The 72,089-nt window shown below is 35.0% G+C and overlaps 3 protein-coding genes, 2 long non-coding RNA genes and 1 pseudogene across 8 annotated transcripts; 5 read left to right on the forward strand and 1 right to left on the reverse strand.

Annotated features, from left to right (window-relative positions):
- The first annotated feature begins 1,104 nt into the window (after positions 1 to 1,104).
- Positions 1,105 to 1,614, forward strand: LOC145050019 (secreted RxLR effector protein 161 pseudogene; annotated as a pseudogene).
- A 3,400-nt stretch (positions 1,615 to 5,014) lies between these two features.
- Positions 5,015 to 5,401, reverse strand: LOC145050020 (uncharacterized). Its single transcript, XM_078998337.1, has one exon. The coding sequence runs from the start codon at positions 5,399 to 5,401 to the stop codon at positions 5,015 to 5,017; it is 387 nt and encodes a 128-aa protein (XP_078854463.1).
- Positions 5,402 to 27,521: 22,120 nt separating this feature from the next.
- On the forward strand, positions 27,522 to 30,177 carry LOC145053374 (uncharacterized). Of its 4 annotated transcripts, none has more exons than XR_013684450.1 (6): positions 27,522 to 28,033; positions 28,417 to 28,488; positions 28,608 to 28,688; positions 29,102 to 29,170; positions 29,246 to 29,597; positions 29,868 to 30,177. It is a non-coding gene; the product is annotated as an uncharacterized LOC145053374 (long non-coding RNA). The 4 variants fall into 4 exon arrangements; XR_013684448.1 differs by having other exon boundaries at positions 29,281 to 29,597; XR_013684449.1 differs by having other exon boundaries at positions 29,281 to 29,509.
- An 8,365-nt stretch (positions 30,178 to 38,542) lies between these two features.
- LOC145050021 (S-protein homolog 5-like) lies at positions 38,543 to 38,962 on the forward strand. The gene has a single exon (XM_078998339.1). It carries the CDS (start codon positions 38,543 to 38,545, stop codon positions 38,960 to 38,962), a length of 420 nt encoding a protein of 139 aa, XP_078854465.1.
- Positions 38,963 to 40,909: 1,947 nt separating this feature from the next.
- LOC145051376 (uncharacterized) lies at positions 40,910 to 42,633 on the forward strand. The gene is made up of 3 exons (XR_013683577.1): positions 40,910 to 41,084; positions 41,664 to 41,891; positions 42,343 to 42,633. It is a non-coding gene; the product is annotated as an uncharacterized LOC145051376 (long non-coding RNA).
- A 9,782-nt stretch (positions 42,634 to 52,415) lies between these two features.
- On the forward strand, positions 52,416 to 52,835 carry LOC145050022 (S-protein homolog 5-like). Its single transcript, XM_078998340.1, has one exon. It carries the CDS (start codon positions 52,416 to 52,418, stop codon positions 52,833 to 52,835), a length of 420 nt encoding a protein of 139 aa, XP_078854466.1.
- The last annotated feature ends 19,254 nt before the right edge of the window (positions 52,836 to 72,089 follow it).

The following is a 72,089-nucleotide window of genomic DNA, read 5'->3' on the forward strand; positions in this document are numbered from 1 at the left end:
TAGAACCTAATGATTCAGTTTCAATTAAAACTGTTATCGAATCGCGGGACGCAATTTTTGATGAGATGAGGTTTTCATCAATTCAAAGGCCTAAGGATATGACTTTTGATGCTAATAAAGAGCAAAATTCAGAAATTCAAGATGGTGGTATCGTGCAAGAACCACAAGATATTCATAGAAGCAAAAGAGGTCAAGTTGCGAAAAATTTCGGACCCGACTTCCAACTGTACTTTGTGGAAGGTTCAAGGGTTGAAATTAATCTTGAATACTCTTATTGCTATAGTATTGAAGATGATCCTAAGAATTATCAAGAGGCCATGGAGTCATGTGATAGTGCCTTTTTTAAGGAAGAAATTGATGATGAAATGTCATCAATTGTTGAGAACAATACATGGGTGTTGTCTGATTTGCCTCCGGGCTCTAAACCTCTTGGTTGCAAATGGATTTTCAAAAAGAAAATGAATGTTAATCGGACTATTGACAAATTCAAAACCCGGTTAGTCATTCAAGGTTTTAGACAAAAAGCCGGTATTGACTATTTTGATACGTATGCTCCAGTTGCATGTATTTCTACTATTAGATTGTTGGTTGCCTTGGCAAGTATCCACAATCTGGTTATTCACCAAATGGATGTGAAAACAACCTTTTTAAATGGTGATCTTGATGAGGAAGTTTACATGAAACAACTAGAAGGTTTCATTATGCCCGGTAAAGAGCATATGGTTTGTAAACTTGTCAAATCTTTGTATGGGCTGAAACAAGCGCCTAAACAATGGCATCAAAAATTTAATGAGGTGATTTTGTCTTTTGGTTTTAAAACAAACCAATGTGAAAAATGTGTTTATAGTAGATTTGATGATGCTACTAGAGCTGGAGTGATCATTTGCTTATATGTAGATGACATGTTAATTTTTGGTACCAACCAAAATCAAGTGGATGAAACAAAGAAATTGTTGTCATCCAAGTTTCCCATGATTTAGGAGAGGCTGATGTAATTTGGATGAAACAAAGAAATTGTTGTCATCCAATTTTTCCAAGAAAGATTTAGGAGAGGCTGATGTAATTCTTGGAATAAGAATTAAGAGGATGAACAAAGGATTGGTAATGACTCAAAGTCATTATATTGAGAAAATTCTCAAGCGGTTTAATTTTACCAAGTGTTCTTCTGTGAGTACTCCTATGGACCCAAGTGTGAAATTAATGCCAAATAATGGTATTCCCATTTCACAATTGGAATACTCTAAGGCTATTGGTAGCTTGATGTATGCCATGACAAGTACCAAACCTGATATTGCGTTTGCTGTGGGTAAGTTCAGCAGGTACACTAGCAATCCTAGTGCTCAACATTGTCAAGCAGTGAATACAGTGTTTAAGTATCTCAAGGGAACCATGAATTATGGTTTGTGTTACTTGGGGAGTCCTTCGGTTTTAGAAGGTAATTCAGATGCAAGTTGGATTACCAACATGGAGGACCATTCCTCAACTTCTGGTTGGGTATTCTTGCTTGGGGGAGGTGCCATTTCTTGGGCTTCCAAGAAGCAATCTTGCATTACAAACTCGACAATGGAATCTGAGTTTGTTGCATTAGCAGCTGTTGGTAAAGAAGCAGAGTAGCTAAGGAATTTGGTCTATGAGATTCCTTTGTGGTCTAAACCGATGGCACCTATTTCTATCCTTTGTGATAGCGTTGCCGCTTTGGCTAAAGCATATAGTCAGGTTTATAATGGAAAGTCTAGACACCTAGGTGTTAGACATATTATGATTAGAGAACTAATCATGAATGGTGTGATTTCGGTTGAGTTTGTGAAATCGCAACAAAATTTGGCAGATCACTTGACTAAAGGTCTGACAAGAGACTTAGTGCACAAGTCTGTAATCGGGATGGGATTAAAGTCCATTTAATTCTATAATGATGAGACACCCAATTCCCTCCTAATATAATGTTAGGAGTTGAATTCAATGTGGAAAGCTCATACTTATAGATTGGAACACATGAAGTATTCATCCCAGGTATGTGTTCGGTTCTGTAAGTTAGCCAGGTTGAAGTTTAACTTCTTAATAATTCCTTTGATAAATGTATGTGCAGATACATGGAAAGGAGTTACCTACGTGATTGTGAAGTGTAGCCGCATTTCAAGAGGTTGTGGACTTGACCTTGATACGATCATGAGAGGATTGGGACACACGACTTTATAATAGTGTCAAGTTGTATTATGCTAGAATTTCAATAAACTAGTATGTATTTTACTTTCTAGTATTCAAATGGGTTGATGGGTTCAATTCTTAGAACACCCTAATTCTCAAGTATTTGAAAGTGTATGATACTAAGTGGAAATTCAATCGTTTCGATATTTTCATTATGTACTAGTTTGGTTTGTTGTTGATAAGGTTATGTTGGTTCAAGGGTTACACTAAAATGGGGGAGGATTGTTGGTGATTTTAGTGTCACCATGTCATTTTAAGTAACTGGAACTAACATGTGAGCTAAGGGGTTTCATGACTTGTACTCTAATACATGTACGGGGTTGTGCGGAGTGCACTCATGTATAAGATCGAGTCAGAAGCCGGTTCGACGACTAGTCGAGTGTCCGGGGGCAGCGCCCCCAGGTACAGGATTTCCAAAGGGGTAGCGCCCCTATGGCGGGGTCTAGGGGCAGCACCCCTAGCGGAGTCCAAGGGGCAGAGCCCGTGGCTGGGGTCTTGCTGAGGGTGATTATGGTAAAACTAACGAAACTCGTTAGTTTTTGGTAACCCTAATCTGGATTAATATTACTTGCTTCCAAAGCAACTAATGACGGCTCAACCCTAATGAAATCCTAATCGTGTTTAGTATATAAACAACTCTTCCTTTCCAGAAGGGGGACTTTTCTTTAGGTCTCGTTTTGCATCACACATTCACAAAACCCTTTAGCATATTAGCTTACATTTTCTATGCCTAGAAACGTAAGTGTCCACTTGGATTATCCTAGGCTGAATTTCTTGTAACCAATGCATAGGGTAGAAATATCAGTTCAGAAAGTGATATCACGATCCAAGCTGGTATCCAGATCTCCACCGCAAACCCTAATATTCCCAACAAGAAGGTGAGCAATGAAATGGAGGGTGAAAGGTCAAGCTATGCATGTGCATGAAATGAGTATATAGGTAGTATATTTGAAAATTTTGTGGCTACTTGCCTAGGAATGTTTTTAAAATGAATTGATAGCTTATCTTTTATTTGATATGTGACCTTATATTCCTGTAATCTTTCATCTTTGTTAGACCCTTCGTGCTTATCATTTCTCATTTTATATTTAGATATTTTATAGATAAGATAATTGTTATAAAATGGCAACATAGATTATAAATATAGAATGCATGTATTTGTCTTTTCAATGTTTATACCTGTATGTATAATCCATAAATGCTAGAGTATTTTTAATTACTTTTTATATAAATTTCATTTTATATTTTTACAAAATGCATAAAAATTTGATTGTCCATGGTGTAGTTTGACATATTTATCATTTGATAAAAATATTACTTCTTTTCCATTGTCTTTGTTCATAAATGACTAAGTTTGATTTCTTACAAATGGGTATGAAATTTCATTGATGGTATCAAGCATAACCATTCTAAAATTTTTCCGTTACACGAAGCCGTGTAAATATAATATTTTTGAACACATGAGTTTTCATTCAATCATTTTCACAAAATCGATTCCAGATAGGATTATAAAATAAAATCGTTATTAGACAAAGTATTAGATCATGAAATTTCCTCAAATAATTATCTAAATTGTAACAAATTCTGTCAAAATTTTTAGATAATATGATATTCGTTATCTATTATTTATATAGATTATCGTACAAAAGTCTATATTTTCGCCAATTGTTACATTCTCCCTCCGTTAAATGAATGTCGTCCCGAAATTCAACTTGTAGACGGGATATCACAAAAAAATTGGGGGTATTTCTTTTTCATCTGATCCTCATGTTCCCAGGTGAATTTTAGCCCCCACTAAGAGTTGCATTGAACTTTCACAATTGGGATACGACTTTGTTTTAAACGTTTTACTTCTCAATCCATAATTTTCATATGTTCTTCGATGAAGTGAAGTTTCGTCTATAGTTGAATCTCATCGAGTGGTATTACGTTGGTATCATCTAAAAAACACTTTTTGAAGTTTGACACATGGAATACATCATGCACTTTACTCAGTTGTTGAGGTAGTTTTAGTTGATAAGCCACATGACCAATTCCGTCAAGGATTTCAAAAGGTCCAATGTATCTTGGGTTAAGCTTGCCTCTTTTGCCAAAACGAATCATACCTTTCCAGGGTGAGACTTTTAACATCACACGGTCTCCAACCTGGAATTCTAGAAGCTTACTCCGTACATCAGCATAACTTTTCTGACAGTCACGGACTGCCTTAAGTCAATCTTTGATCTGGATGATCTTCTAGGTTGTTTAGTGGATTATCTCTAGCCTGGTATGCAGTGTGTCATTTGTCTGTTCACGAGCTAATTGAGTATCTCTGACCTCTGCCCAGTTTATAGGTGATCGATACTTTTGTCCGTACAAAGCTTCATAGCAATTCTTTAAGGCTAGTTTCATAACTATTATTATAGGAAAACTCAATCAATGACAGATGAGTATCCCAAGAATTTCCAAAGTCGATCACACAAGACCGAAGCATATCTTCCAGTATCTGAATGGTTCGATCACTTTTATCATCAATATGGGGGTGGCAAGCCGTGCTCATATCTAAGTGAGTTCCAATAGATTTTTGAAGTGATTTCCAGAATCTAGAGGTGAACCTACTATCTCTATCAGAGATAATAAAAATTGGCACCCCGTAAAGCTTGAAAATTTCCCTAAGATACGTTCACATAATCTTTTCCATCTTGTCAGTTTCCTTGATTGGTAGGAAATGGGCAGACTTAGTTAGTCAGGCCACTACCTATATAGTTTCGTAACCATTAGGGGTCATAGGAAGCTTTGTGATAAATTCCATTGCAATCTGTTCCCATTTCTACTCGGGAATGTCAGATTGTTGTAGTAATCCCGAGGGCTTTTCATGCGCTACGTATATTTTAGAACAGGTCAGACATTTGCCCATATATGTGGCACTACCAGCTTTCATGTTAGGCCACCAATATAATTTCTCCATAACCAGATAAATCTTATCGTATCCAGGATGTACTGAATACCTTGATCTATGAGCTTCATTCAAGACTAAGCTTCTAATGTCACCAAACCTTGGTGTCCATATTTTGTTCATGAAATAACGGGTTCCATCATCTTTAAGCTCGAAATGCTTATCCATTCCCCGTAAAGCTTCCCGCACAACATTTTCTTCTTTCAGTGCATCCAATTGAGCTTCACGAATCTGTGTGTTAAGGTTGGAATGGATGGTCATAGTTATTGCTTTTACTCGTTGGGATTTCACATGTTCCTTAGGACTAAAGCGACAACTACAACATTTTCCTTTCCAGGTTGATACCAGATCTCACACTCGTAATTGTTCAGCAACTCGATCCATCTTCTTTGCCTCATATTTAGTTTTTTTGATCAAATATGTGTTTGAGGCTCTTATGGTTAGTGAAAATTATACTCTTGGTTCCATATAAGTAGTATCTCCATATCTTCAACGCAAAGACTGCTGCTACCAATTCAAGGTCGTGGGTCATGTAGTTATTTTCATGGTTTTTGAGTTGTCGAGAGGCATATGCAATGACTTTCTCCCTCTGCATTAATACACACCCCAATCCCTGGATTGACGCATCAAAGTATACGACAAAGTCTTTGGCTCCTTTAGGTAAGGATATAATTGATGCAATACACAACATCTGTTTCAACTTTTGGAATTAATTTTCCTGCTTGTCCCCCCAGTCGAACTTTGATTTTTTTTTGAGTTAATGTAGTGAAAGGCTTGGCTATCTTGGAAAAATTCTCTATGAATCTCCTATAGTAGCCGGCAGGGAATAAGAATTGTCGCACTTCGGTTGGTGTCCTAGGTGCATCCCAATTCTTAGCCTCTTCGATCTTCCTGTGTCCACATATATCCCTTTGTTACTTATCACATGCCCTAGGAAGTGTACTTCTCTAATCTAAAATTCTCATTTGGAGAATTTTGTGTACAAATTTTCCTTTCTTAGTAGTTCCAAGATCAATTTCAAATTTTGACCGTGTTCCTCTTTGGTTCATGAATAGATTAATATGTCGTCAATGAACACAATTACGAATTATCCAAGTATGGTTTGCATACATGGTTCATGAGGTCCATGAATACCGCTAGAGCATTGGTCAATCCAAGGGACATAACTAGAAATTTGTATTGGCCATATCGAGTTCTAAATGTTGTTTTTGGAACATCCTCTTCTGTTACTTTTAGCTGATGATACCCAAATCTTAGATCCATCTTTTAATGGTAACTAAATCTCTGAATTTGGTAAAATTGGTCGTCTATTCTAGGGAGTGGATAATTATTCTTGATTGTTAGTTTCTTCAACTCCTAATAATTGATACACATCCTGAATGACCCATCTTTCTTCTTAACAATTAAGACTGGCGCTCCCCAAGGTGAGAAACTTGGTCTAATAAAACCCTTGTCAAGAAGTTCTTCTAATTGACTTGAAATCTCATGCATTTATGAGGGGGCCAATCTATAGGGAGATCTCGCTACTAGAGCTGCTCTTAGAATTAAGTCAATTCAGAGCTTGATGCTATGACTTGTCATCAATCCAGATAAATCTTTGGGAAATACATCAGGATAGTCACATACATAGGGTATGTCCTTGATTTCTTTTTCCTTGCACTTCTTATCTATTACATGTGCCAAAAGGCATAACACCTCTTGTGTAGATATTTTTGTGCCTTAGTTTAAGAGATAAGATTTAAGTTTTGACCCGATTTGTCACCGTAGATAACCATGGTCTCTCCGTTAGGTAGAGTTCGTCGCACAGCTTTTTCAAAACACAGAATTTCAGCACGGTGAAGAGACAGCCAATCCATATCGATGATAAGATTGAAGCTTCCGATTGGCATAGGCATCAGATTGACCGGGAATGCATGACCATTCAGGGTAAAAACAGAGTTACGTAAGATTTCAGTGGTTCTCTATCTGACCATTTGCTATTTCTACTTCATATGATACATCTAACTTACTAGACCCGTGATCTAATAGTCGTTTAAATGATGGACTTATGAAACTTCTATTAGCAACAGAGTCAAAGAGAATCGTAGCATATAAATTATTGATGAGGAACGTACCGGTAACCACCGAGGGATCTTGTATAGCATCTTTTTTTCCAATCACAAAAGCCTGATCACGAGCAATTCCAACACCTTTCCTTAACTTAGGAAAATTTCACTTGTAGTTCCCTTTCTCTCAGCATTCATAACAAGTTCCTCCTCCACCAGACTCCGATCTGGTACCATTGTCCTAAATTCTTGCAGCAAGTGTTGTGGTTCGACAAAAGTTTACAATATGACCTTTCCTGTTGTATGTGGCACAATGTAAACATTCCCCAACGTGGTGTCAGTTTCATTTCATGCATAATGCTTTACTTCAAATGTAACTCTGTTGTGGAGTTTGAGTCGGGGCTGGTGTTCCAACATACACCTTTTTAACCTGATGCTTTTTCTATTGACCTTGGTATTCTCTATTTAACTTTAGCTTGTGGTGATTGTTGTTGACTTTTGGAATCTCAACTCTTGCTACCATTGATCCTTTCTCGATTTCATTTTTCGTCAATTGTAGATCTAGGCGCTTAGCATTTAGGTATGTGGTAGGTTTTGACGAAAGTACCATCTCTTTTATCTTTGGTGCTAGCCCCCACACATAGCACTCCACTTTCTTGCTTTCTAGGTTCACCATGCTAGGGCATAGAAGAGCCAGATCATTAAACCTTGTGGTGTAGCCTTTGGGATTAGACCCTTTCATTTTCAGGTTCCATAGTTCATGTCCCAATGCTTGTACTTCATCTCATTGGCAATAATCCTCTATTAAGAGTGCTTTCAAGTTTTTCTAGGACATTGAGTTAGAAACTGAGACAAACAAATTCTTCACATGATCAGTCCACCATGTCAAGGATCCCTCCATAAATGTGCATGCGGAAAAACGTACCTTGATGTTGTTAGGGCAGTAGCAAATATCGAAAATAGCTTCAACTTTCTCAATCCATTGAGTTAATCCCACAACACCTTCATTCCCATAGAAGTTTATTGGCTTACAATTCGTGAAATCCTTATAGTACCAATTTCTTATAGGCTCCTATGGATGTGAGTGAAGTGTGCTTCCCAGTCTATTTCCCAGTCCATTTACCTCCACGAATGGCCTTCTATTGTCTAAACTTCTTGCACTTTCCATTGCGATTGTAATACGTTTCGATACTAGTTGTTCTAGTTCTGACGTGGTTTGATGAAATCTTGACTCAGGGGGTGGTGGCATTGGAGTGCTAGAAGTTGGGGTTTCGGTTGTCTGAGTCGATACAACCCTTGTTGCTGGTCGGCCTCTTCAGGTTCGTCCAGTAGTTCATGCTACTTCTGGGTGTAACGTTGTGTTTCTTTTCGAAGGTATTTTTGATTTGCTATTTAGTAATAGAGGTTATGTTTTCAATGTTTGGTAATCATTCGTAATTTTAGCATTTAAACAAATTATTTGTTCAATAGTTTAGAAAAGTTTTAAACATATAAACATATTAAGCATCAATATGTTAAACAATATTTTTCCAATTACAGTTCATCCTTATGGTGTACCAAAACGTAAAGACCTATTGTTAGTGGTATAAATTTTTATTTTTGTTACACCCCATAACAACAAAGTTAACATATGCTTACATAACATAACATATATGAAATTACCCTCCACTAACCAAATGGAACAAAGATCATCCAAAAACACAAGTAATCGGAGAAGCCTCCTTAGGAGTTCTTACGAGAGCACAACAAAAGGCGAATCGGACTGCATTATTCTCCAAAATGGAATTTTTCATGTTCAATTCGTTTATCTCCAACATTAAGCCCAAAATGTTAAGATTGCTCTTGATCATTCTGATTGGGTGCAAGCAATGCAAGAAGAGCTCAATGAGTTTGAACGTAACACGGTTTGGAGGCTAATTCCAACTCCGAAGGATGCTTCTGTCGTTGGTCTCAAATGGGTGTTTTGTAATAAGTTTGACAAAGAAGTTAATGTGATACAAAACAAGGCTCGGTTAGTCGTTAAAGTGTATTTCCAAGACGAAGGCATAGATTACGAGGAAAATTTTGCACCAGTTACGAGACTGGAGTCTGTTCGCATTTTCCTGGCCTATGCAGCTCACAAGAACATTGAAGTATATCAAATGGATGTCAAAAGTGCCTTTTCTAAATGGCGAACTAGAAGAGACAGTGTATGTGGAGCAACCACCAGGATTCGTAAATGAAAAGCATCCTAACCAATGTAACATTCTGGGTAAAGCAGTTTATGGTCAGAAGCAAGCTCCACGAGCATGGTATGAAACTCTTACTATATTCTTAAAACAATCTAAATTTAAAAAAAGCTCGGTCGACCCAATCTTCTTTCGTAAGAAAGATGGTGACCATTTGATGATCATCCAAATCTATGTTGATGATATCATTTCCGGGTCTACTAATCCTAGATTAACTGTTGAGTTCCTAAAGTTGATGGAAACTAAGTTTGAGATGAGCTCAATGGGTCCAATTAACTTTTTCCTTGGTTTGAGTATAAGATAGAGTCATGAGGGAATCTTTATCAATTAGGAGGCTTATATGAAGACTTGTGAAGTTTGGAATTGTGGGAGATTCGAAGGTGAAGGTTCCAATGGCACTTGGAACGAAACTAACACCATCATTAGACAAACCAGGTGCTGATATATCACTCTATCATCAAATGATAGGTTCATTGATGTATCTAACTGTTAGTCATCCAGAGATTATGTTTTCTATTTGCTATTGTGCCAGTTTTCATGCAAATCCTCGCGAACCCCGCATGATCCCTGTGAAGAACATCTTCAGATATCTTAAACGAACAACCTCGCTTGGAATTTGGTATCCTTCAAGCTCAGGATTTTTTGTGCAAGCGTTCTCTGACGCTGATCTCGGAGGTTGCGGTCTAGATCGAAAAAGTACAATGGGAGGATATCAATTTGTTGATGAACTCGTAGTTGGCAATCGCAAAAGCAAACTTGCGTCTCCTTCTCTACTGCTGAAGTTGAGTTCATTGCAGTAGCCTCGTGTACCTCGTAAGTAATCTAGATACAAAGTCAGCTTTGCGAGTATGGTATTAATATGAAGATAATACCCTTATACTACGATTCTGAAAGCGTCATTTGCATCTGTTACAAATCGGTACTGCACTCCAACACCAAACACATCGCATTGAGGTATCACTTCATAAAAGATCACGTGGAAGATGGAAATGTCGAAATCCACTTTGTTAGATCGGCTTATCGGATGGTCAACATCTTTACAAAAGCATTACCTGAAAAAACTTTTAATTGCATTCTTCAAGGCTTAGGAATGATCGAAGTTGGATCAGTTCCGAAACCACCTTTGCACTCAGAAACTATGGGTTGAACTGCAAATTGGTGCGAACGCTCGTAATGATTCGTAGTCTACTGTTCACACTGTGAATTAGTACGAATGCTCGTTGCGACTCGCGGTACACTTTTCATTCGGAGGTTCAGAACTTTCTGTATGCTTTTGTATATTTCATTTGTTACTACTTATTTAATTTTTCTGTTTTCATTTCTTTTTTAGAAAAATCAAAAATCCAAAAATATTTTCTTAATTTCTGTTTTATTTCGATTTCAGAAAAACTCCAAAATAGAAAAGTATTTTCTTGATCTTTTAATTTTTATTTCTTTTCATGATAACATTAAAACACCAAAAAAATTAGATAATGGAGCAGGACTGAAGGAACACTCTCAATTCTAAATAATGGGACATGTATATATTCCGAAACTTTGCACTAGTTAATTGTCCCTAGAAGCATGCTACTGCATGTTGTCTGAAGCCTCTGAGACTTTATGTTCGAAGCCTTAATGAATCGATAATACCAATCTTTTCTTCCTAATCAGGCTAATATTCACGTAATTCGTTGAGTTACCTTACTCTTCTCATATTGAGTTAAAAGTTGAGTGCTTAGTCACTTTCATATAACATACATACATTTCTCTTCAAAACCACCTCCAACTACTTCTCCATAATTTTCGTTTCCATTAATGTAATCCTTGAGACTCTCAAATATTACCACTGAGGTTTACGGTTACACAACTTCTGGGTTTATGATTTGAATTTCGTTATTACCACGAATTATGTGAAACCTAAAATCCAACATAAATTTCAGAATTTACGGTGAACAATTAATATGTTCTAGCTTGTCACCATGGAAATAACAAATATCCACCTTCATGGTTAGTACCTTTAAATCTCTTTTTATTTTTGTGAGATCTTAATGAAATTTTCTATACCTAAGAGGTTTTTTCGCATTAGATCTAGTATTTTCTTCTCTTGATATTTCTATATTATTTAGCCACTCAAAAATTTCCAAAGCATACTTGTTCTTTTGACTAGACTGGTTAGAAAAGTACTTCATATGAACGTCCGGACTTATATTAAATTTCAGAGTTTGGTTGAAGATTAAGCCACCATTTCGCCTTATTAAAAAGAAGCCTTTCACTGTTTCTTAACAAACAAATGATCATAATTCAACGGGACACCACACAGGCACTTCAGAGTCTTTCTTGACTTTGAAGGAAGAGATCATTTCTCGGGATCCATCAGCTTTATGTCAATTGAGACATCACTAGAATCCTATATATATATATATATATATATATATATATATATATATAGATTTATTTCTTTATCATTGGCACACTCTTACATGAAGATCTTTGTGATTTTCAAAAAGTCTGGTTCATAATCCTAATGGTTACTTTCAGATTCGGAGTATAGGTTATGGTGAACAATTGCGCAAGTGGACAACTGAAATGATGGTATTTAATGAATAAGATTGCCATTTTGGTGCATGAAGATTTCAAACTGACACTGACATCACACCGCCTGACATAACGTTGACACATGCCAACCTGTCATGCCTTTTTAGGTGCTTTTTTAGAGATTATGGAGCACCAAACACTGGTTTTCTCTCACCTATCATACCGTATATAAGGAAATTTGACGATTCACTTTTATGCACTGTTTTCAAAGAAATTCTCCTTCCAGCGCAAGAAAAGCCCTTCTCTCTCTCAAGGACTGTTCATCATCATCTTCAACAAAATTTGTGGCTGCGTCTTCTTGAGTTAATGAAAAAATGGCTCAATCAACATTACTGGGCATTAAGGATAACCAGAATCTCATCTTGGACCTTGATCCATCCAAGTATGATGCTTTTCTCCAACCGTTGATCACTCTCCTCTTCCTACTACTCTATCAAAGACAAAGAACGTACCTTTGGTTCTTCTCTCCAAAGCTTTCTCTACTGCCTATTTTGAAGAGAGTACTACAACTATCACTTTCGAGCTGGGTAAGCAACATTCCTACATGACAAAGTCCAGTTTTAGTCGCTTAATGGGGTTTCCTTCTGATAAGGATTTGATTGATCCCGAAACCATATCTAATTTTGCTATTCTGGAGAGGTTCTAACAGATGGGTTACATGGAGTATCTTGTTGTCGTCTCCAAGTTCAAGAACCCTAACCTTCCACCTATGTGGAATGGGTTGTTTATCCTAATATTCAAGAGTTTTTCGGAAAGGGTGACCGACTCAAACAGCGCAAGTACGTTTTTTCTCACAATCATCTATGGTGTTTACTCAGGAGTCAATCTCGATTATGGTTCAGTGCTTTGGGCTCAACTTTTCTAGAGTACACTTTCTGTTACAAGGCACAATGAGATATCCTATGCATGATTTTAATTGGTATATTATTGTTCAGAGGGCTATCAATCGCCTCAACATTCCGGTAACTGACTGTTCAATAATAGCTGCCATTCTCATTTTCCACACTTCAAACATTATTCTGTCAGATAGTTCGCGGTTTACCTTCATCGGATCTATTCCAGAAGTGATGCTTCGAAACATTTCAGTTGATAGTGAAGTTATCAACGTATATCACCGACAACTGGCTTCAGGTGCTCGCCCTTTAAAAGCTGCGATGCGATAGGTTTTAGAAGAGGCTGGCAAGCCTAAGATAGAAGGTAAGCAAAAAACGAAGGTTGGACCCTCTGAGCCTGCTTCAACTCCAAAGAAGAAAGTCAAGCGAATCGCTTACAAGCCTAGGACACCTATACCAAGTGTTGAGGTGGATTTGGAGTCCAACACCATCTCCGACATTCGCACACAAGAGCAAGTCCAGCACGTAAACGTTGACACTGTTGTGACTTCGCGACCGATGGTATGACCCATTCACTACCAATCCTATGGTAACATTTTCAGTGCCCACTTATGTTCCCATTACAAACGATTTTTTCGAGTATTCTACTCCACCTTATCCTACTACAATTACAACTCCTATCATAATCACTCCATCTCCACCTGTATTTGTTGGAGTTTTGCAACCATAGATCTCTGCTGCTCATACTACTCCATTGTTCACAGACTCAACTGCAACAACAACAACAACCACTAGTACACCATCGGTCACTGTCAACGTATTTGATACGGGGGAAAGGACTTCTGGTTTCTCTTATGGTGTTGATACTACTCCCAGATCACCTTTACACCAAGATGATCCAGATACAATATTCGGTGATGATCGAGATGTTTTTGAAGACTTTTCCTACGTCCTTTTCCATGTTCAACCAGAAAGTGTTGAAGATGATGCTCCAATTATAATAGGGCAGTTCAAATCCCTAAATACCAAGTTGGATTCTTTACTTGAGTCCACCAAAGCCTCTTCCAACAGTGAATAATCCCTGGCCACTATTAAAGCCTTCCTTGAAACACTTACTAAGGAGCATGCTGCCAATCTCACTCTCACAAACAAAGCAATTGTTGATTCTGAAAAGACTTGCAAGGAAACGACTAAAAAAGTCGATAAACTATTTTCAAATATTAAAAACTTTATGTAGGACTTTCGTACTTCATCTTAACACAACACAACCTCTGTGAGCATAACCATAAACAACCTTGTTTCTACTTTCCAATCTAAAAAGGCGGCTCTTACGAAGGTTCGCTCTGAGATTAAAATTGAAAATTCTGATTTCCAAGCATCCATCTCCTCCTAAATTGAAAAACATCAGGTTGATCTATCTTATGAGAACAAGATAATGGATGAGCTTGCTATTAAAACTGAGAGGGTGAAGGTTCTCTCAGTAAAGTTAATGCATGCGAATTCCCAGATTGTTGAACTAAAATCAGAGAGAGATGTTATCCATAGTTGTGTTGCTGATGTGAATGTCGATTTGCACAGTCTGATCATGACTCGTAATTCTCTCCTCACCGTCTCTGTTCGTCAGTATCTGGCTGAAAATTGAAGCCTGTCTTCTCCATGTTAGACCGAATTCAAGGTGTTTTGGAATCTTCTATTCCAAAACTATGGGGACAACCGGCGAGAACATCTGGCGTTATAATAGAAACTGGTGGGGAAAATGATCAAGAACAAAAGCCAAATTCATACAAACCGAAGGTTAATGTAGCTTTGGGTTCGAGAGGAAAATAAAAATTGATTTATGACAATGATGAGGAAGAAGAAGATGAAAATGAGAAATTAAGAAGGAAGGCTCGTCGTACAGAAATTGACGAAAATCATCGCATTCTCAGGGAAGCTGAAGAAAAAGAAAGAAATGCCCGTGAAGCCAAAATCACTTTCAAAACTCAAAAACTTATTTTCCCACTCTGGTCAATGGAATGTATATTGAATGAAGCAATTGATAATCTGATCGTGTATTGGTTAGCGCCCGTTGTGTCTTTACAATTGGAGAACAGACCGGACTCGTAGCTTGATCTACTGATTACTTCAAAGACATTTCAGTTTCAGTATTTTGAAAATGCTTCCAATGTTCCTCTTTCTGACAATAATTGTGATTAGATGCTCTTTTTATTTTATCTAAAGTACATGAATCCTCAATACGAAACCTGGAGCTCAAATAAAATCTTTGTTGTGAAGGTTTCTGGCCCTATTGAAACTGAAAGCTTCCTAAATGCCCGTTTCAAAGTTACAAGAGGAGCTACGAGTTTAGTGTTTGAGTTTACTCTTGCTGATTTGCCATGCCTAAACCCCTATAATTGGATTTCTCCAGTCCATCTCCTGCTAAAGGATGAATAGAAATTTGAACTGATCGTGGCACATCTCAAAAGGATGTTGATCTCGTACATCCAGGAAGTGGGTAAGATGGATGTGGCTATTGCATCAGTCCTCCGAAAGAATCTAATAGTGTTGCCCAAGGAAGCTCCAAAAGATTTCAAAAATATGAAGTTGGGGAGAATACGAATAGATGGCTGGTGTTTGGCTTTCCAAATAAAAGAAAGGGCTGATGCAGATTTTCACAAAGTTTGCTTCTACCTATCCGACAAGCATCTATACTCCACCTCTTGCCTACAATACATTTTGGAGTTCATGGATCAATGCAAAGTGAATAGTGTAGGGGAAAAGAAATGTTTCGCGGATATGATTAACTGGTACATCCAGGTTCGCAAGACCTTGTTGGGCATAATGTCGAAACTATTTACATTTCAGAAGCGCCAACAACAATGAAGATCTACCTTCCTTGTTAACACAAAAGGGGAGATTGTTGGGTTATTTAGTGTTGTGTCAATATTGTATTGTAACGTTTATAGTCCATCTTTGTAACGGGCTGGGCCTGTCCACCCGATTTTTAATGTGCTAGGGTTAGACTATTTATAGTGCATGCATGCATCGTGATTAATATCGATTGTACTTACCCTAAACTGCCTTTACAGTAGAAGTTCTTTATCGAGCTCTTCTAAAGCAGTGGTTGTTAATCATTTAGCACATTTTCGATCATTGTGTTCTTGGTTTTGATTCATATACCTGCTTAGATTCTATTGATCTACTATTTATTATTCTAACAGTTTGTCACAAAAGATTTCAAGTTTCTCAAAAAAACTTGCCCCGACACTTTAATAAAAGTTCATAAATTTAGCCAGTGTATTGGACATATCCTCATACTTTTCTTGCATGACTGTGTGTTTCTCTACTAGTGCTTCGTAAGTTTCTTCTAATGTTGCATACCTCTCTTATACTCAGTTTATATTGAAAGGGCGATTAGATTTTGAGTCTCCGTACTAGTCATTCTCGAATTTCTATTCATCTAGTTACTATGGTGGTAGATCATACTTTGATGGAGATTTTCTTATGAGATCTCATATTGATCTATTTGCTTTCCCATCCGTGCCATTTGTCTCTTCATTTGCATTGTGTGTCCTTGCATTGTGCTCGATTCGTCGCCGACGTGCCATACTTGTCCCTGCAAGCAAGTGTTCTGCTCAAAGAGGGAAGAAAGATCATCAATGTCCATAGACGGTGGGGGTGCAGTTCCTGATGTTTGTCCCTGTGCAGCTCCTGATGCTTGTCCCTCCTCAAATGTTCCCACAGCCTGCCATTCAGTTGTAACACCGCGAATTTCAAAATAATTTTTCGCATAAAATAAAAACATTTTCATTTAATTTTCATAAAAACATCAATGTTTTAAGACTCCAATCCATATCATACAAAACCCTAAGATCACATATCATAAAAACCCCATGCGTGTGTACAGATCAGGCCGGCGTCTTCCCACGGTCATCACTAGTACCTGAAACAAACAACACTAACACTGTAAGCACAAAGGTTAGTGAGTTCCCCAAAATACCACACATAACACATATTAGCCACTCGAGGCTATAACTCTGTGGGTCCGTAGACCCTACTCTGTGAACCCACTGGTTCTAACTCTGGGAACCTTCCGGTTCCAACTCTACAAACATGCACAACATAAATCACATAGAAGTAATGTAGTACAACACATAACATACATATAGCATACAATTACTCTGTCACATAACTCTGATTACCTACTCAAGGTAAAGTATAGTGAGAAGACTCACCTCGCGTATCTCGATAACTCGCAAATCCCGGAAATCACTTGCGCTCGATCCTCCGAGCTATAATCCTCCTATAACACAATATACCTCTAATTAACACTTTCTCAACTAAGGTTGACTACCCCCATCAAGTCAACACTGGTCAACTCTGGTCAACGGTCAATGGTCAACTTTGACCGGACTCGGCGAGTGCACTAGAGCGACTCGGTGAGTCTATACGTGTTCACTGACTCCCTAGGATCCTCTTTTGACACGTCGAGTACTCCCCTGACTCGACGAGTTCCACCTGGCATGAATCACGGGGCCACCACGACTCAACTCGCTGAGTCTCAAGAACAACTCGGCGAGTTCCAGCTCGACTCAGTCCACCTGTCTCCCTCTCTAACTCTCCCTGACTCACTGAGTCAACCCTTAACTCGGCAAGACCACTCGCTGAGTGCTTAAGGACAATCTTCATGCTACTCGCCGAGTCTGTTCTTCGGACTCGGCGAGTCCATGCCATGCATCAACTTAATCTCGCTTCTGAGGTCAGATCCGCTCCAACAACTCATAGATCTGTCCCTCCCAAGCACATTCATCACGTAAAGTCACAATCTTGGCTACCATGCAACGCCTACAAGGCTTCTTTTGAAGAAATGACCTCTAAAATGGTAATCTAAGTCTCCAACTCAAAAGGAAAGGCATAAAGCATGGCATTTGGGACTCTCTGGACCTACTAGGGTCCAGATCTAGGTACCATTTCCCCATGGGACCTCTCACACTCCAAATATAAGGCAAACAAGGCATGAAGAAACCCTAGATCTGGCCATATCAACAAAAACACGAGAATAAGCTCAAAATATTACCTCAAATAGCTTCCTCTGCTGAAATGGGAGTAGATCCAAGCTCCCCGACTCTCCTAGCTTGGCCTTCCTCTTCCTTTCTTGCAAATACACACAAAAATGGTGAATAATGGCCCCTTATCACACTCACAAGGACTTTCAGCTGCTCTGGTGCTCACAAGGTCGAAGGTAGCCGCAATGGAGGGGTTTAAGGTCCTTTAAATAGGGCTCAAGGCCGGGAAATTAGGGTTTCATTAAACAGCGCGGACTCGCCGAGTCCAGGCGCGAACCCGCGTCCAAATCCATGATCATACTCGGCGAGTCTAGGCTCCAACTCGCCGAGTCTCCTCACAAATTATCAAAAATAAACAAATAAATAATACCTGGGAATCCGAGCTGTTACATCAGTTTTCCATTGGTTCCCTTGGTTGATTTCCCAGGAAGGTTGGTCTATCATCTTTTGATGTGAGAGGACCACTTTTTATACTTCATGGAAACAGGTTTCCAATTTGGGAATGAAATTCTAGCAGTTTTTCTCGAGCGGCGAAACGAAAATCCAAGGAAAGTGCGGTTAGGAGTAGGTAGGGGTGAGGCGGATGATTCTGAGTTAGTTATCATTATCGCTTCATTTTCATCATCTTCATCCATATCTTCTTCAGGATCTTCCTCAGGTTCCTCCTATATTTCTTCTTTTGGATCCTGTTCCGACTCGATCTCATCGTATTGCATTGGTGCAAGATCAGTTGGGTGAATGGGTTGGTACCCTGCATGATATTCTGGAAAGTAAGGATCTCCAGGCAACACTGGGTAAATAGGTTCGACTGCGAGCGGCTGAATCATCATCCGTTGTTCATCCATCTAAACAACAAATATTAATATTACAGTTTTAAATATATCGACTTTATCTCATATCTATATAAGCATTATATTTTATTAATCATTCGTGTCTATTGACAAGTTTTTGTTTCCTTAAAAACTCCAAGTTTTTAGTTTATCAATTATTTCACTTAGGTTGGTTAATGCCCAAGGCCCGATCATAATAAAACTTAGGTGTCCAAGCTAGGTCTAGTTGTGATAAAGCATATGTATTATGAAACCTATTCGGTTAATTGACATAAATTCTTGTGTTTTAAGTTTTTATATAATTTGTTAAACACATAGATGAGTTTTTATGGAATTTTAACGTCAATAATAAATACTAATTTATGTCTCATAAAATTCTTTTTTTAAGTTTTTGTAGGATACCAGTACATCTATGCCTACTTGAGTAAGCCCTAGACTATATTTGTATTTTTAGAAAAATACTTAGTTATGTATAGTCGTTATTTATGATACCAATCTATCATACTCGGACAGACAACATAAACCTCGGGGTTGTGACAATTACAATTGGAACCATAGTCAACCACATATATTAAACGTTTAACTTACATAAATTAATATATTACAGACGTTTTAATTTAGAAATGAAATTACATCATCGTAATTTAAACACACAACATTAATAATGAAGTATGTTAAGTTTATTGCAAAAGAAAGGAAATATAATCTCCTTGGAACCAATGTCCTACCTCCGACTTCTTAGTTACCTGAGAATACACATTTTTAAAATACGTCAACAAAAATTGTTGGTGAGTTCCATAGGTTTTGACTCTGTGAGTTTTATAAAAAGAAATTGTTATTAAACGTGGAATATTTAAACGAAATAATTTGTGTATAAATTTAATCAACAATATTATTGATGTGCTTTTTGTGAGATCTAATATTTGAAATCCAATACAAGTATTCATATTAATATACTTCAAATGAATAAGTAAAATTAACATATTTTGTGAAGTCAAATATTAAGTGTCTACTTTATATAAATAAAAACTAGCAATCTGTTTAACGATTTTCAAATGTGTTAGGGTGCAAAGTTATGCTTGGATCTATTTTGTTTCAACCCTATTGATTGATCTAATTATTTTTGTTTAGATCAAAATTCCAAAAATCAAAACAAATTTATCAAATTCGAAATTCAGTGTTCATCATTTCTTTTATTTTGAAATTCATTGTTCATTGTTTAATCCAAGCCTATTCCTAACAAATATTTGATCTAATACTGTTCATTCAAAGTCAATTGTTGAATTCGTCACTATTCATTAATCCGAATCTCGAGCCCATATTCAAACAATATTTGTTAAGCCCAAATCATTAGTTATACTATTCAAAATAGTATCAACGAGATGCACTAAAGTCAAATTCTGACTTGTTGAGCTATCAAACAAGTTTGTTGTTGTTCATTCACTTCCTAGTATCAAAGATTGAAGATCGATTTGTAGACTGGTCGTACTAGGTGTCAATTGAAAACGAACGTGTTTGTTTGGTTACTGAGAATCGAATGGGTTTGTGCTTACTTGATTTTAATCGAAAGAGTTTTGGATTTGAAATCAAAATTCAATTATTTGGAAGTCCAATTCGAATAGACTGAGGTTAACGTTTTGGAGTCAAGAATTGCTAATTGATTTAGATGTCGATGATTGAAAAACCGATTTTGAAGGGTTGGTTTGAATTCTATTTTGAGTTGACTTTTTTCAAGTCAAACTTAATCTGATTGATCTTGGTGTTGAGAACGAAGGTTGATTTGCTTGAAGTCAAAACAAAAAGTTTTGGAGTCAAAATTGTTTGCTTGGGTTATTTGGTATCGAAATCAGGTTCCGTATGTGGTGATTAGGGCATCTCCAACCCACCCCCAAACTTCATTTTTCCCCCATTCTTCTCCAACCCTACCCCATTTTACCTCCATTTTTGGAGATATGAATAGTATTCCCCCATATATAGGGGAATACTATTCATATCTCCAAAAATGGAGCTGAAGTTTGGTTGTCAATTTTAGTCTCTTTCATTTTTATTTTATACAATTTTAGTTTATTTTATCTACTAATAATAATTTAAATACAATATTTAATATTTATAATATAATGTTATATACTAATTTATATTAATTAATCATAAATATAGAGTTTAATTAGTAGAGGGGTGTATTTGACAATATATATAAGTTATAAAAATGGAATATTCCAAAAATATACTCTCTTGGGTAAAAAATGGGGTAGAAAATGGAGTAGGGTTGGAGATGAAACACTGCTTACTCCATTTTTTATTCCATTTATGGGGAAAAAAAATAGAGATGGGTTGGAGATGTCTTAGGTTGATTTTCGATTTGGATGTCGAACACTTTTGTTGAGTTTGATATGTGAACAAGTCATTTTGATGTTAGAGGTCACGATTCAATTTCGTTTTGAGTTGGAATTAGATGTCGAATGATTCTGGAAGGTTTGGTAAATTGATTTTCGGTTCGCACATATTGATTTCAAAAGATTTGTTGAAATTGATATCTTGGGTTGATGTGCGAAGGGTCCCTGTATTGTCGATGACTTCGATTGTTGATAACGAAACGTTTCGAGAAATTCAATTGGGAAGCAGGTGATTCGTCATTGCAAAGTTCTACTGGGAAGAGCTCAATGGCAGAAAACGAAGGGTATTTGCATTGGGTTGATGAACAAAAAGCGAATGGCTATTGATTTTGGGAAGAACTATGATAACGAATGGTATCATAATCGAGTACTGGAGGTCGACAATTGAAGGATGAGTGACTGCAAAAATGAAATGGGTTTGTTGTGTGATTCGACGGATCAAATATTTGATGTTGATTTTGGAAGTTAATGTTACGAAGTCTGATATGTCGATGGTTGATTGACGAAGATTTGATATTGGCAATATCAATTGTTGATCTTGAGTCGAGTGTTGTTGATTTTGGAATGAACAATGAAGTAATGGTCAAGGTTAATTCGCTAACTCAGATTGTTGATTTGGGTTGTTAATGATATCAAACACTTTGGTTTGGAATGAAACTCAAAAAGCGAAGGATTGTTGGTCGATGTGCGAAATCTGATATAACTGTTTTGGCATGTTGGTGTGTTGGAGTCGACATCAAGTAGCGAAGCTGAATGATTTAGCAGACATTTAATGGTTCGCATGCCTTCGACTTTGAATGATTAAGAAGACGCTTCGTTGATGAATTCTTGCACCTAAAAACGAAGCCTGTTGGTTTTGTAACCTGCTTAACGAATCGGAGAAGATAACCAAAATTTTTGAATTGGGTCCCTGAAGTTTTGAAGAAATGAAAATGTGGTCCAGTTTAGATATGGTGACAAAAGTTGTGAAGAATGGCAGAATTTCTCTTTTAGCCCCTTCCGTTTCGAAAAATTGGTAGAAAACAACCAACTTCAAAAATGGGCTAACAAAGCTCAGAAATTGAAAATTTTACATTTTAGGCTCCTGCAGTTTGTGCGAATTTACACTTTCTACCCAGTTTCGCAATTAGGGGAATGTTTCGCATCTTAAGTTGTTTTTGGCGTAACGGGTCCCTGCAGAATTCAAAAAGTGACGCTTTTTACCAAGATTTTGGAAGATCTTGCAACTCTCACCCAAAGGTCGAAAATTTTCACAAACTAGAAATTTTTTCGAGGCTTTTTCGTGATTGTTTTTTCCATGCAAGATTTTCAAGGTTTCATTTATGGCACACATCAAGGGAGAGTAGTATAAGGTTTCATTTTTGGCACACATTCTTGGTAGGAACAAACGTGGTGTGGAGTTTCCCAGAAGAAACAAGCTCACGAATAAAATGATAATCCAGTTCTATGTGCTTAGCACGTTTGTGAGACACCAGATTTTATGTGAGAAATAATGCACTTTTGTTGTCACACAAGAGTGTAGGATGATCCGAAGGTAGAGCATGTAACTCTCTTAATAAGTGAGTGATCCAAATTAACTCCGCAACGGTGTTGGACATGGCTCGATACTCAGATTCACAACTAGACCGAGAGACAGTAGGTTGTTTCTTTGCACTCCACGAGACAATATTGCCGCCAAGAAAAATAGAGTAGCCACAAGTAGAACGACGCGTCTCGAGACACCGAGCCTAATCCGCATCAGAATAACCAAGAAGGAATGTGGTGGGATGATGCGAAAAAGTGAGACCAAAGGACAAAGTTCCCTTAACGTAGCGGAGAATACGCTTAACACTTTGAATGTGACAACGTGTAGGAGCCTGTAGAAATTGACTAACTTGGTGACCGCATAAGAAATATCAGGATGAGTGATAGTCAAGTATTATAGGGCACCCACAAGTGATCGATAGTGGGTTGGATCATCAAATAGCTCACCACTGGTGACAAAAGCGGCATTGGAAGCAAGCGGCGTGGTAGCTGGTTTGGCATCAAAGAGGTTTGCTCGTTAGAGAATGTCATGAGCATATTTGGATTGGCTGAGAAACAAGCCATTGTCAGTATATATGACTTCAAGTCCAAGGAATAAATTAAGGCGCCCTAGATCCTTGATGGCAAACTCAGCATGTAACTTGGTGACAAAAGACTTGAGGACCGTATCGTTATTTCCGGTCAAAATTAAATCATCTACGTAGAAAAGTAAGTACAAAATGCACGAACCCCGTTTGAACACAAACAATGAAGTATCTGCCTTATTACACACAAACCCGGTGGTGACAAGAAAGGTGCTAAGCCGAAGGAACCAAGCCTGCGGAGCCTGTTTAAGACCGTATAGAGCTTTGTTGAGACGACACACATGATGAGGAAAAGTAGCATCCTGAATCCAGGAGGTTGTTCCATGTACACAAGCTCAGATAACTCACCATTAAGGAAAGCATTGTTGACATCAAGCTGGTGAAGTTTCCAGTTGTTAAGAACAGCAAATGATAGAACAATACGCACAGTTGAGGCCTTAACCACCGGACTGAATGTTTGAGAATAATCAAGCCCTGGAATTTGACTGAAACCCTGAGCAACGAGACGAGCCTAGTGTCCTTCAATCGAACCATCAACATTATATTTGGTCCTGAACAACCAGCGACAACCCACTATGTTATGATGTTCGGGACGAGGGACCAATGTCCATGTATTATTCCGGTGGAGCACCTCTATTTCCTGATGCATGGCAGTCACCCAGTGGGGGTGTTTGGCAGCGGACTTGAACCCCTTTGGATCGGTGGAAGCAAACAACGCTAAATAAAGGTCATGTGCAGATGTGTAAGCCATATCGACCCGATGTTTTGGTTTAAAAATGCCAGCCTTGGCTCTAGTGATCATTGGGTGTCCAACAGTCGAAGCTGGAGCTACAACAACAGGTGAAGTGGGGGCTGCAACAACAAGCGAGGTCGACGCGGAGGGAGAAGTTGACGTTCAAGGTGGGACCGGTGCTGAAGTAGCAACAGGTGAAACCAGTTCTAAAGACAGAGTAGGCTGGAGTTGGTCCGGAGTTAGTGGAGACATCGAATCAGTTGAGGAATCCGAACTGACTACCGAAGGTTCAAAGGGTGAGCACGATGTGTCATCACAAAGACCACAAGCACGCAATGGTGAAGAACATGCCGGAACAAACGAAATAGTTGGAGTAACCGGAGAGCATGAGGGATCATGCAAAAAAGATGTCAAAGTTAACATTTTTGCTAGAGTTCCAGACGTAGTATCAGAAAACGGGAAGCACTGCTCATCAAACTTGGCATGTCGGGTAATATAAATGTGGGACGACACCGCATCAAGACATTGATAACCTTTATAACGCAAGCAGTAACCCAGAAAAATGCATGGAAGGCTTCGCAAAGATAGTTTATGATCCGCATAGTCACGTAAGTAAGGGAAAACACGACATCCAAAAGGGCTAAAGTGGTCATAAGTTAGCGCCCGATGAAAAACCACCTCGAACGGAGATTTATTATCCAACACTAAGTAGGTAGATGATTCATTATATAAATCGCAGTACTAAATGCATGAACCCAATATGATGGAGGACGTGAGTATTGAATAACATTGCAAGCCCTGTTTCAACAATATGCTAGTGTTTGCATTCGACACGAGCATTTTGTTGAGGAGTATATGGACAGGAAACTCGGTGAAATGTTCCATGATTTTCAAGTAGTGTGCGAGCGCGGTGATTTAAGAATTCAGTGCCGCCATCTGTTTGAAAAACCTTGACTTTGTGCGAGAATTGGGTTTGAACAAACTTGAGAAATATATCCAAGATTACATAGAAACCAGATTTGGTTTGAAGAGGGTAAAACCACGTGAATCGGGAATGATCATCAACAAAAGCAACATAATATCGGTAAGCATCACTAGAACATTCGGGAGATGGTCCCCACAAATCACAATGCACCAAGTCCAACACATTTAATGATCGTTTTTCAATAATAACAAAAGGTAAGCGGTGGGCTTTAGCCAATTGACAAGGAGAGCACACAACTGGTTTGGTAAAATAGAGGTAACACAACTGGTTTTGGTAAAATAGAGGTAACCGATAAGCGACCCTGTTTATTTAATAGTAAAATGGTGTCAAATGACACATGTCCTAATCAAGAGTGCCATAATTCGAAAGATGCTTTCAACTTCGACTTGGTGGATTCAAAAAGAGCCTGAGGACTAGTAGAGAGAACATACAAGCCATGATCACACCAACCTTGTGCGAGAACTTGACGTGTTGTCCAATCCTGAATGTAGAAATATGGTTGAGAAAACAAAACATCCAAATTATTATCAGCGATTAATTTGGGAACAGATAAAATATTTTTAGTAATCTTGGGGATAACCAAGACATCCCGAAGGCGGATAGTATTATTAAAGGAGGAGTGCCCAATATGTGATATGGGAAGAACCTGACCATTCCCAAAGGTAACTTGATTGGGCCCGAATATGGTGCGACATGTGTCACGGATGTGGATGAAGATGTCATATGATCGGTCGCAGCGGAGTCAACATACCAATCTAATCCAGCAGAAGAAACATGACATTAGGCATGAAACGCTTTGGCAAGTTGATCATCAGAGGTGGTAGGATGGGTAGCATATGCAGCATGTCGAGGACATACATTGGCATAATGGCCATTCATGCGACACAATTGATAGTGAGGAGAACGACGACCGCGTCCCCGACCGCCTGAGAGGACCGACCCCCACGACCCCTTGTAGCAGAATTTCCACGAGATTCGGCAGTGACCGCAACGTTTGGAGCGGCAGACCCATGAAGGGATTTGAGAAACAACTAGTGCCCTTCAGCCTGTGCAAGGAGATCACGAAAAAGAAGGGGGGTGCTAGAAGCTCGAGTAGCTGTTGAAAAAGACTCAAACGAACTGCCAAGACCACACAAGAACCAATGAATCTTGTCAGATTCCTCTACGGGATGACCAATCGCCGATAATTGATAACATATTGTCTTGAACTTACGGCCATACTCAGTAATAGTAGATGCTTCTTTAGAAAATTGGCGAAGCTGATCACGGAGGTTTTGAATATGTTCCACAGAGGAGTTGCTGAAGGCAGACTCAAGGGCTACCCAAATTTGCTGAGCGGTATCAAGACCAACAATTTCAGAGAAAGCCTCCTTGGTAAGAGACGCATGAAGAATGATAACAGCGCACAGATCAGCAGCAAGCCAGGCCGCAAACGTCGGGTTTGGCGAGGTCTTATTGTCAACAAGAACTTCTGTGGGCGGGGCAACAGAGGTGCCATCAACATGACCCAACAGATTCTGATGGGTGAGAATAGGAGTCAATTGGCTCTTCCATAACAGGTAGTTTGAAGGAGAGAGGCGAATGGTGATTAGATGCATAAGGGTGTTCATGGGAAGGAAGGTTTCTGTGGAAGAAGAAGAGGAAGACGACACCATTGTTTAAGGAAGATGAATGAAAGAAAAAAAACGTGTGAAAGGGGAAGAAGAAAGGGTAGGATCTTAGACGGCTAATACCACGAGAGTGAAACTTTCCATGCCAGCAAAGGGCAGGAGATCTGAACTTTACATACAAATAAAGAATTACAAGAACACCCCTTAGACAATAGACAAAATACAGGAATGGAAACCATCACAATAAATAAAAATAAATGGTGAGGCTCATGAGTGACTGATAACTTCACTAAGTTGAAGTTCTTAGTGTGATGAATGAGAAACATCCACAAAAATCCCAAGTTTTAGTTACGGTTCTACAATTGTTATTGTTGGGAAACTTGTTTAGAAGTCAATATTGTTTCCTAAAAATCTTGACAGCTCCCCTGGCTGTAGATGATTTTGACCCAAACTGTTTGTGATTATATATACGCCGAGACTTTATATATGACCAATTTTGTAATACACATATTATTCATTATAACGACACTTTTATGTCCTAAGATTTAAAAACGAATAATATCACAGTTTATGTTTCTTTCTCGATTCCATGTCATTATGCATGCATTTTGTCACCTTGCAAATTTATAAACTATTATAAAATTTTTTATTTAGGTTTAGCAGCTTTTAAGACATATTTGATGATTTTTCATGCAAACACTATATATAGGGTACTATTTGAAGTAATCACTACTAGAAAAACGTTAATATAATACAGGGATATATAATACGGGTAAAAGGTATCCCGTACTTGAAAATTTGAAAACAACTTAAAATTACATTCAAATACGGCTAATTACGTTCAAGTACGGCTAACTGTATTGTAATACGGCTAACTTAGTGTTAAGGACATTCGGATGCGGGATGTCTTTTTTATAGTGATAACGCCTCAAGGTCTTTATTTTTTTTAACCGAAAAAAAAAGATGCAATCGCTCAGTTACCTTATTACCCCTTCTACCTCTTTCTCTCATACTTCATTTTCTCTCTTAGGCAATCGCTCAATTACCTTATTACCCCTTCTACCTCTTTCTCTCTTTTTCGATTCCACTTTCTGAAACGATGCGTTGAAGGTTTTGAATGATTCAATCGTCCGACATCAATCGCCTTCTTAAGGTCTGTTCCTTGGTTTACACCGAGTTTCACTGTGATGCCAAGTTATCCTTATCTCAATCTACCATTACCTTGTCAGCCTCCTATGGCCACCACAATCACGCTCTACGCGCCAACTCACCCCCGTCTCCCCTAAACCATCGCCAACATAACCTAGCGAAATCCTAGCCTACACCATAACCACCATAGACGATACGCCTGCTTTCACCTACACCTCAATGAATATTCTTACGCTTGATGAATAGTGATTTCCAACCTTGCGTAGGTTACTTGTACGAGGTATTGTATTAGAGGGAAGCGGTGGATATCATATGAGCAATCGTAGAGGTTAGAATTAGAGGATGAAGAAGGAAACACTCGTACGGTCATACTTTTTGTAATCTATCCTTATACTCTCTGTTATCAAACATCAAATTTATAGGTTTTTAGGATGCCTTGAACTACTTATCATTGATCTCATGTTGACCTCTTGCATCTTCAGTGACGTGTATTTAGAATTCGAGTTACAGTTTTTGTTTATGGATGCTTTATGAGTTTCAGTTTATTGCTATACTCCATTTTATGCTTAAAAGTATATATGGCAATATGGCCACCAAGTGTTTGGTAAAATGCCTAATTGACAAAATCATTTTCTTAATGAATATAGCGATCGTGTGATTTTGGTGACAATGATATGGTTTTATTTTATGAGTTTACTTCACCTTTTAAGATGCTTGATTTTTAATTACCGAAGTCATTGTAGCCGGCTGCAAGAAAAAAGAATGGGAAATATATTGGCAAGTGTGTGAAGGTTTTAGATATGAACCAAATAAAGGTATATCTTATTGCCAAACTTATTAGTTTAAGCACATATATTAAAGTTAAATATTGTATTATTAAATGAAATTAGGGTTAAATGCAAGAAATATCAGCATTAATCTTTTGCTATTGCAGCTGCCGGCAACAATCTCAACTATTGATGATCTTAACTACCTAGAGAAGACAATTACATATGTATTCTTGGCTTGTTGGAAGGTATTCTCTCCCACTATTGGTATCTATTACAACATTTAACTTTTAAGTTTCAAAAAAATATTAAAATACGATTTCAGTTTTTTTGGTATTGGCTATTTGCATTGTACTTCCATTTTTCTTATTATAACATTGTAATTGTCCAAACTATTTCTTATTAGGGCATATTGTACTTTTAAATTCTTACACCCATTTTAACAATTGGTTATCGGTTTACAAGTAGTAGGTTCTCCTTTGCTATAATTTGATAGATTTTATAAGTACAATGCCTGAATGCCCAAATAAGAAATAACAAAAAATTGTAAAGTACATTCTTATTCCTTGCATTTGCCCCTTCATTCTTAAGCAAATAAAGAATTTTTTACTCTTGTCATGTATAATGCCCTAATAAGAATTAGTAAACGCTATACATGCAGGTTCTGCAAGAAGGAACAAAGTTAAAAGTTAAAGTGTTGGAAGGTAATGGTTGTGATGAGTTGTTGAAGGTAAATCCTTTTACCATAAGGGAATTTTTGAAACTCAATAACTCCAAATAATGTTTGGTGGTATATGTTGTGCAGATAATGGACTAACCTTCCCTGCCTCATTTCTGCAGAAGGTCAGGGTTAGGCACTACTAATTAGACCATCCTTTTCATCAAGAGTTTTACAGCTACACAGAGCAGCTATCTGGAGTCCATGAACCAATTGAACCAACAAAACAAGGGTCAATGCATCATGTGGAAGTACCTTTGGGAGACAAAACACTGGAATCCAAATTGAAGAAGCTTTGAAACCAGAAGAGTCTCTTTGGGTCCTTTCAGAATTTCAAGACCGGCGATTAAGGTCCCTCAATCTCCATGTTATTGTTTGGTGTGGTTCAATATTCTTCAAAACATATCAGATACAATTATCTCTATTTATACCCAAGAAGGTAAATTCTTTCTGCATTTCATATTTGTTTCAAACAAAAAATCAATTAATTGGGTTACTTGTTTTTTTTATAACCGGTTTAGTTTACTCCCGATAAGTTTTCTATTGACTTAATGCAAAAAAGAAAGAGGCAATTTATACCCAAGAAGGATCCATGTTCATTTTAATATATCTCCATTTTATTGTTGTCCCATTTAACATATCTTCTTGGCTGATTAGGTTTGGTTGGAATGGAATTATATAACAGGGTTTGTAATTGGCTGTTGAATAGGGTTGGAATGCAATCATGTGAACAGGGGTGGAATGGCTAGAAAGGAATAGGGTGGAATAGCTGGAATGAAATCTTGTGAATGGAATAGAAAATATGGTGGAATAAATGACATCAAGTACGGTTATATGGTGTATCAAGTACGGTTGTATGGTGTATTAGATGTTGTATGTTATATGGATGACTTTGATAGGATTCATATAGAGTACGGTTAAATAATCGTACTCTATTAGGCATGTAATCTAATACACCCCTCTACTAATACGGACTCAAACTATGTACTATATTCATAATTTCAACCGTATTACATTAACCTTTTTCTAGTAGTGAATAGTTGCATGCAAAAGTTTGGCTTATCTTAACGTAAATATGTCATCAAAACTTAGATATATAAAATTTAATAGCTTAAATTGTTATTTTATAATTCGTCTTTTATGTGTATTCGCCTCGGAATTATTGGAAAACAAATAAAAGGGGCCGTAGAAACTCACTTTCGTCGCGTATCATTAATAGGTCCGAGATGGTCGTGATGGTTCCAGTTCCTCCAACGCTTGTGACGGAAGTGCCTTTTGGATACTCTTAACATGCAAATTTTTATTCAGCTAATTAACCGCTGCTAGTCATTTTCATAATGAAGTATATAAGAAAATTTAAGTCTTTACCTTTGTTTTCAAAGTAGGTTGTCAAATGAGGAACTTAATACAAGCTTTTAAGGGCAAAAGAGATGGATCTTCTTGGGTTTATTGCTACTCGAAAACAACTTTTTATGGGGCTGTTAGATACTCGAAAATGGTAGCAAAGAAAATGATCTTTTTAGGAGTTGTGGGTTGTTTTAAAATCAGCCACTGTTTGGGGTGATTTGGCTCTAGAAAAATCAGCAAAACAAGGGGGCTTTGGATCTCTTTTGGTCACTTAAAAACGGAGGCATACATGGCTGTTGAGTTTTCGAAATTTGACAGAGAAACTGGTGGTTTTTGGATCAGTTTTGGTCATACGAAACAACTTTGTATAGGGCTGATGTGTTCTCCATTTTTGACAGCAAAACATGAGGTTTTTGACAGCAAAACAGTGGGTTTTTGGATCACTTTTGGTCGCACGAAAACAACTTTGTACATGGCTGATGTGTTCTTGATTTTTTACAGTAAAACATGAGGTTTTTGAAAACAAAATAGTGGGCTTTTGGATGTTAAAAGCTCGAAAAACCGCTCCTTATCAAGTTGTTTTGGATCTTGAAATTTTAACAAAAACACATGAAAAAGAAGAGTTTTGGGACAATTTTGGTGACTTCAAACATAGCAAAAATAGGAGACATGTTCAGGGGTATTTTTGGAATAAAAACATGTTGAAAATAGGTGCTAAGGGGAGGCTAGGCAGCAGCTCCATTTTGCCTTCGGTTTTGATGGGTTTCGATGAGAGAGGTGGGACTGTTAGGAGATTGATTTCCGATATGATATTGAGAGTATTCCTAGAATATGTTTTCTGTGAATTTGAAGTAAGGAAGGTGAGAGTAGGGTGACATTGAGTTTTATAGGAAGGTGTCATGAAATCTCTTCAAGATCTTACATCATTAGTTAGATTTTATGGATCTTATCTAGTTGATGCTTAAGTGATTTAGTTAGTATTTAGTTGGAAGAAAAAGAGAGTTATCAGAGATGGAGGGAAATGAAATGGAGGGTGAAAGGTCAAGCTATGCATGTGCATGAAATGAGTATATAGGTAGTAGATATTTGAAGATTTTATTGCTACTTGCCTGGGAATGTTTTTTAACTGTATTGATAGCTTATCTTTTATTTGATATGTGACCTTATATTCCCTATAGTATTTCATCTTTGTAAGACCCTTCATGCTTGTCATTTCTCATTTTCTATTTACATATTTTATAGATAAGGTAATTGTTATAAAATAGCAACATAGAATATAAATATAGAATACATATATTTGTCTTTTTAATGTTTATACTTGTATGTACAATCCATGAATGCTAGAGTATTTTTAATTACTTTTTATATAAATTTCATTTTATATTTTTACAAAATGAATAAAAATTTGATTTTCCATGGTGGAATTTAACATATTTATCTTTTGATAAAAATATTACTTCTTTTTTGTCGTCTTTGTTCATAAGGGACTAAGTTTGATTTCTTACAAATGGGTATGAAATTTCATTGAAGGTATCAAACATAATCATTCTAATTTTTTTCCGTTACCTGAGCCATGTAAATATAATATTTTTGAACACGGGTTTTCATTCAAACTTTTTCACGAAACCGGTTCTAGTTCAGATTATAAAATAACATCGTTATTAGACAAGTTCTTAGAAGATGAAATTTCCTCAAATTATTATCTAAATTGTAACAAATTCTCTGAGAATTTTTAGATAATATAATATTCGTTAATTATTATTTATATAGATTATTATTCAAAAGTCTATATTTTCACCAATGTTACAAGTTCTCTGACCATACTGTGCCGGACACCTAAGTGTCGACACTAGTCATTACACACATAGTATATGCTTGCCCAAAGCGGCAGCGTTATGAGAACGGATAGAAATAGGTGGTACCGGTTTAGACCAGAAAAGAATCTCATAGACTAAGTTCCTTTACCATTTAACTTCTTTACCAGCAAAATGTAACTCAAGAAACTCATATTTCATTGTTGAGTTTGTAATGCAAGTGTTCTTCTTAGAAGCCCAAGAAACGGCAGCTCCCCCCAGGCAAGAATACCCAACTAGATGTTCAGGAATGATCCTCCTGGTTGGTTATCCAACTTACATACGAGTGTCCTTCCATAACTGAAGGATATCCCAAGTAACTCAAGCGATAATCCATATTCCCCTTCAGATACTTAAACACTCTATTCACTGCTTGCCCATGTTGAGCATTGGGATTTTTAGTGTACCTGCTCAACTTTCCTACAGCAAAAGCAATATCAGACCAGGTACTTGTCATTTCATACATTAAACCAATGGCCTTAGAGTATTCTAATTGTGAAATAGGAGTTCCTATGTTGTCCGTCAATTTCACACTTAGATCCAGAGGAGTCCTCATAGGAGAACAATCAACCGCTTGAGAATTTTCTCAATATAATGACTGTGACTCATTACCAAGCCTTTGTTTACCCTTTTAATTCTTATTCGAAGAATTATATTAGCCTCTCCCAAATCTTTCATGGAAAACTTTGATGATAAAAATTTCTTTGTTTCATCCACTTGATTTTGGACAGTACCGAAAATCAACATGTCATCTACATATAAGCAAATGATCACTCCAACACTAGTAGCATCATCAAATCTACTATAAACACATTTTTCACATTGGTTGATCTTGAAACCAGAGGACAAAATAACCTCATCAAACTTTTGATTCCGTTGTTTAGGCGCTTGTTTCAGCCCGTACAAAGATTTGACAAATTTACAAACCATATGCTCTTTCCCGGGCATATTGAAACCTTTTGGTTGTTTCATGTAAACTTCCTCGTCAAGTTCACCATTCAACAAGTAATCAGTAATCTGATAGTAGAAATATGCACAACCAGAGCATACGTATCAAAATAGTCAACACTAGGTTTTTGTCTAAAACCTTGAATGAATAACCGGTGTTGAACTTGTCAATGATCTCATTAACATTCATTTTCCTTTTGAAAATCCATTTGCAACCAGGTGTTTTAGAAACTTGAGGAAAATCAGTCAACACCCAAGTGTTATTTTAAAGAATTGATGACATTTCATCATCAATTGCTTCTTTCCAAAATATTACATCTCGAGACTACATGGCCTCTTGAAATGTATTTGGATCATCCTTAATACTATAACACAAAGAATATTGAAGAACCTCCACATCACTTTTTCCTTCCACCAAGTACATTTGGAAGTCAGAATCGAATTTTTTTTTTGGACTTTGGCCTCTTTTTCTTTTTCATAGCTCTTGTGTTTCTGGTTTAGTAACACCATCTGAACTTTATGGATTTTTCACTTTGTTAGTACCAAAAGTCAGATCCTTTGGCCTTTGAATAGATGCAAAGCGTATCTCATAAAAATGCATCTCGTGACTCAATAACGGTGGTAACTGATACTGATTCATTAGGTTCAATTATGTAGAACCTATATGCCTTGGAATGTTCAACATGTCCAATGAATATACCATCTATTCCACATTCTCCCAAAGTTCTCATTTTAGGCTCGATTAGTTTTACAACTGCCCGACATCCTCAAACCCGAAAATAGCTTAAATTCGGCTTTTCTTGAACCAAAGCTCATATGGGACAAATATGTTCTTTTTATTTGGAACCTTATTTAATAAATAGCATGGTTGTAAAAATTGGTCTAGGCGGCCGATTAATCGGCGCCTAGGCGCTTGGCGGACTCCAACTACTTACGAATAGTTGTTATCGGGTAATCTAGTCGGCCTTGGTCAATATCGGTCAAAGACGGTCCAAATCGGACTAATTCGTCCCAAATCGGACCTAAAATCGGACCAAAATGACTTCAACCCACCAGGTCAAAGGAGCAAACCCACCTAAAATATAGTTGGTTCGGGTTTTTTTTGCCCACCTATTTGGGTTTGAATTTTTGAAGGAAGTAACTCTCCTTTTATAAGATATGTGTGCCTTCGTCTATTGTTCCACCAACGATGTGGGATACAAACAAGAAATTTCCTTCTTCACTGGAAACATGAGCGATGTGGGATGCAAACCCAAAACTTCCTTCTTCACAACTCCATCTAACACTCTCTACACCACCATCCTTCTTCACTGGAAACACGAAACTTCCCCATTATTAGGTCGAGATGAAATTCGTTAGTTTAGAATATGGGATCAGGTCGAGATGAAACTTCCCTAGGATCCATCGAACAACCACCTTGAAGACGATGATCGTCGGCCATGGAAGCGTGGTGGTTGTTGGGATTTTGTTTAATCATTTATAGTCTAAATTCGATTTCGTTTACATGATTACATCTAATGCGTCGACAGGCCTAATTCCAACACCGTCGACCTGATTCTTGATATCCTCAACAACCTGATTCACACTTCACTATGGCCGTTCGATGACTCTTTGCCCCTTCTGCCCTATTGGAGATGTATTGCTTCATAAGAAAAACTACATAGAGCCTGTTAGCAAATCTGCTTCGTGGGTAAGCCATTTCTTACAAATTGTTTTCATGTTTCTTACTTCTACACAGAGCCTATTAGCAAATCTGATTCACACTTCACTATGGTCGTTCAATCTTTGTTTCATGTTTCTTACTTCCTCAATCTTGACACATGTTGGTTTTATTTGTGTATGGTGGTTTATATGATTAGGAAATTGCTTAATTAGTGTATGAAACCATCTGCCCACCAAGTGTTCGATCAATTGCCTGAGTGAATCTTGTAGTCTTGATTATCAAAACGAGGTATTAGTATTCATGGGTTCTTGATTAAAACTTTAGCAATATGTATTGGGTTTAACTGTTGTTGCGGGAATATATGCTACATATAATAATGGATTGGTTATGCATACAAACTATGATAGACAAAAAGGTAATATGAATTGATTAGTGAAATCATGCCTCGCAAGAATAGATTGTGCATTGCAAGACATAAGAATGGATTAGATATGAACTCACAATGAAAGTGTTAATGTTGATAAGGTGCAACAACATGCTGATAAGGTGAAATCATGCCTCACAAGAATGGATACTTCCTGTTTTCATTTGGTAACATAGATCCAAATGCAGTAGTTGGTTATTTAAATGTGATGTATTAAGGATCAAAGGGGTTTTTTGTAATCATAGTTTGTTCTTATAATGTGATCTTTATTAGTTTTTTAATAAATTTTTTAATTGGTATAATGTTATATTCTTAGGTTTAATGTTATATTTATTAATTTTTTAATAATTAATGGTCTCCGATTACTCCTCCGATTAATCCCTGCCTAACCGATTAATAGCTTGACCCCAGTCCACTGTCGAGCTACCGCCGAGTGATTTCTGCAACCTTGATAAATAATAGGTCGTTAACATGGCCACTCCGCAGAATCCATTACTCAATCTCGAGTATGACAGTGTCGACTTTACAATTTCCTTTAAAACTCGAATTTTGTGTTCAACAATACCGTTATGTTGGGGAGAGTAATGTCATGAATGATACCCATTGATTGGAAGTATATGGGATCCATATATTCACATCCCCTATCAGTCCTAAGACACTTAACCGGTTGCCTAATTGCAATTCCACCTTGGTTTTGTATAGTTTGAATTTATCTAAGGTTTCGTCCTTAGAATGTAACAAATACACTTAGCAAAACTGAGTGCGGTCATCAACGAAAGGTGACTACATTCTTTTCATTTCCCAAGGACGGAGTGGAGTGAAAATCACACAGAGATCACTGTGTATAAGTTCCAAATAGCCGAATTTCTAGTAACACTAGGAAAGGGTTGTTTTGTCACTTTTGTAAGAATGTATGTTTTACCTTTATCAAAAGTCATATCAAAGTCTATAATTAATCCATCTTTTGACATCTCGTGCATCCTTATAAAGTTAACATGAGCTAATCTTGCATGTCAAAGCATAAATTTATCAATATTAAAAGTAGAAGATACAAAGGCAGAATTTTGAAAAGGTAATAATTTGTCAACAATACTCAAATGAAACATTCTACTGTATAAATATCCAAAACCAATAAGCATTCCACCTCGAGATAAGATTAACTTATTCGACTCAATAACTTGTTTAAAGTCACCAGAATTCAAACAACTAGAACTAACAAGATTCTTTCGAATCTTAGGAACAAACAAAACATCAAAAAACCTAATAGTCTTTCTAGAAGTAAATTTAAAACAAAAAACACCGAAACCGAAAATAGGTATAAAATAATCGTCTCTCATTCATAGCATCGATCCATCTTCAAGCGTCGTTAATGTTTCAAATAGCTATTTATCCTTGCATACATGAATCGTTATCATCATGTACATAAAATGATTCAGGAATAAGTGAAACATAATAAACATAATTCTGATAAGATTTACCAAAGTTAGTTAAAAAGTGACCTCCACTAACTTGGCCCGAAGACCCGTTCACACTTCCATTGGCTCCATTGATTCCAACACCATTGTTGTTTTTATTATTGCCCACGTTCACACGATAATCATGCTTGTAATGCCCCAACCTGTTGAACCTCCAACAAACCAATTCCATTTTCTTTTTGTTAGAGTTATTAGGGACATGTTCCTACTTATGTTTGACATATGCTTTATAGTTCGGGTTCATAGCTTTGTTTTCAACCATATGAACAAAAGGCTATTCGGATTCAACTTTCCCTTTGGTTTTATCAGATTTGTCAACTTCCTTCGTCCAAAGAGATTCTTCGATACGAATATGACTAGCAAGTTAAACCAACAATAGTTCCTCCTTTTGATGTTTTAGGTTATATTTGAAATCCTTCCAAGATGGTGGAAGTTAGTCAATTAAACTTGACACGACTATGGATTCATCCATATTCCTGTTGTGCTATTTAAATTAACCAAAAATACCAAGGAGTTCATTGTATTGTTCAGTGACAAACATCGAATTGACAATCTTAAAGTTATTAAAATTACTAACCAGAAAGTTCTTGCTAGAAGCATCCTCAATGATGTATTTCAGTTCCAGGATGCCGCACAAATCCTTAGCGGGTAAAGCATCAACATGGATATTAAATAGAGCATCATACATATCGTTCATGATGTGACCTTTACAGATGTAATCACCGTTGTCCCACTTTTGCCTCTTCCTGGTTTCTTGAAGTGTCTCCTCAACACTTTCCTCCGGTTTAGGTGGTCTTGGAGTAGTCGGCACATATGTTTCCTTTAGAGTGGTCAACATGAAGTGCATCTTCATCTTCCAATGCTTGAAATAAACGTATTCAAACTTCTCCAGTTTTGTGAACTTGTGATCATCTCACGGATTGATTTACCCGTCTCCAGAAATGTAAAATATCAGTTCGATGGTTAGACTTTAGGTAGGGGTTATATTGGAGATCTGGATACCCCTTGGATCGTGTAAACACTTTTCAAACTGATATTTCTACCCTATGTTCCGGTTAGAAGAAACTCAGCCTACTTATACATGTAAATGTCCATTTATGTTATTTTACATTGCAATCTAGGTTATTAGCTACTTTTCTTTTTACCAAACACTATTAATTCATAAACTAGCTTATCAACTAAAAGCAACTAGATTTTTAACAACTCTACCAAATATGACCCTAGAATTGAAAAAAAAATTGATTTTAGTGAAATTCATAGATTGTTGGTTGGATCAATTAGAAGAAATAGTATTATGTTATTTGGTTAAAAATAATTAGGGGATATCTTCCAAGTTATTTAATTACCTTATTACTAAAATGATTACTAATTCACATTATTGATCAAAATTAAATTTATAATAATTGTGTTCACATTTATATTAGAGATAATCACAAAATGGTTAAAATTTTATTATTTTTTACCAAATATGTCAATCTACCTTTCATTAGGTTTCCCCACAAAAGGCAATGTGTTTATTAGCTTATTTTCTGTTAAATAGTGACGTAATCTACCTACAAGGCAAAATAATAACATGCATGCAATGAGTAATCGATATTGATCATTGAGGATTCAAACACAATATAAATAAAGAGAACTTATACGCTTGAAAGATAGAGAGAAGTCTAGGGAAACATGAGGTCTTCTACAATGTATAAGTTATTCATCTTTGCCATCTTAACTTACCCAATTGCTTCAACAGCCTTTTCATGTGCTTTTACTCCAAAATGGAATATTTCCGTTATTAGTGCTGTCCCTGATGATCTCGTTTTTCATATCAAATCAGGAGATGATGATCTTGGGAATCATACCATTCCATTCGTTGGAATTTACAGTTGGGGTTTTTGTGAAAAGGTTGGTGGTGGCACTCTTTTTTATGCTTACTTCTGGTGGGGTTCAAAATTTCAGAGCATAGATTTGTTTGACGGAACTATTAAAAAAATCTGCTTTTTAGGTGGGAGTACTCAACGTTGTTATTGGTTCGTAAAACCTGATGGATTTTATGTAAATCCATACCCAAGTGGAGGTGGGACGTTCATTAAAGGTTGGGGTTAAAAACATATGTAGGTCATGATTTTCTATTGTAGCTTGATATCATATTTGATTAAACTTGATTAATGACACTAGTATGCTATGTACCTGTTTATTTCTTCTGTCGGCACATCATGTTTAAAAGGGTTCTATGTTAGTTACAATTCAGCAAGTTCACAAGCTCTTTATAACGATTGTTTGAATAGTTACAAAAACTTTCAAACTATGTTTTTTCTAATGGCTACCACATGAAAATATTAGAAGAAAATAAAGAGCAGAACGAATCAGGAAGACGATGCCAAAAAACAGCCTCCATCACTATTGTTTTCACCCACCATAATCACCATTCCATCACTAGCACAGGATCATAACCAACGTCTCTCTCTCTCTCTCTCTCTCTCTCTCTCTCTCTCTCTCTCTATATATATATATATATATATATATATATATATATATATATATATATATATATATATATATATATATATATATATATGTGGTGAGGTTCAATACAGAACCATAATTAACAAGAAACTAAGGAACCAATCGTGATCGTCGGAAATCATAATGATCAACGGCCAAGGAAATAGATGTACATTTTTATATTGGACGCACACACACCGGATTATATCAAAAAATTCACCTATTTAGCAAAAAACTCATTTTTTTTTTCGTTTAAATTTTTTTTAGGCCACATGTTTTATTAAAAAAAAAAATGAATATACCATTGTTCTCAATTTTCCGTACTCTTTCATAGACATCCATGTTGATATATAAAAAACGAACTTTTTTTAGAAAAAAACCCTCTTCATTTTGTTAGTTTTTTCAATATTTAAGTTTATTTTTATAAAAAAAAAACTAATTATACAAAAAATATTAATTTTTTGTACTCTATTAATAAACATCAACACAGACTTTAAAAAAATAAGAAAAAAAAACCTTGAATAGTGTAGATTGATCACACTATAAATCTAAACTTTAAATATTTCAATTTTTAACATTCACAATGTGAAAAAACTCAATCAGTTCAGATTCACAATGTGAACCTGACTTACTATTATGCACACTGTGAATTGGAGAAGGTTCAAAAAAAACCTCAATCAGTGTAAATTCACGCTGCGAATCTAATCTATAATATTTCAATTTTCAACATTCACAATGTGAAAAAGCTTGATCATTTCAAACTCACACTGTGAATCTTACTTACTATTATATACATTGTGAATCTGAGAAAGTTCATAATGTGAATCTGAACAGGTTCACGATATGAATCTGAACTGGTTCACAATGTGAATCTGAACTGGTTCACAATGTGAATATGAACTAAAATAACATTTTTTTACATGAATATGAATCTATGTTTAAAAAGTACAAAAAACATGAATTTTGATATATTTATTAATTTTTTTCTATAAAAAAATAGACCTTAACTTTTCAACAAAGAAAATGAAGTGGGTTTTTTCGAAAAAAAAAAAGTTCATTTTTTATATATCATCATGGATCTATGTTGAAACGGGACGAAAAATCGTGAACAACGGTACACACGGTTTGTTTTTTGATAAAAAAACATGGCCTAAAAAAATTTTAAACGAAAAAAAGAAAGTAGGTTTTGTTATAATCCGGTGCATGTGCGTCCATTGTAAAAAGTCTACAACCTTTCATTTTGCCATTGATCGCTTTAAATTTCGACGTTTTGGATTGTTTTCTTGGTTCGTTGGTTAATAATTTTTCCCTACTAAACTTTTCCATATATATATATATATATATATATATATATATATATATATATATATATATATATATATATATATATATATATACTATATTATTAAGGATATTGCCCACTTCTTGATAAGAGGTACAACTATTTGAACATATGAACATAACGTATAATCATATTAAGCTTACAATCTACAATCGTATACGCTATTAACTCTGAGGATCTTGAAAACCCTAATTTCCTCTACACGCTACCAATTGCCGCCAAACAACATCTCTTCCGTCTCCCTCTTTGCTCTCTACAGTATCCAACAACCCTCTGTTACCACCAACTTCTTGACGCCGTGGGCCGTGTGTAATTTTTTTGTCTAGGCTTTTTACAAGACCTCCTCATTTGAATTCCCTACAATATTATCCCATGATAATGGTAAATTGAAATTCTTGTTCATCCCTATATCCCTTAATGGCTTATGCCATGCCATTATGCCGAACTATTCTCCACTTATTGATTTTTTGGGATCTTGAATGGCATCTTCTCCATCACCAAAACCAGAACATGTTTGGGCAAGAAGAGGCCTTTTTTGATTCCATGGATGACTTTGTTTTGTTTCCATATGTGAAGAGGTCTGTTAGGGTTTTTTTGTCGACGTGATTTATGATGTTATTTTTATATTTCAGATTCATATTCTCAATCATTAATCTGAACTTGAACCCGAAACATCTTCTATCCTCTCTATCAATATTTTGTTTCTTTGTTTACTGTAGCTATCGAATTCTATCCATGTGCCTAGGAGGTGTTTGTAGAAACACCTCAATGAAGTCAAGAATATATATAAGTTTTGTCATTATCACTTGTAACACCTAGAATGTTTTCTGAGATCATGAGGTTTCTCACACAACAACTCTTTTTCTTCCTATGAATCCCTATTTTGAAAGAAATATGTTTTATGCACTCAAAGTATTTTGCATTTTTTGGTTTACCTTATTGATTAATTTGATGTTTCAGTTTTAGGGCATTTTGATTCAGTTGGAAGACATACATGGAGGAGATGAAGAGAAAGGTGGAGTTTGACATCACATTAATGAATTAGATTGACATCCTAAGTTTATGTAATTCTCGAGCTTTGGTATTCATTGCAAGAAACATATTTGGGTTTTGTAATGGAGTATAAGTTTGCGAGTGGAAGTTCACATCATGCATGTCGGAGATGGTTTGTTACATAAGCCCGGATAGGTAAAAGTTGGATTATGCTTCTTAATAAGCTTCTCGTATAATTTATTGGATTGATTCATATGATTATGTGATGCTTGGCTTATGACAGTGGAAAAGTTCACTCTGTTACAACACAAGGCTTTCATATTTTGTTTTGTTTAATATATCATCCTACTCATTTTTTTTCTATTTATGAAACTAAGTAATCTTTATAGGAAATTGGAGATTTTTTTATAGCCGCATGTCTCTAATATTATTTAATATTTACGGGAAGTTGGATGTGTGGGTGTGATGAGCGATTATCTCATTGCTTTGATAAAATTACAGTAAAGTATTTTCATTTTTTCTTAATACTCTCCTGTAGCATTATTTCATTTTATTAAACCATTGACCTTTTAAATTTTTTATTAAACAAAGATCAAATCTCATTAGTGAAGGTTCTGTTCTCATGAAAATATTTGAGCTTTTGCAGGCATGAATCCAAGGAACACATTATTGAAGGCACAAAGAATAGTAGTTTCATCACAGTTTCATATGATGAGGTATTACAGTTTGATCCCATAAACAGGGTTTGATCCTCCATTTTTAATGAAGTTTGTGCATTTTTTTTGTGACTTCACCTAATTTTGTGTCTAAAGCAAATTATTTAGTTGAGACTTAAACTCATAAATCATAACATTAAGCTTTTTTTACAACCTGACCATTCTGGATCAAAACTTGTATCATTCACATGATGTTGTAAATATTAGGAGTGAAAATAATGCTGTAATTATTGGGATGTTCAGCTGTAATAATAAGTCTAAAAGGTATAATGGTCCAATTTTTGTTGTTCTTAAAAGTTTCAAGGCTTTTTATGGTTTTATGCTTTAAGGTTGGTTTTATTGGAATAAAAAAGAGGAAAAATGAGTAGAAATAAGGGGTTTATTAAAGGGGCTCAGCTATTCCAATACAAAAAATTTCAAGCAAGGGTATTTTGGTCTTTGTTTGTTGTTTGGATTTTTTTTTAAAGGTAACAGGTTTGGTTTTATTTGCTGGAAACATAAAGATTATGTTTGTTTTGAGATGTTGGGGATTAGATTAAATGGAATAAATTAACTTGGAGCGAAGTTGATTTCAGTAAAGGGTATTTTTGTCATTTTCAGAAATTAAGCAGGAAGGTTTTTTTTTTTTTTTTTTTTTTTTTTTTTTTTTTTTTTCAAAATTGCATCTAAAATAAATTTACTTGCTTTGTTTGATTAAGTCATAATCATCAAAAAGGCTTCTTGTTGTTTCTCATGTGATGCACCGTAAAAAAAATTATTATTATTAATGCATCAAAGATTTAATTACTATTTGGAATTTAAGAAAAGAAGATTGGACTTGGGATGTTTTGGGGTTTCATGCATATAGTGGGCCTTTTTGGAGTAGATATGAACTTGTTTTTTTGGAACTATGGTATATATTGGATTTATTATCATATATTTCTCAAAATTGGTTTTAAAACAAAAATCAATGGATTTTATAATCTTTTCGGTTCAAATCCGAACCTTTTAGTTGTTCAATTTTATAACTATCCACAAAAAGATAAATAAAATAAGTCTCAAAAAATCGAATCGAAGAAATATATTTTTTCGGTTCAAGCTTGAATTTATTAGATGGTTGGTTTTATGTTTTTATCCCAAAATTATAATAATATGGTGTTGAATATTTTTATTCGGGTTAATCTCTTTAATATTGTGAATAAATTGTATGATTTAGTAGATGTAAATGAATTTGTATTAAATCGTTTTGGTTATTGTTAATTTTATTGTTTATTGCTACGGTTGTTTTTATAATTGTGTATAAAAAGTGGCTTTAAACTAAAGGAATTATTTATAAGTAGTTTACTTGTAATTATCTACAAAAATTAAGAATAAAACATTTAAACGAATTAGACCATTTTCAAGCGAAACCCCATGTATAATGTAATATTTAATTTTTTAAATCATTTATCATAAAGCTTAAAATCTCTACAAATTTAAGTAACACAAATCAAGTAAGAATTATGTATAATTTTTCATTAAAGTATCTTACAAACCGTAAACGATTTTTAAAAATAGTTTCTTAATAATTTCGTATTTGCTACAATGACTCTTATTGATAATTGTTTTGATGCTGTAAATTATTTGCGCAAAATAACTAATCGCCTCTATAAACTAAATTTAAAAAAAAAAATTTAATCGCACCTGTGGCTTGGCGCGGGTAAACGGCTAGTGTATATATATATATATATATATATATATATATATATATATATATATATATATATATATATATATATATATATATATATGTTCAGGTTCATTTCATACCATTCAAATTTTGTGAGACCGTGAGACCAAATCTAAAAATAATTTTAAAATGCAAAATAAATGGAAAAATCCAAAAATTCGTTTTTTAAATATTATATTCGGAACTTTAATTAACTAAAAAAAATTTAAAAAAATAAAAAAAAATTAAAAAAATTTTCGTTTTTTTTTTTTTTGAAAAATACGTGAAATATTCTAATAGAATATTACACTGTATATATTCTAAAAAATAATTTTAAAATGCAAAATAAATGGAAAAATCTAAAAATTCTTTATTTAAATATTATTTTCGGAACTTGAATTAACTAAAAAAAATAACATAAAAAAATCCCATTTTTTTTAAAATACGTGAAATATTCTAATAGAATATTACACTGTATATATTCTAAAAAATAATTTTAAAATGCAAAATAAATGGAAATATCAAAAAAAAAAATTTAATATTATTTTCGAAACTTGAATTAACTAGAAAAAAATAAAAATAAAATAAAAAATGTGTCTCACGGTCTCACAAAATATAAGTGGTCTCAAATGAACCTAACACTATATATATATATATATATATATATATATATATATATATATATATATATATATATATATATATATATATATATATATATATCGGATTAAAGTATCGGATTAAAGTGTCCTTTTGTTTTCTTGCAGATTTATTCCTTTTAAAAACCATAGATCTAGGGTTGTGTTTAATTTGGTTTTATTTGTTTTTATTTTTACTGATTTTGTAGGTTTTATTCTATTCTTTTGTTTTGTTGCAGATCCGGACTAACATGGCCTTTTGCTATTTTGGTGTTATTTTCACCTTGATAAGGATTTAACCGGAGTTCGCTCATTCTGAAAGTTTATATTTTTAGTGAGCTTTTAACTTTGGTATAGTACTTACAAAATTTATTTACTAAAATATTGTAGTTTATAACATCTTTACCAAAATAATGAAAATAACATGGACCCATTTTTTTCAATCAAAATAATAAGTAAAAATCAAGTGACTCTTGGATGTTTCCTTTCTCCACCGGCGGACACACTATTAAGGGGGTGTTTGTAGGAAAAAAAATGGTGTCTTATTGTTTATTCCAACTACAATAAGCTAAATTTAAGTGTTCAGTTAAAATCCTTAAAAATCAGTTTATTGTGTTAGAATAAGCTAAATAAACTAATTTTAATAAGCATATCTCCTTGCTTATTGCTTATTACTTATTCCCACCATAAAGAAGCTAATAAGCAATAATCTAATAAGCTAATCCAAACACCCCCTAAGATCAATCTTTTTTATTCCAGTGAGGGTTAGTTCCTCACCATGAATCTTTGTCTCTACAAACTGCGAATTGACTATAAGCATCGGAAACCGGAGCATTGGGATACTATAATATCCCAAAAAAATTTGTTATATATATATATATATATATATATATATATATATATATATATATATATATATATATATATCCTCTCTAATAAATGAAAATAATTTTGTCACATGTCATTCTCTCATGTGTTATGCCGCATGTCATTTTCTCATAATTTTGAGATATTTATTTTCCATTTGTCATTTATTTCATTTTTCATTTTCAATATACTATTAATTTAGTTTCTATACATTAAACATATCATAATGACTATACTAATTTCAAATTTTAAATTTTGAAGTTCAATTTCAATTTTAAATATATTTACAGTTTAAACCTTTGTATTTAACATGTTGTTATAATTAACATGTTTAATGTACGGCTCTGACAACTAAAAACATAATTTAAAATTATTTTTTTTACTTGTTTTTTTTTTTTTAAATTTCTCATAATTTTTACTTATCTCAAATTTTCAAATTCAAATAAATTTTCCGTTTAATCCTGCGTATTTAACATTTTGTTTTAATCAACATGTCTAGTATATGGGTTTCACAACTAGTATATATATATATATATATATATATATATATATATATATATATATATATATATATATATATACACACACACACACACACTAGTCGTTTACCCGCGCCAAGTGACGGGTGCGAATAGATTTTTCAAAAATTTGTTTGTAGAGACGATACTACTTGGAACATATGGTATTGACTGAGACGAAACTCTCTCCGAAAATTTTATTAATCCACTATCCATAAAAACAAAAACAATTGCACAATAATCCACTCATTTTCAAAGTACAATGATATTTAAAGAATATGATTGGTAAACCGGCTTACCCTAGTTTATCATAAGCTGCCCAATACTCCTCAAGACAACATGATAATAATAATTGACTACAAAGTATAAACATGAAAACATATTTAAATAAGAAAATGAAAATAAATCTATTAGAGTGAAGATCATAAATAATACAAAATCTAAGTATTATAGGTCCTATAAAGCCAAAAAAAATGAAATCATGGTTGTCCCACATTGATTATCTATTATGGCTAAATAACAATTTCTATGTTTGTTAGTGAAATATAATGGATAAATATAAATAGTAGGTATAGTTAAAATGAACAAACATATAGAGCATAAACATTTTCTAAAAACCTTGATTTAGATTTTAGGAAGTAACTGAAATAGAATATAACTTTTATTTTTTGTTTAACGGTTTTAAAAAACTTTTAACCTCATATATAAATTCATAGTATGATTAGTATACTTAAGGAATCATTAGTACTAAGGCTTCCAATCCTTCTAGAGTTAAATACACATGTGATCCATCTCATTTCCCTATTAATCTTTGAAAAAGCACATACACAATTTCACTTCGAATTTTTTATACGAATGCCCTTACCATGTTATTCCCATCTGTTTGGTTTTTTCTTTTTACCTTCATTGTAAAATGTGAGGTTGGTAGGTAGTAGAGATCAACATGTTGTCTATTTTTTCAGCTAAGAAGTTGGCAGAGGTTCATTGAACATAAATCACAAACGCTAAGGATTCCATTGATGCCAATTTTCAAAACGCTTTCACACTTGTCCGACTTTTCACCATTCACGTCAATTTGGGTAAAAAAAAATTAACTTTTTCACCATTCCAACAATTTCTTCGTTACCGGTTAGACCACACCCATAGTACTTCTCATCTTCATCCTTAAGACCGACCTTTTCCGGTCCAGTGTTTTTTTATGCCCAGGGCGAGATAAAAAAAAGATTCCCCTATATTTGTTACAAACTTGTAGTAATTTTTCAAGACAACCTTTTAGCAATGTTAATGAAGGCAGAAAGTCTAATAATCCTCCATCATATACTGTTACTGTCAAACTCCAAAAATTCTAATTCGTTTCAATAACATCATTTCCACAAAGTATATCACCCATTTTTACCTCACAATCATGTTTTAAAACAATAAAAAAAAACTCGTTCATGCACTTAAACCTGCAATGAGCCTTCCCCTCGGCGTTAAAGCATAAATCCTTAGTCCTCGTACATGCCCTCTCATAGGAAAGAATAAAGATAGTGGTAGTGGATAAGAATTCTACGTTTGATTTCTAAGAAACTAAGATAGAATCATAAAACAATTGTGCTTTTTTAGTTTAAAAGAAAGAAATCTAGAATTAGAAATTGATGAAAACCCGATACTCTTCTTCGCGTGCGCCCTTTTTTAACAAATCTGAATTGCATTTGCCGCTTCTTTTGGCGTTTCATCCTTTTCAATTTCCAGTCGGGTGACCTTGTCACTTACCAATTCCTTTAATGGTTGGATCGTATTTATGGATCAAGTTCTTGACCCATGTAACTCGTGAGTTATACCTATAATAAGACTTGGGATTTGGAAAAAGTCGGATACCCTATAAGTTGCTGCCTTGGGTTGCGGCCTAGTTAGCCCAGTCCTTGGAGCATCCCTGAAAGTGGTGAAAGTAGGATGCTATTATAAGCAAGTTAATGACAGTATAATGTTAAATTCTTAAATTTATATGAGAAATTAAAATTAATATGAACAAATGCAAGAAGAATCTTGACACACTACACTAAGAAAAACCATCCTGTTTAGAAAGACAATGGTATAAGTGGATAACCTGTAAACTAAAAATGATACAACTGCTTGTTAAATGATTCAATTTTTCAGTATGGAATAAAAACATAAGATTCATTCAAATATACCTTTCATTCCATACTGATAAATCCAAGTAGGCATGTTGTAGTCTTCCTCATATTTAGTCCAAGTAATTACATCCCTTTTTTAGTAGTTGTGTATCTGTATATACAAAATCAAGAAATTTTCAAAGGAATTATTCCATAAGTTTAAAACAACTATGTGACAGTCGACTCTTACCAGACCCTTGCAAGAACTTGGTTGGGTTTTGTCACCACTGATTCAACGATGACTTTGAGGTATGAATGAAACTTTAGGCTAATGAATGGATACAAGATATCAAAAATAAGAGATGACTGACATCTGCATTTACATATTGTAGAGGCTTTTAGATACCAAACTGTCCTTTCATGTCCAATTAAGGGTAACCAAAATTAAGTTGTTCTATTTGGTCAACCAAATGTAAGAAAAACCTACTTAAATAAATAAAGAACTTGATGCACTAAGTATTTTTATAAGAATAACTAAAGAATGAATTTTATTTTTGTGGGGTTGCCTTAAAGGAACAATAACAATAACCAACATCATATATAGTTTATAGAAAATGTTGGGGTAAAAGCATGAAAACTTACAAGGTTTCCTTCCATATGCAGTCCCAACAACTATCATCTCATTAGGCTTAGTTTGTTAATGCTTATTATATACACAACATATCCTCCACTTGACTTCTTATAGAAGAGGGTCTTAATTCTCATTATTTGCTATTCCAAATAAACATTACACGACAACATAATTATTAATAAAAATCAAACAATAAAAAAGGAAGAATCATAGCCTCACCTATTGGTTCCTAGAAACCCCGCTTCAGAAGGTTCAATAATTCAACAATCCAGTCAAGAACAATCAAAAGCCACTCGTAGCTTGCTTCCACTTGATAAATATCTCCCTTCATGAAAAAACATCATTTACAATTAGTTAAAGATGATGTAATAAATGTCATTTACAATTAGTTAGAAGTAATACAATTTATCTGTACGGGAGTCCATGGGTTCATTTTTCCAAGTTTTGGATATGAAGCTATTACATAAGATCAAAAAAACAACATTTTCCTAAATTTCAAAATCTAACAGTTTGAATGCATGAACTGAGATTTTAACCTAGGAAACATAAAAATTTCAACTTGGAAATCAAAAGAACAAAATAAATGGTAATTCACAATCAAATGAGATATTAGAAAAGAGGAATAAGAAGATTATATTTCATGATAATGGAATTTTATCGAATAGAAATATTGGATTCTTGCTTGGGTTTTTGTTAATTTGGGGATCAACTTGTGTTATAATGTGATAGAATAAAAATAGAGTTTTAATAAAAATTACCTTGTAAGTATCCTTAAGAACCAAAGATTGTGATTTCATTTTCAGGAAAATCAACCACTGATTTGCATACGGGCTTTAACCTCAAAAGCTTGCTTTTCTGATTTGGAGGTGAAGGCGATTAGATTGTACATAGAAAAAAAAAGAGAATCAAATGAAAGAAAGCTGTGTTGTTGAAGAGAAGTAAGAATCATTCCATCATGTCGATGTCGATATAGAAGATTAATCTCCGCCTAGCCGATTAATCCCTTAATACCAGTCCACCGACTAGGTAATGTCAAACGATTTTTACAACCTTGTTATTAAGACATTCAATTTTTCCATTATGAATTGGTGTTATAGCAAATATGATGTTAGAATGCTTTTGTTAAAGAAACTGGCTTAAATAAAATAGCTGATCTTTGGTATATATATATATATAAAAAAAAAAAAAAAAAAAAAAAAAAAAAAAAAAAAAGAGAGCATTGATCAAATGGTTAACAGGCAAGGAAGAAGTCCATACCAGCTTAAGCTTATGTAGATATACAATAGAAGATTACTCACATGAAAAAAAAAAAAAAAAAAAAAAAGAACATTCCTGGTTAATTGTCACCAGGGTCTTTGTAAGCTTCAGTTTTAGGAGACAAAAACATGGAAGATTTGGTTTTGGGGAACAATGGCTTGCAACTAAACAGGTAAATATCTAACAAGTTAAGCAATTTCCAATTTCGTAGAAATGATTTCCTCATGTTCATGCCCAACTATTTTGGTGAGTAATAGTATCATATTTTCTTTTTACCGTTTACATAAGCCTAACTATTCTACTTTTACTAAGTTGGTTAGGTGTTTAGTTATTGTACAAACAGGTAACTATTCTACTAGCCGCCAAAAACATCAAAAATAAATATAAGGCATTTAAACATATTAACCATTTCAAGTCACTATAAAAAAATGCTTTCCAATTACTTTTGCATCAAACCTAAAAAACATAGAAAAATTGTCGATGAGTAATATTTTACGAAATTTGAACATCGATGACACAAAAAATTGTAACTTCTTATACTACAAATATTACAACATATTTATATTGACTATTTAAATTAATATTAGATATTATAAATTTTATAGAAAAACATCATTTTTGGTCTCTGTAAAGTTTACTCCCTAAGTTTTTATTGTTGTCCAAGTTCACACGATAATCATGCTTGTAATGCCCCAACCTGTTGCACCTCCAACAAACCAATTCTTTTTTCTTTTTGTTGGAGTTATTAAGGACATGTTCCTGCTTATGTTTGACATGTGCTTTATAGTTGGGGTTCTTACCTTTGTTTTCAACCATATCAACAAAAGGCTATTTAGATTCAACTTTCCATTTGGTTTTATCAGATTTGTCAACTTCCTTCGTCCAAAGAGATTCTTCGATACGAATATGACTAACAAGTTGAACCAATGATAGTTCCTCCTTTTCATGTTTTAGGTTATATTTGAAATCCTTCCAAGATGGTGGAAGTTAGTCAATTAAACCTGACATGACAATGGATTCATCCATATTCATGTTGTGCTATTTAAATTAACCAAAAATACCAAGGAGTTAATTGTATTGTTCAGTGACATACCTTGAATTGACAATCTTAAAGTTATTAAAATTACTAACCAGAAAGTTCTTGCTAGAAGCATCCTCAATGATGTATTTCAGTTCCAGGATGTCGCACAAATCCTTAGCGGGTAAAGCATCAACATGGATATCAAATAGAGCATCATACATACCGTTCATGATGTGACCTTCACAGATGTAATCGCCGTTGTCCCACTTTTGCCTCTTCCTGGTTTCTTGAAGTGTCTCCTCAACACTTTCCTCCAGTTTAGGTGGTCTTTGAGTAGTCGGCACATATGTTTCCTTTAGAGTGGTCAACATGAAGTGCATCTTCATCTTCCAATGCTTGAAATAAACGTATTCAAACTTCTCCAGTTTTGTGAACTTGTGATCATCTCACGGATTGATTTACCCGTCTCCAGAAATGTAAAATATCAGTTCGATGGTTAGACTTTAGGTAGGGGTTATATTGGAGATCTGGATACCCCTTGGATCGTGTAAACACTTTTCAAACTGATATTTCTACCCTATGTTCCGGTTAGAAGAAACTCAGCCTACTTATACATGTAAATGTCCATTTATGTTATTTTACATTGCAATCTAGGTTATTAGCTACTTTTCTTTTTACCAAACACTATTAATTCATAAACTAGCTTATCAACTAAAAGCAACTAGCTTTTTAACAACTCTACCAAATATGACCCTAGAATTGAAAAAAAAATTGATTTTAGTGAAATTCATAGATTGTTGGTTGGATCAATTAGAAGAAATAGTATTATGTTATTTGGTTAAAAATAATTAGGGGATATCTTCCAAGTTATTTAATTACCTTATTACTAAAATGATTACTAATTCACATTATTGATCAAAATTAAATTTATAATAATTGTGTTCACATTTATATTAGAGATAATCACAAAATGGTTAAAATTTTATTATTTTTTACCAAATATGTCAATCTACCTTTCATTAGGTTTCCCCACAAAAGGCAATGTGTTTATTAGCTTATTTTCTGTTAAATAGTGACGTAATCTACCTACAAGGCAAAATAATAACATGCATGCAATGAGTAATCGATATTGATCATTGAGGATTTTTTTTAACCTTCAAACACTGATTTTATTTATTTTTAATTATCATCATACAATGAGTAATCGATATTGATCATTGAGGATTCAAACACAATATAAATAAAGAGAACTTATACGCTTGAAAGATAGAGAGAAGTCTAGCGAAACATGAGGTCTTCTACAATGTATAACTTATTCATCTTTGCCATCTTAACTTACCCAATTGCTTCAACAGCCTTTTCATGTGCTTTTACTCCAAAATGGAATATTTCCGTTATTAGTGCTGTCCCTGATGATCTCGTTTTTCATATCAAATCAGGAGATGATGATCTTGGGAATCATACCATTCCATTCGTTGGAATTTACAGTTGGGGTTTTTGTGAAAAGGTTGGCGGTGGCACTCTTTTTTACGCTTACTTCTGGTGGGGTTCAAAATTTCAGAGCATAGATTTGTTTGACGGAGCTATTAAAAAAATCTGCTATTTAGGTGGGAGTACTCAACGTTGTTATTGGTTCGTAAAACCTGATGGATTTTATGTAAATCCATACCCAAGTGGAGGTGGGACGTTCATTAAAGGTTGGGGCTAAAAACATACGTAGGTCATGATTTTCTATTGTAGCTTGATATAATATTTGATTAAACTTGATTAATGACACTAGTATGCTATGTACCTGTTTATTTCTTTTGTCAGCACATCATGTTTAAAAGGGTTCTATGTTAGTTACAATTCAGCAAGTTCACAAGCTCTTTATAACGTTTGTTTGAATAGTTACACTACTAGAAAACAAAGGGTTTTGCTACAGGAAAATAGCTACGGAAAATTTCCGTAGGAAATAACCTACACAATACCTACGGAATGAGAAACACTAATTTGGTAACGTAATCGCTACAAAATAGCTACGGAATAGTTACAGACGAAAAGTCGTAGGTATTCCGTTAGTAATTAGTTACACAATTGCTACGGAATAATGGCGGAACTAAATCCGTAAATATTTTGTAGTTAATTCGCTACAGATTAGCTACGGACTATTGACGGAAGAGATTGACTACAGAATAGTTATGAAATAATTTATTATTATTATTATTGTTATTATTATTATTATTATTATTTGAGTCTTACAACTATTTTTTTTTATCCTTTTGTTTTACATATATAAAACACAAACATTTAAAAATAATAATATTTCGTATATCATGTATTTTTTTAATGATGTTAATTGTGGATTAAGAACAAACATAGATAACTTTTTGTTGATTCCAACTTGTAACTTCTGTTAGCAATAACCGTTACTCCATTGAGGCAAGCTTACATCTTCAGCAATAAATAGAGGGAACTTGTGTGCATGAAAAAAATAGAAAACTCTTCAGAAACATGAGATCTTCTACAATTCATAATTTTTTGCCTTTATCATTTTAACATACCCAATTGCTTCAATAGCATTTTCATGTCCGTTTACTATAAAATGGAATGTTAGCGTTATTAGTGCTCTCCGTGAAGATCTTGTTGTTCACATAAAATCAGGAGATGATGATCTTAGGAACCATACCATTCCATATGTAGGAAATTACTCCTGGTCTTTTTGTGAAAAGGTTGGTGGTCACACTCTCTTTTATGCTTACTTCAGGTGGGGTTCAAAATTTCAGAGCTTAGATTTGTTTAACAAGCAATTTCTGACAAATTAATTTTAAATACGGATCCTGAACATTGTTAGGGTTTTTTGTAAATAATATTCCAAGTAGAGGTGGGCAGTTCATTAAAGGATGGGACTAAAACAAATATATGTCATGTTTTTCTTATTGTAGCTTGATACAATATATGATAAAAAAAATTATTGATGACATTAATATGTTATGTATGTGTTTATTTCTTCTGTCAGCACATCTGCAAATGTTTATAAGGACGCTTTATTAGTTACAGTTAAGCAAGTTTACAAATAGTTTATAACAAATGTTTGAATAGTAAAACAAATTAGAGATGAAAGTGGGTCCAAACCCGAATCAATTGGAACGGACCCGGACCGAGAAGCCAATATTGAATTATTTGAAGACTAGAAAACCGGACCGATAATGCGGAACCAGGTTCGGTTTCAGGTATCAGACCAGATAAAATGGGTATGGAACCGATTGGCACCAGAAATAGGTAATTGGAATTCAGGCTGAAATGGATCCGAAAACCCGAAAAATAAGATTGATTTTCTAGTCAGTTTTAACCTAACTAAGTCATTAAATGGTTCATTTCCTTAAATTATATATCTCTCTAGAATGCTCGTGCGTTGTGCAGAAACACTTATATAGTTGAAATCTTTACAGATATATGTTTTTTTAAATATAACAATAACGTTGTTGTTAAATTTGATATAATAATTTGTATACTAAATTGATATAATTTATTGATTATTTTGAATTATATGATAATATATACATCTATTATAATTACATAATCTCAACCGTTTGAATGACTTTTACCATGAGTTACTCATGAATAAAATTGAATATAATATATGGTTTAATGTTATTTATTGTTGTTATTGTTAATTAATTTTTTGAAATTTATTTGTTTAACGTTTTAATTTCAATCATTAGAATTATTTAAAACATCAAACATTGTTTTTTGATTTTAAAGTTAACAATATTATCATTTATATAGAGTTATATTTAACTATTATTATTGTAAGTTACTTTAAGCTACTTATTTGAAAACTTTTAATGATTATACAAATATCTTGAATATTTTAGTTAAATTGAGATTATAATTCAGATTTTGCATTTAGCAGTACAATTTATCACTTTTAACTATTCACAAAATATTCATTCGGTTTATTAAGTGGAACTGAAATTTATATTTAAGTTGACACTGTAATGTTATTATAAACTAACAATTCATGTATATTGTCCAAACTATTCAAAAGTTGTACCTTGAAATTGATAATGGTTTACATACAACAACATTTTAATCTAATAAATTAAGTATAATCTGTTAAAAATAAAAAGCATAACTTTATAAGTGGAAGTAAAGATGTTATTTAATATTGAAATTTAGTTAATTTATGATTACACTTTAGGTTTGATATTTATTTAACCTTATTAACCAACTTATAATCATTATTAGAAAGACACTATAATTTATTAGTTTTAGCTATTTACAAAATATTATTTGGGTTATTTAAGTTAAACTAAAATTTATATTTAAGTTGATCCTGTAATGTTATATTTAAATTTATAATATAAGTATTTTATACAAATTGTTCAAAAGTTGTAGGTTTAAAATGATAATGGTTTACACTCAACAATATATTAAAACTAATAAATTAAGTATAATATGTTAAAAGTTAAAAAAACATAACTTTATAAGTAGAAATAAAGATATTCTTTTAATATTGAAATTTAGTTTGTATATGATTACACTTTTGTTAGGCTGCAAAGTCATGCTTGGATGTAGTGTTTTAGGCTTTCCTCTTTGTATGTGTAAATGGGTTGAGTCTTTCCTATAAATAGGAAGTGAGTGGCTCCCATTATGTAAGTGAACCATTTGGAGTGTTAGACTAGAGAGAGAAATTGTATACAAACCCATTTGTATAATCTGTCTAGATCTAATAAGAGCTTACAAAGATTTATTTACTCCTTGTGTTCTTGAATTTGTATGATGAATTACTAGATCTTTCCTAATTCCGCACATGCCATCATAATCAACACCACTACAATTGGTATCAGAGCGGGTGTTCTTGATTTGATAAAGAATTGATCATTGATGGCTATTTTGATTTGGTTAGATGGGTTAAAGATGCGAAGTCTTCTCATCCATGGTTCGCATTCATGTTTCCCGTGTGAAGAATTTGTTTGACGTGCGAAGTATATTTCACTGGTTAGTGAATTGGGGAAGAAAACAAAAGTTTCGAAAAGAGTCCCTACAGTTTCATAATATTTGCAGTTTATACCCAACTTCGCATATGGGTAATATTAAATGCTGAAGATGTAATTAATACCTATTATATCTTCAACATGTAATATGCATTAATTACTTTCTTAAAATAACTAAAATGATTGGTCCAGAATCTATCATACGGGCACACAATAGATAGTGAAAACAAAATAACCTAACCATATATATATATATATATATATATATATATATATATATATATATGTGTGTGTGTGTGTGTGTGTGTGTGGGTTCAATTGAGAAAAATAAAAAAGGTTGAGAATGGGGGAATCATTCTCAGCTACTCATTTAATCTAAGCATAAAAGACACGGTGGCAAACTTGTAAATATCATAATAACCTTCAATCTCAAATACGTAACTATAGAGAATTCGATAACTGTTCGTTCATCATCAAAATTTTTCCTCCAACCTTCAATAATCATCCAGATTTCTTCAACTAAACCGGAATTTCTTCGTTGTTCATGAAATTGGAATCGGAGTTCTGGACTCGCAGTCACAGTCGATATTGAGGGACTTAGAATCGGTAATCACAGGTTCCCAATCGGATTTTCGGAAAATCAAAATCAAATTAAGAAATTGATCAGAGATAGGATGTCGCATCTGAAGTCGAAATCGGAAGTATATGATGATTTGGAATTGATAACTTGATGTTTTTAACATTTTTAAAATAGTTAACTTGTTTGCACTCCAACTGTTTGATGAAATGCATAAACTAAATTACCACGTTATATTCACATATGAATATGTTTTCTCACCTGAATCAGTATATGATTATTAAAAACACAAAACAAATATGCAAGTTTGTATGTTATTCATATGTGAATAACATATAAAAATTATATATATTTGTCAAAATACCTTCAATATTCATAAGTGAATATACCTTGTAATATTCATATATGAATATACTGTATAATATTCATAAGTAAATATATCATCTAATATTCACAAGTAAATATACTCTGTAATATTCACATGTGATATACCATGTAATACATGTAATATTCACATATGAAATATCATTTAATACTCATAAGTGAATATATCATCTAATATTCACAAGTTAATATACTATGTTAATATTCACAAGTGAATTCATCATCTAATATTAAAATATGAATATACTATGTTTATTATATACTATATTCATATATGAATGATATTTAAATTATAAAAAAAAAATCATACTTTTTATTCGTAAGTGAATAACGAATGTACTGTAATAAAACCTGATGCATTGTTATTCATTTATGAATAACGATAGCTGGAAATATAAATTTTTTTTTTTTATTTTATCTTAAAACTATATCAATATGGATGTCTATTTGTAGAGAATAAAAAATCATGAATTTTGATATATTTAAAATCATTTTTTGATAAAAATAGCTTATAAAAATTAAAAAAAAAAAACAAAAAAAAACTATGTTTTTGTATATATATTAAGGTAATGATTAGCATAGTTTAAGGAAATATGTTATGTTGGAAAACACATGTGCATTCGTTTCCCATTTCCGCCGGTACGTTAAAGGCTTTTGTGGCAAAAATAAATGATTGGCTGAGAATGATTCCCCCATTCTCAACCTTTTTTTTTTTTTCTCAATTGAACCCTTCCTATATATATATATATATATATATATATATATATATATATATATATATATATATATATATATATATATATTTTACTGCATCAATGTTAAATTAACATATAACCTCATAAATTGCCGAGCTTGAACAAAAATGTTAAGTTAGAAAATAAAAAGAATGGGAGCATGCGAATCTGCATTTTATTTATTTTTTATAAATTTTTTTTATAGATTTTGTTATTTAACTCTCATGATTGGTTAATAAATCCAGATGATTTGCAACATACATCCATAATATACAAACATTCAATAAATATTACTAGCACACATTGTTCAAATCCAAGGTCATTACTTAACAAAATGAGTTAGAATAAACTAATATTCTTCAAACTAACACAAAAACTCAATCATCGTAGTTTTCTTCAATCCCCTCTGTGACAACCCGAAATTTATTACGTCATTTTTAACCCCTCCTTCCGTTAATAAGTCTCGCTTTATTAAACTGTCCGTTAACCTTTTTGGACTGGTTAGTTAATTTGGGATTTTTTAAATGACTTAGTAAGGGTTGAAACAAATTAGAAACACCCTCATTAATCCCTTGAAAAGTTTTAGTTTCAACCAAGTCAAAATACGACCATTTAACCGATTTTGACCATATCGGGTAGATTTCCACTGAGCCCCACTCCCTTAGATGTTACCCGGGACACTCCTAGCACTTAACCAAAGTGTTTTCCGCACATTAAGATGCGTATACGTGTTTAATTAGTATTATAATTACTAATTGTATGTAAATATATGTCATCATATGTTAATAGGTCACTAAGTGTGCTCAAGTCATTATTTGACACCGAACACCCAACCGGCACCTTCACCCGATCCACTTACAACAGGTGAGTTCATACCCCTGAATTAACCTTTTAAATGCTTTTACATGCTTTTATGGGGGGAATACAAGTTAAAAATGCCAGTTATCAAATCAATCATATGTGATTGATAACCCGCATGGACAAGGATTTATTACACTGTCAGCTGTTTTACCAAGTATGATACTATAAATGGTTTTCTAAAACATTTTTATTTGTTTAAATCTTTTCTCAAAATTATCTTTCGTGCTGTATGTTTTATTTCGAAACCAGTTACAGCAGTATATTTAACAAAGGTTTTCCCTACTTATATTGTTTTATCAAGATTACATTCAAAACTTGTTTATGAAAAGCTTTTCAAAGGATTTCCAAAGATCTTCAAGCTTATTTTACAAAAGGATAACAAGTCACAATTTTCTTAAGTGTAAAGGTTTTCCAGAGTTTTCGTCAAAGTTTTCTTCTATGCTTTTATGCTTCTACTTCGTTAAATGCTTCTACTTTGTTAGATGCTTCTACTTTGTTAATGTTACTACTTCATTAATGCTACTACTTCGTTAATGCTTCTACTTCGTTAATGCTCCTACTTCGTTAATGCTACTACTTCGTTAATGCTTCTACTTCGTTAATGCTCCTACTTCATTAATGTCGAACGCAAACAACGCTACTGCTAGTTCTTTCACGTTGATGAGCCTTTGCCAAAAGGTCACCTTCGATGGAATGAACTTTAGCGAATGGATAAGATACATTCGCACCATTGCTCGCTATGAGGATAAGGAGTATGTCCTCGATGAGAAGCTCGAGAAAATCAACCCCGAAATCGCTACTCCAGCCGAAATCACCGCTTTTGAGACTCATGAGCGAGATGCAACGAAGGTACATTGCATCAGGATTGCCACCATGAACTCCGAATTCCAAAAGTCCTACGAGGACATGTACCCGTACGAGATGCATCAAGACTTATTGGAGAGATACCACCAGAACGCGAGACAAGAGCGTTATGAGATTTTCACCAACATGATTTTCGCTAAGATGGGTCATGGAGAATCTCTTACCGTGCACCTGCAAAAGATGCAAAGGTATGTCGACCGCCTTCGCAAGTTAAATGTTGACTTCGGGGAAGACTTGGCGATTGACATGGTGCTTCATTCTTTGCCTCCGATGTACAACCAATTTAGAATGACCTACCACATGAACAAAGAAGAGGTCACCTTAAGCAAACTCCAAGGTCTCTTGAGGGTCGCTGAGAGCAACTTCAAAGACAAGTCTGTTGCACCTACTCCCAATCCGCTTACTGCTCCTGTCTTGGCTATTAGTCAAGGAAAGGGAAAGAAGAGGAAGGCTTCATCAAAGAACTATCGCAAGGTGAAAGCCCGAGATGGTGCCTCTTCTAGTGGGACCAAAGTTGATCCCGCTAAGCCCTGTCCTAACCCGAAGGAGGCAGAGTGCCACCACTGCCACAAGATAGGACATTGGAAGAGAAGCTGCCCAGAGTACCTGCAAGCAATCAAAGAAGGAAAGATCAAGCCATCTTTCGCAGGTATATACACAATTAAATCTAACGATTCTAATCATGCTATTTCTTGGGTTCTTGATACCGGTTGTGGTTATCACATTTGTTCTAATGTGCAGGGACTAAGAAGAAGTAGAGATGTGGAGCAAGGAAGGATCCATCTAATCATGGGAAACAGAAGATCGTCGCTTGTGACCAAGATTGGAGTGTATTCTTTAGTGCTTAGGAATAATTTGTGTTTAGATTTGAGCAATTGTTGCTATTCGCCAGAAATGGCTAGAAACATCATTTCATTTCATGGTTTATATAGACAAGGATTTAGATTTTCTTTTAATAATGAGAATGGTTCTATTTTGGCTTATCTAAATGGTGTCTTTTACTTTGAAGCTATACCATGTAATGGAATATATGAAACTGTTATGATTGTTGATAACTTAGGAAATGATGTTTTGAATATAGACTCTTCCACTAGTATGGATAAAGCATCCTTGTGGCATTGTCGTCTTGGACATGTCAACAAGAAACACATAGCCCAACTCCAAAAGGATGGAGTGTTGGAGTCATTCGACCTTAGGGAATATGACACATGCGAGTCTTGTTTACTTGGAAAGATGACTAAATCACCCTTCACGAGTACGTGTGAAAGGGGTGAGGGTCTATCGGACCTAATACATATCGATGTATGTGGACCGTTTAGATCAACCACGAAGGATGGGAACCGCTTCTACGTGACTTTTACCGATGATTATAGTAGATATGGGTATATCTATTTAATCAAGCAAAAGTCAGAAACCTTTGAAAAGTTCAAAGAGTTCAAGAATGAAGTGGAGAATCAATTGGGCAGGAAAATCAAGATGCTTCGATCCGATTGAGGAGGAGAGTACCTAAGTCTTGAATTCAACGATTATCTCAAGGAGTGTGGAATAGTTTCACAATTGACGCCTCCTAGGACACCGCAGTTGAATGGTGTGGCAGAAAGGCGTAATCGAACCTTATTGGATATGGTTCTCTCTATGATGAGTCGTGCTTCACTACCTATCTCTTTTTGGGGGTATGCCTTAGAGACTGCCGCCCATATCCTTAACCGAGTCCCTACTAAGAAGGTTGCCAAAACACCTCACGAGATGTGGACAGGGAAAGCTCCCTCGTTGGCACATATCAAGGTTTGGGGTTGCGAGGCTTTCGTAAGACGAGATACTCACGACAAGCTCGAACCTTGAAGTGAGTGATGTATTTTCATCGGCTACCCGCAGACATCCTTTGGATATATCTTCTATAGACCGAAGGACAATGTTGTCTTTGTTGCGAGGAGAGGAGTTTTCCGAGAGCGAGAACTCATAAGCCAAGGAGACAGTGGGAGGCAAATCGAACTTGAAGAGATTCAAGAGTCGATAGATGAAGGAACCTCTACCGCTGACACTCAACCCGAGGAGGAAACTCCGGTTGAACCGATTGACGAGTCCTTACCTCTTAGACGTTTCGATAGAGTTAGGGTTCATCCCCATTTTTATGGTTTTCATATTACTACCGAAGGGGACACGTATATTAGTGATGGTATACTAGTAAATCTTGATGAACCTAATAGCTATAAGGAAGCCATGGCAGGCTCGGAGTCTACGAAGTGGAAAGAGGCAATGGATAGCGAGATCCAATCCATGTATGATAACCAAGTTTGGAATTTGGTTGATTATGTGCCCGGACGTAAGACCGTTGGGTGCAAATGGATCTTTAAGAAGAAGACCGATGTGGATGGAAACGTGCACACATATAAAGCGCGATTGGTTGCGAAGGGCTTTACTCAAACTCCCGGAGTTGACTATGATGAAACCTTCTCACCAGTTGTGAAGATTAAATCTATTAGAGTGATGCTTGCAATTGCCGCATTTCATGATTATGAGATTTGGCAAATGGATGTCAAGACCGCTTTCCTTAATGGGAAGTTGGCTGAGGATGTTTACATGGCTCAGCCAGAGGGGTTTGTGGATCCGAAGCATCCGAATAGAGTGTGTAAGCTTGAGAAGTCCATTTATGGACTTAAGCAAGCGTCTCGCAGATGGAATCTTTGCTTCGATGAGAAAGTCAAAGAGTTTGGATTTGTACGAAGCGAAGACGAATCTTGTGTATATGTCAAAGCCAGTGGGATTATAGTAAGTTTTCTCGTTCTATATGTCGATGACATATTACTCATAGGAAACGACATCTCGACTCTACAGGAGGTTAAGTCCTGGCTCGGGAAGTGCTTCGCTATGAAGGACCTCGGAGAGGCTTCTTACATTTTGGGAATAAGGATAGTAAGAGAAAGAAGTAAGAGACTAATTGGACTTAGTCAGAATACTTACTTAGAGAAGGTACTAAAACGTTTTAGTATGGAAAACTCGAAGAAGGGAGAATTACCGATACAAAGTAATGCCAAGTTGAGTAAGACTCAAAGTCCGAGTACCAAAGCTGAGATAGCAGAAATGAGCCGAGTACCATACGCTTCCGCAGTTGGCTCAATCATGCACGCTATGACTTGTACTCGCCCTGATGTAGCCTTCGCTTTGAACATGGTTAGCAGATATCAAGGGAATCCTGGCAGAGCACATTGGATTGCGGTAAAGAACATCCTTAAGTACCTTCGGAGGACGAAGGAATGGTTCCTATTCTTCAGAGGGAGTGATGACTTGAAGGTGCGAGGGTATAGTGACGCCAGTTTTTAGACCGACAGGGACAACTACCGTTCGCAGTCGGGCTGGGTCTTTACCCTAAATAGAGGAGCAGTGACATGGAAGAGTTCCAAGCAGGAAACTGTAGCTGATTCAACGTGCAAATCAGAATACATTGCAGCGAGCGAAGCGTCAAAGGAGGAAATATGGCTAAAGAACTTCATCGGTGATCTTGGAGTTGTACCTGCCATAAAGGAGCCCATGGAGATTTTCTGTGATAACGAAGGAGAGGTTGCCTTGACCAAGGAACCGAGGGATCTGGTAGATCAAGACATATCGACAGAAAATATCACTTCATCAGACATCGTGTAGAAGAAGGACAACTCGTAGTGAAGAGGATACCATCAGAAGATAACCCAGCAGATCCACTTACGAAGGTACTGAGTAGGGTTAAGCACTTGCAGCATGCTAGGAGTATTGGGCTGAAGGATGATATTAGCATAGATTAGATAGTATTAGAAACATGTAATAGATAAATGTAATTAACATTTGATGATTAAATAAATGAGTTTTATTTATGAGTAATGTTACTGTCTTATGTTAATTTTTTAACTATTGTTTCACTTTGCATGTTTTGACTTCCAGAATAATTGAGTTTATTAGGAATAATCGAATTGTTCAAATTATCCACAATCGTTCATATGTTGGAAGTAGATATGAATGAAGATTGTCATGAATTGGTGTGTAGATTGTCTAAATGGTGTTAGACATAGCAAAGGGTTGCTGCAACGTTCATGAGGGCTTATGAACTAGTTTTGAGCATTGGAACAAACCCGCACTTGCTGGAATCACCTTATGGAATACGATATAAAAGATGATCGCAAGACGATAATATCATATAGTCTTAAAACCTAGATATATGGTTTGTTATTTGTTAATTGATTGTACATTGATAATGCGAAAACGCATCAGTAACTCGGTGTTATAAAACGCATTGTTGTGTATAGTTGGTTAATGAATAAGTAAATGCATATAATTCGAAGTTTATCTATAACTTTTATCTGAGAAGGTAAAAGCGATATCTCGGCCGCTCGATGATTTGATTTGACTTATGTGCTGGGCCCGGTCAAAACTGAATTGATGTGTTCGATTAAGTTCTATGTCAAATAAATCAGAGATCGAGAAACCTAAATGCTTGACTAACCATTCCATAAGATTGTCAGCATGATATCTAACAGAGGACTGTACGATCCCTTATCTAAAGGACAAGATTGATTAGATCAGAGTTTGACAGCGTCTTTGAGAGCTACGATTGCAAACCAAATTGTACTTGTGCATATAGTTACTAGACTTATCCAGGTGGGAGACTGTTGGAATAGTGTCTAAGGCTGCAACTATATTAGGCAAGTATTTGACCCGATTGTGCATGGTCCTTTTGGGTTGCCTTCACCATAGCAACTTGATAGGATGATTTATTAAGAGAGAGTAAATATTATTAATATATTATAAGAATAATATAAAGAATAATATATTGTTATTTGATTAATATAAGTCATAGAATTAATTAGAATTAATTTGGTGACTTAAAGAGGTTAACTAAATAAAGGGGTATAAACTGTCAATTGTTTGATAGTTAAGCTTTAGACTATAAATCCTTATAGATATACAAGGGACGAATTCTAGAAGCTAAAGGATAGCTAAATTCGTCCATGACTTATCTATGGAAAGGATTTGGATAGCCTTAAGAGAAGATTATCCAATTAGGGTTTAGGTTGTAACCCTTAAGGAGTCTACAAGTATAAATAGACCCCATGGCTAAGGGAAATCGGCACCTCACCTAAAGTAAGAGAACCCTGGCCGATTTCCTCCCCTCTCCTTTCTCCTAAATCATCTTCCTTGCTATTGGTGTTTGTAAGCCATTAGAGGAGTGACATTTGTGACTCTAGAAGCTCCAAGACCACAAGATCAACAAGGAACTCAAAGGTATGGTTCTAGATCTGTTTCATTGTTGTTATTTAACCTAATTAGCCATTAAAAGTCTTGGATTGAAAGCATGTTTAATTAGAAAGCCTAGATCCAAGCATTAGGGTTTTGCATGCGCACATAGGAAAGTTCTTATGGCTAAAACCCATCATTTTTTGCATTTGTTGCAAGTATTCTTGCACTTGGTGGGTTAATTCAACAAATTAGGAATCATTCGTACTTTGGTGTTGAGATTGCAAGAATTTGGAAGCCCGTTGATTTGGAAATAAACTAATGTTCGGTGTTGGTTTCCATGCCACATCGTGAGTAAGTTAGTGTCTCGTCCCGATGGCAAGTCTCAAACATTAAAGCTCATTTATATAACTGCCCTCCATGACCACTTTTTTTATTTTTGTATACTCTTGTTGAATCTTTTCGTAAAATAAAGAAAACAATAAACATACATTAATTAAAACTAAAAACTAAATAAAAACATTAAAATAATAAAAATATACCTTAAACAAAATTGTAATAATAATCACATATTCAAACAAAGTATGAATTTCGTTCAGTACTTACCCAATCTTTCTGCGCTCGACATGTACACAAACCCGAGCCTTCTTTGCAGGGCATCTGTTTCTAACTCTAAATATGTTGTGACTCCTGCCCTTTTTGATCCTATAATAAGCCAAAAACAATAAATATAACCATATAAGTGTTAATAAAAATTTTATATAATACAAATAAATTATATTACTTTTAAATGACTTCTTTCAGCATATGAATTACAACCACGTGCACTTGTGTGCGAGAATTTCGCCCTACCACTTTTTTTCCGACAGACGTCTATATTATAGGGTCAAACATAACAAATCAATCATGTCATTCCAAGTATCGGTTCCCAAATTATTCGGTGGATGTCTTCTTGCAATTTCCATGCCCATTCCTTTTTAAGAGATCCATTCCTTATTCCTTATCAGATGATCCATTCCTTTATCACATGTTCCATGAATCCCAAGTGCTCCATTGAGTTCCAAGTTCTCCATTGAACTTAAATGGTCCATGTGAATGCTCCAAATGCTCAAGTCTACATGTTGGTCAAAAGAACTATCTGTTGGATAATGTGTCTAAGTCCATAACTATTTTTGGTGCGTACTTGACCCGACTCGGCATGGTCCATTTGGGTTACATGGCACCATGCAATTGGATAAACTAAAATGAGAGAAATAATACTGATGGTTTATTAATATACTATAAGTTCTAATATATTAATAATATTATTTAATTAGTTTTATCAAGAATTAATTTAGAATTAATTAAGTGATCAAAAGATAACTAATTAAATATATGGGTAGATTATGTAAATCTTCCATATCTTATATAGTGGGCTAAGAGGCTCCATGGACTATGAAGTTGGGTTCCACCCATAGGATGCCCCATGGAGTTAACCCATGGATCATGAAATGAAGAGTCATGTTACATTAGGGTTTACCTAATGCAACATACTATATAAACAAAGGCATTCTCCCCAAAATCGGCTACACTAAGAGACAAGCGGGCTAGAGCCGATTTTGCAAGTGTAAGATTCTCTCAAAGTTTACTTCTTTGCATTTGGTGTTGTGTGAAGCATTTGCGGCATCACACTTGGGGTGCTAGACTCACAAGGTTTCAAGGATCATAGTCAACAATAAGGTATGTTATTCTATCGTTCATTCAAGATAAAAATGTTCCCCATGTATGCTAGATAGGAATATAACCTTGGAATTCAACTTTGCATGATAATTAGACAAACATAGATCCAAGGTTATTAGGGTTGCATGTACACTTAGGAAGTGTTAGAATGCTCAAAACCCATCAGTGGTATCAGAGCCTAGGCTTGTTTATTGATTTTTGTGCAAACTACTTGAAAAAATCGATTTTCTGTCTTCTGCTCGTATGAACTCGCCGAGTCCATGGGGGGACTCGACGAGTCCATGAACAAATGCAATCTACTCGTCGAGTCTGTTCTTGCACTCGATGAGTAGAAGCTACAGTTTTCAGAATTTCGACATTTGTTGCTGGAAATGGACTAGAAACATTACGCTAAACTGTTTTGGTGTTTTGAAACTTGTTTTAGATGGTGTAATGTTTATGCTAATCCATTTACAATGGCAATTATCAAAATTACAAAGTCTTAAGGGTAATTTTTGATTCCTAAAAGTATTCATTTTCATGTTCTTGAACTTATGAAGATTAGATGATCATAGGAATTGTTTGTAACCTTCATGGTATTTTAATTCATGATCATAATGTGTTTTAATGGAGTCCATAACTTGTCCTCAAGTTATGGAAAACCAAAAGTCTCACTTTTATTAAAACCATTAAAAGAACACAAGAGTTATAAAAAATGAAGTGTCTTCATTTTTGTTACTCAATTAATTCATAAGTTATAAGAAATGAAAAGTTTTGGAAGTTTACAAAACTTGTCCTCAAGTTTTGGAACAAGTAAAGTCTTGATTAAAACTTTAGTTCCAACCCTTAGAATTTTAAAAGTTAAAATTCAACCCTTATACTTTATAATATTATAAGTTAATAACATATATATATATATATATATATATATATATATATATATATATATATATATATATATATATATGTATAAGATCAAGTCGTCTTACCACTAGTACGACTCATTCACGAAGCCGATCTATAAGGGGGGTATATGGTTGTTGCCTATAAAATGGCAACTTAATGGGTGTCCACTCTTACCCACCGCTTCCCTGATCGACGGAGGGTCTTTAGCCGAACGGGTAGGACAAGGACTTATAAATTCTTATTAAAAGTATGATGAATATTATAAAGTAACTAAATGCTTTTATTAAATTCCCAATCATAGTTACTTTAGGTAAAATTTGAATAAGGTGTTAATCCATGAAATTACACTTTACACTTTGTTTAAGTCGTTGGTGGAACGTGTGTGGTTAACCGACACACTAACTTGGACTTAACAAGGTAGGTAAAGGGTGACTTAAGGTTTATTATAGTATTGGTGGAGCGTGTGTGGTTTACCAGCACATCGATTGAGTGATAAACTTTAAGGGTACCAAGTGATATGCATGGTTACTTCACACCTCGTTTTGTGATCCTCGGTATCCCAGTCACAAAACTTGGAGGGCACACTCGAGATTGAAACATGCATTTGAAAAGTTCATTGAATCTCAAAAGAATCTTGGAATTTCTAAGAACTAATTAAAAACCTAATATTTATATTTCATTTTTCATGGTCGAAATTGGTGAATCGTATCACCTACCTTTGAAATATGTTATAGCTTGGATTACGGCATACCTCTTCTAAGTTTAATATATTGTGATTGGATCCTAGCCTTAATATTACATTTGGGTGTTTTATTAAGGACTCTCTTAATATGTAAACTAATCTTGTTATCTTCTTTCATATGTCTTCAAACAATGTTGCTTCTGACTCTAATCCTAATGGCTCCTTTACCCTTAGGAACTTGTGTGGGAAAGTAACTTTCGTGGATCCAACTTCAATGAATGGATCAGAAACATCATGATGATTACCCGATACGAGGACAAAGAATATGTCCTCGACAAGGAGCTTAAGGAGATTGATAAGACCACTGCAACTCCCCAGGAGATCGCTGACTTCCGGGCACATGAAAGGGATGCTACCAAAGTGGCAAGCATCATGTTGGCCACCATGACAGTAGAACTCCAAAAGTCCTATGAGGACTTCTACCCTTTTGAAATGCGCCAAGATCTGATGGAAAGATACCATCAAAGTGCACGGCAAAAGAGGTATGAAATCATCTGCTCCATAATAACAACCATGATGAAAGACCGAGAATCCGTCATGAGCCACATGCAGAAAATGCAAAGGTATGTGGATCGGTTGTTGAAGCTTAATGTGAACTTCCCTGAGGAGCTTGCAATAGATATCATTTTGCAATCCTTACCATTGTGCTATGATCAATTCCGCATGACATATCACATGAATAAGGAAGAGGTCACACTCAGCAAACTTGAGGGACTCCTCAAGACCGCAAAAACAGGTCTTAAGGGTAAGTCGGTTGTTAGAACTCCTACTCCAAACTCCACCCCGATTTTAGGAATCGGGAAAGGTCAAGGGAAGAAAAGGAAGAGCTCTTCGAAGGGTACCAAGGCTAGGACCCTTGATGGCTCTTCTTCAAGTGGAACCAAGAAATGTTTCGTCACTCCTTCTTCTGACCCAAAAGAGGCTGAATGCTTCTATTGCGATGAAAAGTCACATTGGAAGCGGAACTGCCCAAATTACCAGCAAGATGTGAAGGATGGGAAATTTAAACCCTACCATGCAGGTATTTACACTATCTTATCTAATAACTCACCCCATTCTAACTCTTGGGTCCTTCATACCGGTTGTGGTATTCATATATGTTCTGATTTGTAGGGACTAAGAAGAAGTGAGAATGTGGAGCATGGAAGAATAAACTTAATCATGGGGAATAGGAAAGCTTTACCTGTCACACCCCGAAACCCAAGGCGGAACCTTGGGTTAAATTCTAGAACCAACCACAATCGATTTAGGGGCCTTAAACATGATGAAAACCATCCCTTTGAAAGTTCACGGCCATAAACCCCCCAAGAATGGGTTCCTGAGCCGTAAACTCACAAACACAAGTCAAATGATTCCCTAAATTCATTCTAAGGCTTGTGAAATTGGTTTGAATCACATGTGATTGAGCTATGGCCACAAAATCATGTAAGGAATGGTCACATAGGAGCTTACGGCCGTAAACTCCTAGTTTACAGCCGTAAACTCCATTTGGTAATGTCCTTGGTGGTTTAATTCATTCCCATGCCTTAGATTAAATTATACCAACTTTCCCCAAGTGATTTAAAGTCTAATTAGATACATTTGTATACCATTTCATATTACATAGGAACCTCGCGCGTTATCAAGCCCCGAACCGACACTTAGCATCCAAACTGTTACGTTTTCTCGCATGGTGAGTTCATACCCCTACCTTTTTCAATGTTTTTCACTATTTTCAGGGGGGAATACAAGCAAAGTACAAGGAATACTTGTACTCAAAACTTTTTTTTTACATGTGTTGTGTTTCATATTACATATGCTTTTAACACTGATAATCATATCTGATAACAGTTTGAACTTGCAGAACACATCATCGTAGTATTTGTGAAAAACGTTATAAAATCTTGTATTTTATATTTTCACAAATGGTTTTCCACATTTTATCAGTTAAAAGCATAACATTTCATCTTTGAACATGAAACTTAGTACACAGTTTTGTCCTCGGTAACACTCCACAGAGATACGCGAGTGGAGGATCATTGTTTGTAACAATATCTTTCTGTATTATTACTAGTAAATTTCTTATTCCTATAAATTAGAGACACGTCCTCGGAGAATACTCCATAGAGATACACGAGTGGAGGACCGCACCCGTAACCAGAATCTCTTAGATAGGGAGTGTGACTTGAGTGTATAGATCTATACGGGGCTGACTACCCCACACCTGGCTGCTAGCTACAGTCGAACCGAAAGGTTCAAGGGTGACGAAAGTCATAAGGTGATGTGGACTACTTATTGCCATATCTAGTCTATCGTATGGTTATGGAACTCGCAATTTGGATAACAGAGATTTACTAAATCGTAATATTGAATAAAGTAACTACTTTACTTGTACTTATTAGTTTTATATACGTGTTAAAACTAATACATTTCACAAGGACAATCAGGTTTTCGGTATACATCTTTCACATTACAGATTGGTAACCAACTTTCAGGAAAATATGAAATTTTCCTGGGGTAACATTTGTACATAACCAGATTCGTGTAATAAACCAGATAACTAAACTTTACCATTCACAAGAGTAATCATGTTTTCAGTGTACATCTTTTACATTACATTTTGGATTAGTAACCAACTTTTAAGAAAATATGGGATTTTCTTGGTGCGTAACTTTTTCAGAAACCGAAAGGGAACTTGTACATTTTCAGAAAACAAAACCACTTATGAACTCACCAACTTTATGCTGATTTTCAAACTGTTTGTATTCTCAGGTCTGCATTAGACAGGTACTCGATGATTCCTTTTGGCGCAGACGGAGTGCATAGAAGACACGTCTTACTTTTGTCTATATATATATATATATATATATATATATATATATATACACACACACACACACACATATGTATCACACTTGTAATACTTTTTACTTTAAAACAAATGTAAAAATATTTATATGTAATGTAATGGTTGTTTACTTTGCTTACTATGTACATTGGATTTGATACTCAACGTGGAGTCCGCCCCGGAAACGTTTCCGCCTTGGGTTTCGGGGTGTGACAGATAACAGATTGGTATCAGAGCCCATGTTTATAGTGAACTAAGTATAGCAACCCTTACATGGTATAAGAATATAAACACTAAGGGGCCTAAGTGCTCTGAACTAAAAGTGTACTCTAAATATAAGTATTTTCAAAAATTATACAAGTATACCTAACCGTCAAAATCCATAACTACAAGTAGAACAAAATATAAGTAAATGGGTGTTGTACGCTGCGGTTAAACCTGAGCAGTTATGTAGTCGTGTCTAGGATCAATATAGCATGGCCAACTATATTCATTCGAGACACGGCCAACATGTGCCTGGGAGTGATTGTAGTGTTCAACATGCCTAAAACTTACCCAATACCCAAACAATGAGCCGTCGTCGCAGCGAATCACGAAATACTATGGGAGTATTTCTAGTGCCAACTTCGTTAGAGAAATCCTCATTCCAACATTGCTCCTCGATCATTCTTTTAGCGATAATTTATCTGCTTTGATAACTCATACCTGCTTTATCGCTTTATAAAATTCAATATCTGTCATATCTCTTGATTCAATTCAAAGGACTTACCATCCTCTCATTCCTGATCTTTATAGATCAAGATGCCTCCAAGAAAGAGACCCAGTTCAAAGAACAACAATCCTCCTCCACCACCACCTCCTCCTCAATTCGACCCTGTGATGTTCCAGGCAGCTGTTACTGCCGCGGTGGTAGCTGCTATGTCGCAAATGAACCCCGGTGGTTCAGGAGGTGGTCCCCAGCCTCAAAACCAAGAAGATAGCCAGGGACACCGAAAAGAGGGTTCCTATAAAGATTTCATGAAAGCGAAACCCACGTCCTTTGATGGCACTGGAGGTGTCATTTCCCTCACTAGATGGTTCGAGAAAATCGAATGTATCTTTGAAATTTGTGCTTGTTCGGAATCTGACAAAGTGAAGTTCGCAGCCTGTACCTTTATCGATAAATCCTTGGCTTGGTGGAACATACGA

The sequence above is a fragment of the Lactuca serriola genome, chromosome 5 (genome assembly GCF_051521515.1).
Source record: "Lactuca serriola cultivar US96UC23 chromosome 5, Lser_US96UC23_V15, whole genome shotgun sequence".
NCBI lineage: Eukaryota > Viridiplantae > Streptophyta > Magnoliopsida > Asterales > Asteraceae > Lactuca > Lactuca serriola.

Bases quoted from the DNA above. Each gene is read 5' to 3' on its own strand.
- LOC145050020 (XM_078998337.1), bottom strand. From the start codon at position 5,401: ATGACCATCCATTCCAACCTTAACACACAGATTCGTGAAGCTCAATTG.
- LOC145050022 (XM_078998340.1), top strand. From the start codon at position 52,416: ATGAGGTCTTCTACAATGTATAACTTATTCATCTTTGCCATCTTAACT.
- LOC145050021 (XM_078998339.1), top strand. From the start codon at position 38,543: ATGAGGTCTTCTACAATGTATAAGTTATTCATCTTTGCCATCTTAACT.